General features: G+C 34.2%; 2 protein-coding genes across 2 annotated transcripts; both read left to right on the top strand.

Annotated features, from left to right (window-relative positions):
- The first annotated feature begins 28,416 nt into the window (after positions 1-28,416).
- Positions 28,417-43,945, top strand: LOC105337967 (uncharacterized). Its single transcript, XM_066086964.1, has 10 exons — positions 28,417-28,558; positions 31,780-31,992; positions 32,436-32,678; positions 33,106-33,240; positions 33,480-33,617; positions 35,523-35,660; positions 36,094-36,231; positions 37,198-37,335; positions 43,076-43,197; positions 43,298-43,945. The coding sequence occupies exons 1-10, from the start codon at positions 28,474-28,476 to the stop codon at positions 43,943-43,945; spliced, it is 1,998 nt and encodes a 665-aa protein (XP_065943036.1). The 5' UTR covers positions 28,417-28,473.
- A 4,435-nt stretch (positions 43,946-48,380) lies between these two features.
- LOC117681202 (uncharacterized) lies at positions 48,381-55,877 on the top strand. The gene is made up of 2 exons (XM_066075490.1): positions 48,381-48,513; positions 48,876-55,877. The coding sequence occupies exon 2, from the start codon at positions 49,033-49,035 to the stop codon at positions 55,132-55,134; it is 6,102 nt and encodes a 2,033-aa protein (XP_065931562.1). The 5' UTR covers positions 48,381-48,513; positions 48,876-49,032; the 3' UTR covers positions 55,135-55,877.
- Positions 55,878-62,312: the final 6,435 nt, after the last annotated feature.

The raw sequence follows: 62,312 nt of genomic DNA, 5'->3' as shown, positions 1-62,312 counted from the left end.
TAAGCTTTGCTATATATGAATATAAAAAGAAATTCAGATTTAAAAAAAAAAAATGAGCAAGATCTAAGGCACAAGCTTACAAATTCCCCTTTTCTTCAGAATGTAGTAATCACCAGTATTGATAAAAATTGGTAAAAATAAAAATGAAATGTTGGAAACTGTAATTTTTAAAAAAAATATAACGTTCTTATTGTTTTGATATATGAAATGATGCTTTGAATTACTCATGATCGGAATGCAAAACAGAAATATGATGTATCGTTTTTATAATGATTACACTAAGATATGTGTATACAAAACGATGTATAAAAGTATAAATATGTATATGTATTGCTGGTGAGATATCAACATTCCTCATAAAACTTGGGAGATACTAGCGTTTCTCACAAAAGTAAAAAGATACCAACATTCCAAGTCAAACATTTGAAACCGAGTGGGATTTTATGATAAATGTTTTACTTTAATAAGAAATTTAAAAATTTATTTAATGATCAAAAGTTGTACAAATTGAAATTTTGAATATGATTTATTTTCGTCCACATTTTAAACAAAGTACACAAACTCTCCAAGCACAATAATTACCATAAAAGATATTTATAATATCAAAAACATAATTCAAGTTGTATATTAACCTTGTATATAAATGAAAATGTGCATTTACAGACTTCCCAAATTTGTAAATTTTGTCATCAATATATTATCAGTTACATCGATTACTCGACTTCTCTCGTAAGCAAACGTCTTAATGAATAAAACATGTTTTGAAATGTGCGTTTAGTATACATATTTGCTACAGACTCCCTGCCTCGTGAACTTTCATAAGCATGCCTCGTAGTTGTTGCATGTTAATGAACTTGCAAAATCATGCATCAGCCTCTTTTATTAGAAAAACCTGACATCTCTGTCAAAGCCGTGCTGTCATACGTAATCATACACATCCTCCCCATAAAATCAACTTGTGAATGATGCTCGATCAGAAATTCCCTTCTTAGCTGATTTTCAATAGTACAAGTCAAGAAATTTTAACTGTGCCCATTTTCACTTACAAGTAACATATTAATACAGAGACAAGCATGCCCAGTCGTTTACACACATAGAAATCGAAATTCCGTATGAATGCACATACTAGGAAGGTGTGTTCCGAAGTAGTTCCCCGCAAACCACGTATAAAGTTTCGATTAAACTTACAAGGCACGCAAGCTTAAAATGTTTAATCAAAACAAGAGATTATTCTTTAATTGTATAATATTACTAAAATAAAACGTCATTTTATTGAAAACAAGCATAGAAATCTCTTTCCCCATGACGAAGGTAGTTTGTCTAGTTCCCCATAAGCCTCCTTTGATGAGTAAGAGAGAGAGAGAGAGAGAGAGAGAGAGAGAGAGAGAGAGACAGAGAGAGAGAGAGAGAGAGAGAGAGAGAGAGAGAGAGAGAGAGAGAGAGAGCGAGCCCGGTCCCTGTTTGTAGGTGTGTAATTTTCCACTTTTAAATTTAATGGTTTGACTATATCCAATATGTAAATAAATTTTTTAACAGTTTATTTTTTCATTTTATTCCTTTTTATTTAGTTCAAAAGTCCTATGGTTTATTTCCTCCCTACTCATATACTTACCTGCCTAATGTCATGAATGCACAATAAGCTTAAAAATGGATCGATATGACAGTAGAATATGGCTCTTGCTATGGTCTGTCCCAACATATTTTTGCCGCATATTTCCTTAAATTATTCGCGATCGATATTTATAAATACCTCTTGATTCAGACGATGTTCATTAAATAGATGAAAAAATCCCAAGATTTCATCTTTAAAACACCCCCTCTAGCTTGAGGGGGATCAGTACACGGCTAAATATAAAAAGTATGCGGGGGGTTTCCATTGCCAAGAAGATGAAGACGCCGGCCGGATAATAACGTTGAAAAATTGCGCGAGGTGTCCCGAGGACTTCCGAATGGAGAAAAGATGTCAACATTCCCAATTATAAATCTCCGTAAGAAATTTGTTTTCGTTCCTGTGAATTTTTACGAGGGAAATATATAGCTATTCGCATAAAATAAATATTGTCAATATTTATCGGAAATCTTCTCAACTTCTTCAATTTCATTAAAATACTGCGTAATTAACAAAGCACAGGATTCTAGCAACACTTTCTAAGTATTTTAGGTTTATGATTTTGATATTTGCCAAATTCAACTTTCACAATATTCGGGGTAGTGTTACACACTTGCCTTTTTTGTACACATTTACAGAGAAAGCGCCGGTAAAGCCATATAAATGTCTATCTGCTTACCTTATAACACTTGCTGATAAAACAAAATATCCATGCCTGTATTATCCTGATTATTTCCTAACTGATATTCATCTAATTTTGGATATCTGTATTAAATAAGTCTTATTTCTGCATTGTTTACACTGCATTCCGTTAATTTGTCCCCAGACATTGATCATCTCTATTAAACATGCCTGTGACGTTATCAACGATAATTATACGTAATACAGAAAAATCAAACATATATTCAGTTAGAAGAGTTTCTAGTGGCACTTTACACCTGAGGTTTTATAATTCAAACCAGAGATGAAGTTAAAATTGACATGTTTCTGATTAAAATATGACATCATATGCTGCTTAATGTGAAGACATATCGATTAGAGGAATTTTTACTCCAAAGACCGCTGAGAGTTGCTTTATTAAACCCGCAAAAGATTAAAAAAAAATCATATAAGCATTGAATCATTATTTTTTGAAAGATATAGTCTCATTAACTGAAGCGGTGTGTTCATACAAATTGCGTAACGCGCGCTAGCGCGTTATCAAAATTCATATGCACACCCGCTGCAGTTATGAGACTATATCTTTAAAAAAAAATAATGATTTAATGCTTATATTTACATTTTTTCAACTTCTTGCTTTGTCTGCAATAGAGTTTATAATTCAAAAATTTTATGCTACGGGTAAGATCAAATTAATGAAAGAGCCACTGTAACAGCCACAAACGTGAACTTTGATTCTCGCTTGTGACGTTGCATTTTACAGCGTTCGATGTTTGTGACGTCATAATAAAATTAGTCATTCTAACCTTTGAGTACCCTGTGTGTGTTACAATCTTATAACTGCAGTATCTTTTCACACACTTTACTACAAAACATATTTGGAATGTAAATATATGTCACTGAGGCAGGTATCGCAGTCAATACTGAAAAACCTAGTACACGAATTACAGATGTTTAATCCACCACTAAATTTATCGCGGGAAATAAAGCGCGAGAACACTGTGTCGTCATCCATTCCCCTTTTGTCTTTGTTTACCAATCTCGACTCAATACGCAGGTATGAAAGTATGTATAAAAAAATCTCTTGGGTCTCGCCAAAGCTTGTGCGGTACTTAAAACGTGTCTTCAAACTTTAAGACACCGTAAATTACGAGTTAAAAGACAGTCATTTTTGGCATAGCACCACGAGTGAAAACATTTGAGACCATCATGGGACGTAGACAAAAAATTTGTTTGATGAATCTGTAGGTTTAGCTCGTTCTCTTTCCCCAGGCGATTTCCCAGAGATGGCACAACCGATTTCTCCCAAATTTTCAGGACTAAAGCCTCGTTATCTGAAGTTTGTACCGCTGCAACAGATTTTGAAAATTCACTTCCGGTCGGAACTTATCGTCGTTTTACGATTTTTAAAATTCAGTTTTGCCTGTCACGTTTCTCAATAAAGAACAAAGATATAGAGCTGAAATTTTCAGAGATGATAGTACTACCGTTTTTCGTGTGCACCTCGGTAATGAGAATGTCCGCTGTCAGTTCCAGTCATCACAGGAAAAAAAATTCAAAAATGTTTCGACTTTTTTATTTTTTGATCTAATCAGTTAAAAAATTGGACGGAAGACCCACTCGTTGCTCGCAACGAGATCGAATCTAGTTAAGGTCTTCCGTTTCCAACGGAAGACCTTATAGTGATTGTAAGGTTTTTTATTAAGGTCTTCCGTTTCCAACGGAAGACCTTATAGAGATTGTAATGTTTTTTATTATTATTTTTTTCCCATTTTTTGTCCACAAGATATCTCAGAGGTGGCTGGATAGATTTACTTCAAGTTTTCAGGAGTGATAGAAAATGATCGTATTTCGAGGCGTTTTTTTCATTTTTTCAAAATTCACTTCCAGTCGTCCGTTTCCTGTCCCGCAACAAAAAGTTTGTCACATCGAGATCTCAGAAACGATAAAGAATTGAACATCCAAACTTTGAGGGATAATAAACCTATAGTTGTAGATGTGTTTAAACACTTTTGTTTTGTTCGTCGTAACTTCCGGTCGTCACGGGAAGCTCTTCAAAAAATTTGGTTTTTACGTATTTAATTCATTTTCAATAGAATAGAAATATTAGTATCGATCCTAACATATGTCATCTATGCAATGTTAAATAAACAAAAATGTTCTACTTCCGGTGAGATATCTCGATTATCTCAGGAAGCTTTTTAAAACATATTTTGTACCCGCAAGTTCTCAGGTACTGCACGTGATCAAGACACGAAACTTTCACTAATCATAGACATTTGATTGAAGATGTGTTTAAACAGTTTCATTTTGTCGTCCGTTACTTCCGGTCCACAGCGGAAGAGTTCAAACAAATCAAACTGTTTATCCTTTAAACTGTTTTTATTTGATAGTTTTAGCTACTTCGATGAATTAAAATGAAAAATAGGAAAGTAAACAAGATATAAAAAAATTAAATTTCATTAACCACTTCCGTTTGTCCGTTTCCTGTCCCGAGACAAAAAACCTTATATCGAAGAGATCTCAAAAACGGTAACGACTTCAACAACTAAACTTTGTAGGATTATAGACCTGTGTATGGACACGTGTTAACACTATTTTGTTTCATCCGGCGTAACTTCCGGTCGTCACAAGAAGTACACCAAATTCTGATTTTTAAAAAATATGTTGGTCATTTAGCATGGAAGTAACATTTTAGTTACAAAAATACAGGAGGTCATCCACACATGGTAAAACAACCAAAAAAAGGTCTACTTCCGTTGAGACATCTTAAATATCTCAGGTAGCTTTCTTTTTAAAAAACAAACTCCCCCCAAGATCTCAGAAACTGTGAGATATCAAGACACAAAACTTGTATGGATAATGGACATTTGAATGAACATGTGTTTAACGGGTTTCATTTAGTCGTACGTATCTTCCGGTTTTTACTCGAAGTGTTCAAGCAATAAAAGGTTTTTTGTTTTGTTTTAACATTAGAATTTTTTAAACATTTTACTCAATGTGATGAACAATAACGTATCATAGGTAAATGTACTAAAATACGTATTTTCAATTTTTTAATCACTTCCATTCGTTCGTTTCCGGTCCCGAGACAAAAACCGTTTCTCAACGAGATATTATAACTAACAAAAACTTGAACATCCAAACTTTGAGGAAAGACAAGGCAATGTATGAAGATATGTTAACTAAGTTTTGTATGATCCGGCGTAATTTCTGGTCGTCACAGAAAGTACTCAAAAAAATGACGTTTTGTCTTTTTGTTTTGTTTATTTCTTGGGAATTCTTTTAAAGTATAAATTATATCCGTTTTCTGTTTACAAGAGAAATGGATCTTTTATACATATTTATACGTGACGAACGGAAGACCTTTTTGTTGCTATAGCAACAAGAGTCTAGTTATTATTATTTTTTTTTTCCTTTTTTTGTCCACAAGATTTCTCGGAGATGGCTGGATAGATATTATTGAAATTTTCTGGAATGAAAGAAAATGATAATATCTCTAGGCGTTTTTTTCATTTTGTCAAAATTCATTTCCGGTCGTGCGTTTCCTGTCCCGCGTTGAAAAAGCTTGTCACCTCGAGATCTCAAAAACGGTAAAGTTTTGAACACCAAAACTTTGATGGATGATGGACCTATAGCTGTAGATGTGTTTAAACTATTTTTTTTTGTTCGTCGTAACTTCCGGTCGTCACCGGAAGCACTTCAAAAATTATTATTTCTACGCATTAAATTTCTTTTCCATAGAATAAACATAAAACTATAATTCTATACATAAGTTACCTATGCGATGTTATATCAACAAAAAAATTCTACTTCCGGTGAGATATCTCAATTATCTCAGGTAGCTTTTTTAAAACACATTTTGTACCCGCGAGATCTCAAAAACTATAAATGATCAAATCATGAAACTTTCATGAATGATAGACATTTGATTGAAGATGTGTTTAACCGGTTTCATTTGGTCTTCCGTCACTTCCGGTCCACACAGGAAGAGTTCAAACAAATCGAGCTGTTTATCAGTTTAACTGTTTTCCTTAGATATTTTAAGTATTTTTAATTATTAATTACGTACAAAAGGCAAGTATACAAGAAATATTGAATACAATTTACACTGAGCACTTCCGTTTGTCCGTTTCCTGTCCCGAGACAAAAAACCTTATTTCGTCGAGATCTTAAAAACGGTATCAATTTGAACAATCGAACATTGTGGGATGATAGATCTATGTATGTACATAGGTTCACATTAGTTTGTTTTATCCGGCGTAACTTCCGGTCGTCACAGGAAGTACACCCAATTTTGATTTTTTTGAAATATATTTGGTTAATAAGCATGGAAGTAACATTTAAGCTATAGAAATACAAAAGGTCATATACACATTATAAATAAACAACAAAAAGTTCTACTTCCGGTGAGACATCTCAAATATCTCAGGTAGCCTTCTTTTTAAAAAACAAAGTACCCACAAGATCTCAGAAACTGCGAGAGATCAAAAGACAAAATGTATATGTATAATTAACATTTGATTGAACATGTGTTTAACGGGTTTCATTTGGTCGTACGTCATTTCCGGTTCTCACTTTAAGCGTTCAAAGAATATAAGTTTTTTTTTAACTTTAGATTTGTTTTAATATTGTTTTATTATTTTTTAATGTTTTAATATTGTTTTAATATAAACTTACCGTAGGTAAATGTACTAAAACATCTTCTTTTAATTTCTTAAATCACTTCCGTTTGTTCGTTTCCGGTACCGAGACTAAAAACCTTTTTTCAAAGAGATATTATAACTTACAAAAACTTGAACATCAAAACTTCGAGAAAAGACAAAACAATGTATGAACATATGTTCACTATGTTCTAAATGATCCGGCGTAACTTCCGGTCGTCACAGAAAGTACTCAAAAATTGACATTTTGTCTTTTGTTTTTTTTTATTTCTTTGGACTTCCTTTACAGTATATGTTATATCCATTTTCTGTTTACAAGAGAAATGGACTTTTTGTACAGATTAATACATAAGGAACGGAAGACCTTTTTGTTGCTATAGCAACAAGAGTCTAGTTATTATTATTATTTTTTTCCCCTTTTTCTCTCGTGAATTTCTCAGAGATGTCTTGATGGATTTTTATAAAATTTTCAGGAATGACAGAAAATAAAAAGATCTAGAGGATTTTAATTAAAAATGTTCTAAATTCACTTCCGGTCGTCCGTTTCCTGTCCCGCGACAAAAAGCTTGTCACCTCGAGATCTAAGAAATGGTAAAGACTTAAACATTCAAACTTTGTGGGATGATAGACCTATAGCTGTAGATGTGTTTAAACACTTTTGTTTTGTTCGTCATAACTTCCGGTCGTCACCGGAAGCACTTAAAAAATATTTTTTTTTACGCATCAATTTTTTTGTCAATAGAATAAATATATAAGAATAAATCTATTCATAGGAAATCTCTGCGATGTAATATCAACAAAAAATTTCTACTTCCGGTGAGATATCTCAATTATCTCAGGTAGCTTTTTTAAAACACATTTTGTACCCGCGAGATATCAGAAACTATAAGCGATCAAGACACGAAACTTTCATAGATGATAGACATTTGATTGAAGATGTGTTTAACCGGTTTCATTTTGTCTTCCGTCACTTCCGGTCCATACCGGAAGAGATAAAAAAAAAGAGCTGTCTATCAGTTTAACTGTTTTCCTTTGATATATATTAGTTAGATAAATGAAAAATAATGTACAAAAGGCAAGTATACAAGAAATATTGAATACAATTTACATTGAACACTTCCGTTTGCCCGTTTCCTGTCCAGAGACCAAAAACCTGATTTCGACGAGATCTCAAAAACAGTAACGACTTGAACAACCAAACTTTGTGGGATGATAGACCTATGTATGTACATGTGTTAACACTATTTTGTTTATCCGGCGTAACTTCCGGTCGTCACAGGAAGTACACCCAATTTTGATATTTTTTATCATTCACAATAATTTTCGTATCCATTTTTTATTTATGTTAGAGAAGCAATGTCTTACAGTTGAATTGATACTTCTATATTTATTAAGGTCTTCCGTTTCCAACGGAAGACCTTATAGTGATTGTAATGTTTCTTATTATTATTATTATTATTTTTTTTGTCCGTTTTTTGTCCACAAGATTTCTCAGAGATGGCTAGATGGATTTTCTTGAAATTTTCAGGACTGACAGAAAATTATAATATCTCCAGGCGTTTTTTTCATTTTTTCAAAATTCACTTCCTGTCGTCCGTTTCCTGTCCCGCGTCAAAAAGCTATGGACAATGAGATCTCAGAAACGATAAAGACTTGAACATCCAAACTTTGAGGGATGATAGACCTATAGTTGTAGATGTGTTTAAACTATTTTGTTTTGTTCGTCGTAACTTCCGGTCGTCACCGGAAGCTCTTCAAAAACTATGCTTTTACGCATTTAATATATTTCTCGGAGAATTGAAATATAAGTATAAATGCTTACATATGTCATCTATCCGATGATTAATAAACATAAAAATTCTACTTCCGGTGAGATATCTCAAATATCTCATGAAGCCTTTTTTAAAGTAAATGTTTGAACCCCGAGATCACAGAAACTGTAAGTGATCAAAACACGAAACTTACAGGGATGATAGACATTTGATAGAAGATGTGTTTAATCGTTTTTATTTGGTCGACCGTCACTTCCGGTCCACACAGGAAGAGTTCAAACAAATCAAGTTTTTTAAAAGTTTAACTCGATTTTTCAGAGATGCATGGATGGATTTTCTTGAAATTTATAGGACTGATAGAGAACGAAAATATCTCTAGGCATTTTTTTCATTTTTTCAAAATTCCCTTCCTGTCGTCCGTTTCCTGTCCCGCGACAAAAAGCTATGGACAATGAGATCTCAGAAACGATAAAGACTTGAACATCCAAACTTTGAGGGATGATAGACCTATAGTTGTAGATGTGTTTAAACTATTTTGTTTTGTTCGTCGTAACTTCCGGTCGTCACCGGAAGCTCTTCAAAAATTATGCTTTTACTCATTTAATATATTTCTCAGAGAATTGAAATATAAGTATAAATGCTTACATATGTCATCTATCCGATGATTAATAAACATAAAAATTCTACTTCCGGTGAGATATCTCAAATATCTCATGAAGCCTATTTTAAAGTAAATGTTTGAACCCTGAGATCTCAGAAACTGTAAGTGATCAAAACACGAAACTTACAGGGGTGATAGACATTTGATAGAAGATGTGTTTAACCGTTTTTATTTGGTCGACCGTCACTTCCGGTCCACACAGGAAGAGTTCAAACAAATCAAGTTTTTTAAATGTTTAACTCGATTTTTCAGAGATGCATGGATGGATTTTCTTGAAATTTATAGGACTGATAGAGAACGAAAATATCTCTAGGCATTTTTTTCATTTTTTCAAAATTCCCTTCCTGTCGTCCGTTTCCTGTCCCGCGACAAAAAGCTATGGACAATGAGATCTCAGAAACGATAAGGACTTGAACATCCAAACTTTGAGGGATGATAAACCTATAGCTGTAGATGTGTTTAAACTATTTTGTTTTGTTCGTCGTAACTTCCGGTCGTCACCGGAAGCACTTCAAAAATTATGTTTTTACGCATTTTATTTGTTTAACACTGAAATGATATAAAGGTATAAACGCTTTCATATGTCATCTATCCGATGATTAATAAACAAAAAAATTACTTCCGGTGAGATATCTCAAATATCTCAGGTAGTCTTTTTTAAAGTAAATGTTTGAACCCCGAGATCACAGAAACTGTAAGTGATCAAAACACGAAACTTACAGGGATGATAGACATTTGATAGAAGATGTGTTTAACCGTTTTTATTTTGTCAACCGTCACTTCCGGTCCACACCGGAAGAGTTCAAACAATTCATGTTGTTTAAGAGATTTACTGCTTCTGTTTGACAAAGTAAGACAAATTGATAGTCAATTAAGTCCTGTTGTCTAATGGTTATGAAATACTGAGAGAAGCAGTGTCTTACAGTTAAATTGATACATGTATATCAAAACGGAAGACCTTTTTGTTGCTTTTGCAACAAGAGTCTAGTTAAGGTCTTCCGTTTCCAACGGAAGACCTTCTTGTTATTGCTTTGTTTCTGTTTCCCTTATTATTATTCTTCTTTTTTTTTCTTACGCATTTTTGTGCACGCGAGTTCTCGGAAACGGCTTGACTGATTTTAATGAAACTTTCAGAACTAACACATATTGATTTGAACCTTATTGGAAATTTTTTATATTGATGACGTCACTTCCGTTTTAGAGATATTGACGTTTTTACGATTTTTAGAGGGTCGGCTTGTCCGGTGATTTTCTCCTAAACGAAAACAGATATTTGATTCAAATTTTCAGGGTTTGTAGACCTATGATTGTGGATATGACAGAAGCATTTTCATTGTTTTGTGACAAAAAACACCGAAGCTCGCCTGAGCTTAAAAATTGAGATAAAAAGCGTCATGATTTTGTTTTTGTTTTTTTTGAATACCTTTTTTTTGCAAAAGTATTTTGTTAAGACTTATAGAACAAAAAAACTTTAAAAAGTCACGAACTTTCATTTGACATCATGGAAAAGGGGCTGGCCCTTTAAATTAAGGGCCGAAAGGGCTCTAAAGTATTCTAATAATATCTTTTTAATGTGAAATATTTTGTAATACTTTATAAAAGCAATTATGTTCATCGTAACGTTATGTACCTATACATGACAATTGTTTACTCCTTTGTTACGTATTTAGGGATTTTAAGGGGCTAGCAGTCCGAAATTTTGATCTTATATATCTGAAAATGGAGAGAAATTTTCAATAACAATGTTGAACAAAAGATGCTTCAAATAATGTCGTTAACAATTTGCAACCATAATTTTTTTGTTATCCGGTCTCTAAAAGGAGTTAAAGGGTCGGCCCCTAAAACGATCTCTTCCAGATATCTCGAGAACGGTACATATTAATTTCTACATACTTGTTGAACAAAATGTGTTTGAAATGACAAGAGCTTTCTTTTTATATCAAGAAAAAGGTTCTGGCTATTCAAATTAAGGGTCGATAGAGTTCTAAAGTCTTTTAATCATAACTTTTCATTGTGAAATAATTTGTAATACATTACGGAAGCAATTATGTTAATCGAAATGTTATGTACCTATACATGATAATTGTTTACTCTTATGTTTCTTAATTAGGGATTTTAAGAGGCCAGATGTACGTCTGACATTTTAATCTTCAATATCTCAAAATAGAGAAAATTTTTGAAAAGCAGTACTCAACATATATAACTATAACTTTTTTTCTTAACCACTTCCTAAAATGAGTTAGAAAGGTCGGCCCCTAAAATGATCTTCTCCAGATATCTCTTGAACGGTCCATACTTTTTAAACTCTTGTTTAACAACATGTGTTTAAAATAAGAAGAGCTTTCTTTTCACATCAAGAAAAAGGGGCTGGTCCTTCAATTAGGGGTCGATGATTTAAGGCTCTAAAGTCTTTTAATCATAACTTTTAATTGTGAAATATTTTGCAATACATTAGAGAAGCAATTATGTTAATCGGAATGTTATGTACCTATACATGAAAATTGTTTACTCCTATGTTATGTAATAAGGGATTTTAAGGAGCAAAAAGTCCGAACATATCATCAACGTCCCAAAATTTAAAAAAAATCAATTTTAAGAAGCAATATTGAACAAAATACGCTTAAAAATGTGGTTAACAATCTGCAACAAAACTTGTTTGTTATCCGTTCCCAGGATCTCTTCCAGATAAATCAAGAACACTAACAGATTTTTAAACTTTTTACACAAAATTTTGTGTAAAAAGTTTAGAAATCTGTTAGTGTTCTTGATCGAAATGTATCGAAATCAAAAGACCTCTTATTTGATAAGAAATGAAATGGGGCTGGTCCCAGAATTAGGGATCAGAATGGGGTGTATAATCCTTCACCCATCGCTCTTTTAGATCACATCTGCATTTTCTGATAAATTTCGTTGATGAAGATAAAAGGCAAGGTCATTTCCTATTCTAAAAATCGGACGGAAGACCTCCTCGTTGCTCGCAACGAGATCGTGTCTAGTTATTATTATTATTATTTTTTTTTGTCCGTTTTTTGTCCACAAGATTTCTCAGAGATGGCTGGATAGATTTTCTTGAAATTATCAGGACTGATAGAAAATGATAATATCTCTAGGCGTTTTTTTCATTTTGTCAAAATTCACTTCCTGTCGTCCGTTTCCTGTCCCGGGACAAAAAGCTATGGACAATGAGATCTCAGAAACGATAAAGACTTGAACCTCCAAACTTTGAGGGATGATAGACCTATAGTTGTAGATGTGTTTAAACATTTTTTTTTTGTTCGTCGTAACTTCCGGTCGTCACCGGAAGCTCTTCAAAAATTATGCTTTTACGCATTAAATGTATTTCTCGGAGAATTGAAGTATAAGTATACATGCTTACATATGTCATCTATCCGATGATTAATAAACATAAAAATTCCACTTCCGGTGAGATATCTCAAATATCTCATGAAGCCTTTTTTCAAATAAATGTTTGAACCCCGAGATCTCAGAAACTGTAAGTGATCAAGACACGAAACTTACAGGGATGATAGACATTTGATTGAAGATGTGTTTAACCGTTTTTATTTTGTCGACCGTCACTTCCGGTCCACACAGGAAGAGTTCAAACAAATCAAGTTTTTTTAAAGTTTAACCCGATTTCTCAGAGATGCATGGATGGATTTTCTTGAAAATTTTAGGAGTGATAGGGAACAATAAAATCTAGAGGAGTTTTTTTTTCATTTTTTCAAAATTCACTTCCTGTCGTCCGTTTCCTGTCCCGGGACAAAAAGCTATGGACAATGAGATCTCAGAAACGATAAAGACTTGAACCTCCAAACTTTGAGGGATGATAGACCTATAGTTGTAGATGTGTTTAAACATTTTTTTTTTGTTCGTCGTAACTTCCGGTCGTCACCGGAAGCTCTTCAAAAATTATGCTTTTACGCATTAAATGTATTTCTCGGAGAATTGAAGTATAAGTATACATGCTTACATATGTCATCTATCCGATGATTAATAAACATAAAAATTCCACTTCCGGTGAGATATCTCAAATATCTCATGAAGCCTTTTTTCAAATAAATGTTTGAACCCCGAGATCTCAGAAACTGTAAGTGATCAAGACACGAAACTTACAGGGATGATAGACATTTGATAGAAGATGTGTTTAACCGTTTTTATTTTGTCGACCGTCACTTCCGGTCCACACAGGAAGAGTTCAAACAAATCAAGTTTTTTTTAAGTTTAACCCGATTTCTCAGAGATGCATGGATGGATTTTCTTGAAAATTTTAGGAGTGATAGGGAACAATAAAATCTAGAGGAGTTTTTTTTTTCATTTTTTCAAAATTCACTTCCTGTCGTCCGTTTCCTGTCCCACGACAAAAAGCTATGGACAATGAGATCTCAGAAACGATAAAGACTTGAACATCCAACCTTTGAGGGATGATAGACCTATTGTTGTAGATGTGTTTAAACTATTTTGTTGTGTTCGTCGTAACTTCCGGTCGTCATCGGAAGCACTTCAAAAATTATGTTTTTTCACATTTTATTTCTTTAACACAAAATTGAAATATAAGTATAAGCGCTTTCATATGTCATCTATCCGATGATTAATAAACAAAAAAAAAATACTTCCGGTGAGATATCTCAAATATCTCAGATTCTCTTTTTAAAACAACTATTATTACAGCGAGATCTCATAAACTGTAAGTGACCAAGACACAAAGCTTACATGGCTGGTAGACATTTGATAGAAGATGTGTTTAACCGCTCTCATTTTGTCAACCGTCACTTCCGGTCCACATCCGAAGAGTTCAAACAATTGAAGGTGGTTAAGAGTTTAACTGTTTTTGTTTGACAATGTAAGACAAATTGATAGCCAATAAAGTCCTGTTGTGTAATGGTTAAGAAAAACTAACTTTCATTTTCATCAAACACTTCCGTTTGTCCGTTTCCTGTCCCGAAACAAAAAACCTTGATTCCTAGAGATCTTAAAAACGGTGATGACTTGAATAATCAAACTTTGTGGGGTGATAGAAGTATGTGTGTACATGTGTTTACACTATAATGTATTGTACGGCGTAACTTCCGGTCGTCACCGGAAGCACTTAAAAATTTGGGTTTTTTTCAAATATTATTCATTTTACATAAAGAGAAAATATCAGTATATAATCTTACATATGTCATCTATATAATGTTAAATTAGCAAATAAATTTTACTTCCGGTGAGAAATCTCAAATATATCTGTGTAACTTTCATCTTTACAAATTTGATGTCCGCGAGATTTATGTCACTGTAAGTGATTCAGACACGAAGCTCTCTTGATTAATAGAAATTTGATTGGGGATGTGTTTAGTGGGTTTAATTCTGTCAACTTTAAGAACCGGTTCTTACCGGAAGGGTTCAAACAAATCATGTTTTTAACAAGTTTAACTGATTTTATTGGGTGTTTTATCTAGCCTGATAAACAGTGATGTACGCTAAGCAAATGTACGAGAAATACCAGCTTTTTTTTATTAATCACTTCCGTTTGTCTGTTTCCGGTCCCGAGACAAAAACTATTGTTTCAAAGAGATCTTAGATTTGGCAGAGACGTGAACAACCAAACTCTGAGGAAGGATTAACTTATGATTGTACAAATGGTTAACATTTTTGTTTAGATCGGCGTTGCTTCCGGTCGTCACAGAAAGTACTTCAAAAATTGATTTTTTTTTCATTTTCGTTGTTTTACATGTAAGTAACGTCTGGATATATCATTCACAATAATTATCATATCCACTTCTTTTTCTATGTGAGAGAAGCAATGTCTTACAGTTAGATTGATACATGTATATCAAAACGGAAGACCTTTTTGTTGCTTTTGCAACAAGTGTCTAGTTTCTCTATTCTTTTCGTAATTGATTTAAAAAAAATGGCAGATATTCTAGAATATTTGGACTCGCTAATATCAAAGTTCTACCACCTAGAAAACTCTACCACCCCGTGCTTCCATACAGCTCTCAAGGCAAACTGAAATTTCCATTGTGCCGAACGTGTGCAGATGCTGAAAATCAGCACGCCTGTACTTGTTCTGTTGAAGAGAGGGTCATCACAGGAACGTGGTGTACTCCCGAAATTCAAATGGCAGTAAGAACAGGGTACACAATTTTGAAAATATATGAGGTTTATTATTTTGAGCAGTCGTGTCATTATGACCCTATCTCGGGTGAGGGGGGTCTTTTTGCAGAGTACGTCAATACATTCCTTAAGATTAAACAAGAAGCCTCTGGATTTCCGTCAGACTGTAACAGTGAGGAGTTGAAACGCGAATACATTCGTCAATATAAATAAAATGAGGGCATAGATTTGGAATACAGAAAAATGCAGGTTTACGTTGTTTAGCCAAACTCTGTCTCAACAGTTTTTAGCTCACTTGAGCTGAAAGCTCAAGTGAGCTTTTCTGATCACCCGTTGTCCGTCGTCCGTCTGTAAACTTTTTACATTTTGATCTTCTTCTCTAAAACCACTTGGCCAAATTTAACCGAATTTGGCACAAATCATCCTCTTGAAGTAGGTGAATATAAATCGCAAAAATAAAAGGCCAGATTGTATTCAACGCGGAGAAAACCTCGAAACTGTAAAAAAAAAAAAAAAGGGTGGGTGCATTTAAAAAAATCTTCTTCTCAAGAACTACTGAGTTAATCTTAACGTAATTTAGCATAAATCATCCTTAGGGAAAGGAAAATATAAATTGCAAAAATTATAGGCGAATTCTGTTCCAAATTTGAGATAATTGCGAAAATACTAATAAAGAATGGCTCGTTATTCCATATATCGTAGACTGGCAATTCATTGCGATAGACTGGTCTTATGACAGGCATCGCCAGTCTACCGCATCTCAAAAACGAGGTTCTTTGTTTGAAGCTGGCAGTTTGTTGTGCAACAGTTCACGTGCGAATGTAATCTATGAAACATGGAAATAACATTTGTGCCGATTATTGTGAATTGTAAATTGAATTGTAAAGTAAATTGAGGTTAAATATTTCAACGCGTTGTCATTTTCACTTGTGATGGTGGTTTTAGCTTGTTTTGAATTTTTCGTTTCATTTTGCTTTTTAACTTGGGAAACAATCGCCTTGTATTTGGAACATAAACTTCGGTAAATAGGCAGTTGATTGTTTACCTGCGAAAATGATAAAATCTGATGCATTAACAACGTACTAAAGTGCATTTCCATCGTTTTCATTGTTCATTAATTTCTAATTGTGTCAACATGGATCAAACAAGGGAGCGACTTTGAATGAAATAATCGATTTTTGATCGGTAACTTCGCCGGAATTTCCTCCGAAAGAGAATTTGGAGTAGCCATGTATTCCGAGATCATAATCGTGTAAATTAAATCCTAAGACAATAAAAAGATGTTTATGAATTTGAAAAGACGTTTTCACAGCCTCAGTTAAACCCTGTTGTGATTAATCAGCCGCGACTGTCTTATCTTTAGAGGTTATAAATACGGGTGATGCAAACACATATACCGTGCATTGAAAATTACAATCGATAATCATTTCATTTCTTGTTGATACTACAATTAGAAGGTAACTTGTAGTTATTTAATAACTCTGCCAAATTAATGCAAATCCGTTTGTTTACAGTTATCTTCAAAACTAAAAACGGTTGTAATTGGGTCATAGGGTAGGACTAATTTCTCCAAATGCACAGTGCATAAACTGATTTTGTGTCACCTGGGTAACTTAATTACAAAACATTTTATCTATATAATGTAAGAATGCATTAAATAAAATGAAATTTAACGAATTGGATAAGTTTTTTAAAGTTGCCTATCATTCTACGACTGACGCTGAAATGTTTGTTGATCATTGGAATTGTCTTGCTAAACATTATATACTTGTGTACAGAAAATCAAAAGGAAGATGTGCTATAACTACTTTCTGTGGTCTTTCTCATTTGATAAATTATTTGAAATCTGCAACAATTTTGGTATTTTTCAAACGAGTAAATAAAACTTCTTTTTAACAGTTCTGACACATTATAATTATAAGGATATCCGTACATTATCATTATTTTAAAGAAAATCTTGCAGCAGAAAATCATCTTGGTTTGTAGCCGTTTGTTGTTTTTGAGGGAATATGAAATAATTAATGGGCCTTAGTACAGAACTGATACCTGTATGCCTGGCAATACATTAAATTATATAGCTTTTTTAACACATGTGACAACATTTTCCAGTCAAATGTTTTCATCGATCAAGTGAGTAAGGATATTAAACGTCACACAAGTTTACATCAGGTAAACAATTATTTAAGGGAAGACCAATTAAGTGTTTTACTGTAGCCTTAGCAACGTGTGCCACAGAGTTCAAACACTGCGTACTGCCTTCCAGACTAGCTGGCGATTCTCTGTCCGTCAATCTTTGTTAACTTTCACATGAGAAATCGGCTGTGAAAATGAAATGTATCTCATCTGCATGGTATATTCATAGAGCTTGGCATCTTGAATAAACACACTAAAAATATTCACTTAGATGTGGAAAATGATAATTACACTAATTTAAGTTTGATATTTTTTTCATAAATACCAATATACCAAACAAGAAATATTGCAGGTAAATGGTAACTACCTTTTCCAGTATTTTCATCATATAAAATAAATATGCATTGCATGGCCTCTAAGACAACATATTAATGAAATAAAATGTTGGCATCCTTTAATTGTGTAGATTTAAAATGTTCAAATTATGATTACACACAATAAGGTAGGCCCGCAATGGGTGCTGATTTTTTAACTGATATACGTCTTAGGAAATGTATGATTTTTTTTTATCTTAAATGAACTAATAATGTTCACATATGTGCAGAAACTGTAGGAAATAATATACCGGTGTTATATATGATTAATATATCACAATATATTTTCACCCCTACCCCTTGTAAAATATTGAGTTTTAGGTCAGAAAACTATCATGGTACTGATGTTTGCTAAATATTAAATTTTACTGTTCATAATTATTTAAGGACACACGAGACGTTCCTCAATTTTATATAATTTTCCTTGATAAGTTATTCCTTATTTATTAACATTAAAACCTGTTAAATCCCAAAAATTCAAGGTTTATTACCAGGCTATTTTTAGAGCTATAATATCTAAAATTTTCCTTAAAATAGCATGCAAAATGCATTTGAATACTTATAAATAAAGTCATAGTATATATTTTCAATTGAACACTTTATATCTAAATAAAAAAAATATCATAAAACAGAAAAATATAATTATGGAATTACTTGGTGGAATTCTTCACATTGTGGAGATAGGAAAAAATAGAAAATAATGGAAGATAGGTCGCGTCTGACCGTAAAGTGTGTTAAGTCAATGTAGTTCGCCATTGTTGCTCAGGTGAGCATAAAATCTAAACCAACATACAAAATAACAAAGATACAGATTATACATATATAAATACAAAAATACTACACTTCACATGAATAAACAAATAATGGTGACTGGTCCTTAAGATGAAGTAAGTCTCTTCTGGGTCCTTGCTTAGTCCAGTTTTTCATTCCAGGCAGCATTGAAAGCCGCTATGCACATTTCCAATACCACTTGTGCATATACTGAAAAGAAACTTAAGCTTTTAAATAAAATTCATTTTTTTTTTCAAGTAATAATTTTATTATCTCTCATTTCTTAACTTTGTTAAACTGGCAGAGTATAGTTTATTCACACATTTTAGCAGTTATAAGCAACTTTCAAAATATTTAATTTCAGTCAAATCTCAGACTTGTTGGGACTGATGAAAAGTGTCGATGTCAAAAATATTCGAGAAATCAGGGGTAAAGTACTCAATCATTGGTTTGGATTTCCAAATCACTGCGACATCCCTAGTATTCATGACCGTGGTATTATTGGTATTCAGTGTTCGAAAAACCTAAGTTAAATTGTTTACACAGTAAAAAATATTGAAGTGTGCATTATTCAAAACACTATTCCCCATAAAGTGGAAGTGATGAGTACCCTTTTCTGTTATACATTATATAGTGTGCCAAATTAACTGCTTGGTACATTAGGTAAAAAATACATGCTTTGGAGGTTTGGTATATATTGTTTTTAAATTTTCTCTTCCTTTTCATTTTCTTATTAACTTACAGCTATTAATATAAGTTAATTTTTGACTTTTCCCTACCAAGTCCTTGATGGTGAAAAACCCATCCATTAGGTGTGTTATGAAGGTTTCTGCCTTTTGTAGCTTCTTTTTTTAACCTGATATAAAACAAGCAAAAATGGGTATAGTATTGGCCTAGAAAATTTATTTTAAAAAATCACAAAACAGATACAGTACACTGGGAATGTTTGCCCATTTGCAATTGCAAATAATTAAATTTGCTCCATTTGAAATTCACCCAGAAACAGTTTTGCTTAAGATAGAATACCGTTTGCTTTTATTTCGCCCAGTTTAAAATTTGACCACTACCGATATGGGCCAGGGGTGAAAATAAAACGGATGCAAAAATTTCCCAGTATATAGTAATATAGAGAATACAGTCATTTTAAAGGTTGAAAATGGTGAGAAGACTTTTCAAGTAAATTGTTCACCCCTGTCCTTCCCACGTACTGATGACAGTGCTCCATGGAGACAAAGGTCATCTACCACTACTGAGCCCCAGGAGCCATCTGTTTGTACCCTTCCTTAAGGTACCTCACTACACATTGAAATAGTTTTTCAAATCAGCAGAAACTTACTTGATTATGATAGAAAGCATGATTGATAAGAAGGACATATGTCAAATAGGCGAAAAAATGTGCAATTTTAGATAAAAAATGATATTTTCAAAAATTTCATTCAGTAAACGTAAACAAAGCTCCGGGTGGATTCGAACTCATGACCTGCATTTCAGAAGCCTGATACTTTAACCACTGCGCTATAACGATATAAATCTGGAGCGATTGATATAAACAGTTTAACAAAACATTTAAATCGCCATCTTGTGACGTAGTATAAAAAGTATAAGTTTCGGTGTACTGAAGTACCTTAACGCTAGGGTTAACTGGGTCGGTAATGTACTACAAACAATGTATAAAACATATTATTGGTGTCAGTTTCTCTCTATGCTGATTTCCTTCTAGTGATATTGCAATACTAACTATTCTTAGTTTATGAAATGAATAGTGAAAATATGAACAAAAAAGTCTTGACCATAAAAAGATGAACTAATCCACTTACATATTTTGCCAGCTGCATTCGGGGCCTTGTTTTGGGGTAATAATCCCATTCTTGTTCTTCTTTATCCGCACCCACCTCTGCAGTGTTACAGTTTGAATGGAGACCTGAATAAAAAATCCATGCCATAAGTTTAATACATACATGACCAGTACGTGTATATTATAAATTGCCTGAAGTGATGTTTAATAAATAAATCAAAGTACCGGTAGTAAAGAACAAGGGGCTCTAAGAGCCAAAATCGGCCCCATCTAAAAAATGAATCATATTTTTCTGGTTATATGCTGTGGATGTCTATTTCTCAAAACCAGTACCAAATTGTTCGGAAAAGTCAATTTTGGAAGAAAATATCAGTATAAATTAATGGTCATTCAAAGTCACGTCAGTCATAAAACGTTGCAAAATGGCTATAATCAATATTCACTGACTTAACATCACAACTATTCATTAAATTAACCACATCATTGAATGTAATTAGGGTTAATGTTTTAATTAGGTGACTAAATGATTTTGTTTTTTTAAATCAAAAATGATTTTATGGTTGTCATGGCAACCATTTTCATTCAGGAATACGTTAGTGAATGCAGAAGTAGTAATGGAATTAGGGGGCAAACTTGGCTAGTTTTTCATAAAAACTACAATAAAAAACAACTCTGCTTTAAAACAACGTTTATGAATCCAGCTTGTAACTACATGCCGGTATTTAATAATATATGTATATACATAAAAACTTCTGCGTACCTTTGTTATTTCATGTAATAAGTTGGTCTTTTTTAAGATAATGAATGAAAATCCCTAATTACGTCAAACATGGGCCTGACGATGACTTTTTCACACCGATAGTGTAATGATCAACAACTTTGATTCTATAATGCATAACAAAATATTTATCGTTTTCATGTTATTCGTAATAGACTTTACGAGTCTCTTGGTCCCTAATTTAAGGGGGCCAGCCTCTTTATCTTGATTTTATTGGATAGAACTCTTAATTCTCTACTACTTTTGTTCTATATGTCTTAACAAAATATCAACTGATAAAATGATACTGGTCAAAACATATGAACATTTTGATTCGAAATCTGTTCCCCATTTTCGTGCCTCCAAATAATAGCGCAGTTAGTACAGCGTAAGAATTTTGTTAAGACTTATATAACAAAAGTGGTAGAAAATCAAAAGTGGTCTGTTTTACTGATTGCGTAAGCGGAGTACTTTGATACAATGTAGGTGCGAAATCGTGGGCAGTAGTTATAGGTAACAATGCCAGGGAAGTAGTTTCATGCGGGATTGGTGTACTATTAAATGCATTAGATTCATTAATAAGCATGCTTCTGTTGACAGGCTGTTCGGTCACGTCAGTCGTCGATAAGTTATTGTATGACCTGGACGACTCCCTTCCGAGTGTAAAATCTAAATTTAGGGGGGGGGGGGTCACATTTTAATTTGAAAAATAAAAATAGAACATATTTCGACATGCGCAATTCCGGGGGGATGCATATTTGTGATAATTTTACTATATAAATTTAATAAATTTTCATTTTCAAAGGGAAGGGGGGTGGTGGTCGGGACCCACCCTACTCCCTCTAGATCCGTGCATGTTCGACATTAATCAATTGCACTCTTCTCCACTCACACGAACTTATATTAACAGAGGAGTGTATTCACAACACCAAAAATAAAAAGTTGCCCGTAAGTTTTCATTACTTTACTTTTTCAATCTCTAAAATAAAAATATTTCATTTTAACACCTGTCCATGTGCGCACTCGATAGACATGATCGCACGCGTGGGAAAAAATAACTGTAATGCAATGTTAGTTTAAAAACAAAATCGCCCAATTAACGGTATTAATAAAAAAGAAGATACTATGACAAAAGATCACATGTATGTAGGCTGTTTTATAATATGAAAATGTACATCATGTCAATTGATGCGACCACACACAATATCCTATTTAGATTTATTAACATGACATTCTCAATACAAGAAAGTTATGTAACAGATCACTACAAGTATATTTTTTCTTGGTATTATTCAATTGATATATCGTACTAACAGAAGATGAAAGACATTGAGAGACGATGGCATTCTTAAATGAAGCCTTTGGAGTAACAATGAACAGTGGTGATTCTTAAGAAGAGAAGAACAGAGGGTGGTAGTTAGCATCTATTGTTTAATATGTATTTGCATCAGTCTTAGAGGAGATTTATTCTCTCACTGTTACTTCCGATATCTAAAATGTTGTTTTATAAATCAAATTTTCGTGTTGAGTTTGATAATTACATGCTTGAATTCACTTCTACTTATAATAGGTGTGAGTAGACGGAGTTGAAAGAAAATTGCTAATTATTCTGTTTATAGAATTTTATATCGCCTTAAGACTGTTAAAAAATCCAAGTCGCTGAACAAAACTTCTATTCATAACTAAAAGAGACAAAAAAAGTTACATCATTTAGTGGGAATGACTTTACTTAGAGCACAGGCACACTTTTCTTAGTATAATAAATATACACCATCTTAATCATTTTATCAAACATTCTTAGCAAAAAGGCTTTGATGTAAAATTGTGAAATATCCCTTTTAAGTGAATCGGTGCTTTTTAAAATCAATTGAATGGATTGTACTAAAAATAATGAAAGGCGCCGAGAGAACATAAGATTTTTAGGAAGCCCTTGATGACAGTAAATACCTGTTTAAAGTAGGCATCATTTTGACCTAGTGAACGTCTTATCCCACAGTTGTTTCCGTCTGTTTGACGGAGATAAACATGTAATAACAAGTATGCTGTGTTCTGCTTTATGAAGTTTGATATTTTCAAGCTAGAAACGACTCCTTATACATGTATGTTTATATGATTGTGTGCATGGTTTCATAACCTGCACGCATCTAAGCTTTACATACATATGTAAACATGTAACATTTAATAACAGTGTGTTGCGTGGATGTCGTTAGTAAAATTCCAATCAGTAATTTACAGTAGTCTTTATGAGTTTATTTTAAATGAAGAAGACCAATGTCTTATCGTCATTGAAACTTGAAGTTTTATGTGATAGTTGCACTATAGTGACATAATCGAATAATGCATGTATATATGTATGATTTAGATACTTTTGTTAAGATAGGTAGAACATATTCGTTTAAATTTTATATTTGAATATTCTAGTTAGTGCATAGCACAGGTTGCCAAACATTATCTTCTATAAACCATGGTTTATGATTAAGTTATCCTAATCATAAGTTTAAACGTTATATAATGTCCCAAGATATTAATGCAGTACATTAACTTAATTCTTCAATTATTAGATGTTTAAATAAATACAACAAAGATTTAAAGCTGCTCATTCAATAGTATAAAAATATCCAAAACTTTCTTCCTTGAGATATCCCTTCTACCTTGTTTTGTTCCAATCCATGTTTATTAATAAAATGTCTACGGGAATTTTGCATTGCAAGCGGGATGAAAGTATCTGGATATAAAAGTTGAAAAATTGTGCGAAGTATTCCGAGTTAGTATCGAATGAGAAAAAAAAAAACGTCGATATTTCCCATTAAAAATATCCGTAAGAAATCTATCCGGTTCCTGTGATTTTTTAGAATAGAAAAATGACAATTTTTCTACAAGATATTTTCAAATATTTTCCTTTCTTCTATTGCACGTTTCTTAAAAGGTACACCTATTTCTTAATTTGTAAAAAAGTCTAAATATACTGCATACATATACTGACACAAAGGAAAATATATGCGTAATACTTTTTGTTCCTCCTAATGTTCTTGCTATTGTATATTAATGCATGAAACATGTATGCGTTTAAATATTATATGAAACGATCTTTAATTTAATTTAATTTCTTTCATGAATAGAAATACTTTTATTAAAGAATGTTAAACTACGTGTAACTCAGATATTTGCCTTTGCGTGAGAATAACTGCGAACACTCGGAACCTCTGTTCCCAGCTTATCGTTCTTGATATTTGTGGATTAATAATATGACACTCAGATTTACTGATACAAGCAATGCAGTAGACACGACGGTAATTCTATAGCTGTTTATCAGGTTATTCTTGGCTATTTCTGAATGTAAATATGAATGTGTATTTATTCTCAGGTGAATTATCTAACTTCGTAGTTTGTATGACTAGGTTTGACCAGGTCATTAACCATTAAAATTTTCAGCTTTTCTACAGAATGATATCAAGATGAGTATCCGATGTAAACGAGAACGATCGGTTATCTTTAAAGGAATGTACGACCATCTTGTACATGTGAAGATCAGAACGTACACATTTCTTGAATGGCCTGTTTGTGTCCAACTTGACTTAATGTGATGCTAATGATTAAAAACAATAAATATGATGCAACTAAATGTTCATCTGTGTCATCGCTACAAATATTTAAGAAGGGTTAATTGTTGCATTTAGTTTTGTAACTTCAGGAACATTTGTCGCCATGGAAAAAAAAAAAATATATATATATATATATATATATATATATATATATATATATATATAGAATCAGTTCTATATATTCTGTAATTCTGTATCTATGGAGGCACACTGACTTTATATTTTCAAAGTTAAAATTAAAATTTCAATTAAGAAAATTACGTGCTGTATGTGACAGACAGCACCATACCATTCTAAATAAGTATAAACCAAAGTATTTTTTTTCTAAAGTGGAGAAGGTGTCCACTCAATTTATTGTCTCTCATCAAATATATACATATAATTTATATGAAAATAAAACTCCACGAACACAGACAAAATAGGTTGTGTCAATTGATATTAAGACCAATTTTAAGAATACGGTCCCCTTTTTTGTGACAAAGTTACATCCTAAATAAACAAGCTTAGACCTTCTCAAGAAATGTTTGTAGAATAGACATTCATGACTTTCTTTCATATTTCTGAAGATTTTAAAAATTAAAAATTAAGTCTGTACATTGCGGTCCTGAGTTGTTATTTTTTCCAGCATTGCATTTTTGTTTATGCAAACTCCTCTCTTAATCTATGTAGTTATGAATTAATTCCCATATATAACTCAATATGCTCGATATATCGTTCATTATGACCTTTAACAGCCAAGGCAGAATTGAACATTATGATAATACCAATTCAGCCACAGACCGAATAACTTACGTTTGCAGTACCTTGACTAGATTTGCAACAATGCAAACACATACATGTGGACATCATTTAATAACATTATATTAATCTATATCGTTTTATAATTTAAAAAAAAATCACATGAAGTTCTACACAGGGCGAAAAACCATCTTTAAGCAAGTCCTTAAAGGTGGCTTAAAGGTGACTTAAAGGAGCTTAAAGGCTATACAACCTTTAAGCCGCCTTTAAGTCACCTTTAAGCAAGTGCTTATAGGTCCTTAATGTCCAAACTTCTTTAAGCCACCTTTAAGCCACCTTTAAGCATCTTTAAGTGGCATTTACGCTCTCTTTACACTGCCTTTACACTGTCTTTAAGTGGCCTTTAAGTCAATATTGATCTAGCTGAACAATAAAAACATATATTAAATGCAAAAGCTCTTTTATAGAGATGGGAGGGGGTCATCCGAGTGATAATATAATTTCCAAGGAAGGGGGGGGGGGTGTTCCAGGCGGTTTTAATCGTCGCTCCATTAAACGCAGATCGCTATCATCAGCACCGCTCCGATGGACACAGATTGCCGTTATAAAATTCTTTATAATTTTTTGGGGGTTTCAAAATTATTGTAGGGATGAGCGCAGTCCCTGTATCTTAATATGTGCATAAAACTAATTAAAGTATGTTTGTTTTCTATTATAAATTAATCGGTGAAAAAAATCTCTCTCTCTCTCTCTCTCTCTCTCTCTCTCTCTCTCTCTCTCTCTCTCTCTCTCTCTCTCTCTCTCTCTCAGTTCATCCGGTTATTAAACAAAATAAAGATAATGAACCAAAAATGCATGATTTAATTTGTTAATCGGTTTAAGGTTTGTATTTTTTTTTTTCAATTTTCATTATTTCTAACTCTAGATCTGCTAGATACATGTTAAAGATGAAAAGACTCTCAACTGCCTTTGTTATATCCGGTAGGATATTACTGCTTTGTTTGTCTAGACATAGTTTTGTTCATTTGTGTATATCTAATTAGAGTCTATTGTTTGTCCAACTTAAGAAAACCCCTGGAACTAACACAGAATATACAAGATATACACAACAGTTGTGTCGTGTGCCCAGGTGCATGTTTGTGTTTATCTAATTAAAGTCTATTGTTTGTCCAACTTAAGAAAACCCCTGGAACTAACACAGAATATACAAGATATACACAACAGGTGTGTCTTGTGCCCAGGTGCACGTCAGGGTTTCTAAAGGCGTTGAATCTTAGTATGTACGAGTAACTATACGATAAGTCTAGTGAATAAAAGTTAATTTACATTTGTAATTCATTTTCAAAGTATTATTTCCTAGCTCTGGGTTTCAAAGATGTTACGTCTACAAATTAACGATACATGTATGTAAGAGTAAAATCTTGAGGCTCATTAATTAATGTACCGGTGATCATAAATAGGGGTTGATTATTTAAATATATGTATAAGGGTAAATATGTCAAATATACCCGGCCTGGCACATCATACAATTGTATGTACAAGTCATTTGCAATTGCCACATGCAGTAAATATGTCACCGGTAATTGGTAATTTTGTTTGTTATAGAATTGATAGTTTATAAATCATGTACATACAATTACATGTAAATACTAGTATTTAAACATATTGGAACGGCGCCGCGATCATGAAAACCGGGAAATTGCGGGAAATTGAACAAATACCCTAATAGTATCAATGCATTTAATAAAAGAAATGATTTCATTTTCTTTCTTACATTTTTATAGCTATAAATAAGATGAACGTATATCTACTCGGTTTAAATTTATTAACTACATGTAAGAAAGCCTACTATAGTGAACCTAACGGTTTTCATTTAGGTATAATATATTTTTGTTCACTGAAGACCAAGTTCCGTATTTCATTCTAAATACATGCATGCATGTAATTTATAAATTAGATATAAGTGATTGTTACAAACTGAATGGTTTGTCAAAATCTTTTCAAGTAAACACATTCAATACAGTGATTCAATATCCACTGATATATAGGATATAAAAACGCTCTTATATATGGAAGTTGCCGTGGCGCAGGGGATGTGTGGTGATGCTAGCAAACTAAGGGTCCCGGGTTCAATTCTCGCCGTGGCCGGTTGTTTTGTGGTTTTTTTTTTCATTTTTCTTTCTAGAACAAAAACCGTTTTAATACCTTTTCTTTCATAAAGTTAATACATTTTGTTGGAAATTAAGCACAATATTAAATTAATTTTTTTTAATGGCTTAAAGGTAGCTTAAAGGTAGCTTAAAGGTGGCTTAAAGGTGGCTTAAAGAAGTTTGGACATTAAGGACCTATAAGTTGTCCTTAAAGGTGGCTTAAAGGTGGCTTAAAGATAGTCTTTAAGCTGCCTTTAAGCCATCTTTACGGTTTCTTTAAGCCACCTTTAAGCAATACATATAGCTTAAAGGTAGCTTAAAGGTGGCTTAAAGATCGTCTTTAAGCTACCTTTAAACACCTTTAAGCTATCTTTAAGGAGGACTTAAAGATGGTCATTCATCCTGTGCTACGTTTTGTTATAATGGAAATTATGGAAAATTGTACTAATATCTTTATACTTCTTGGTTTACTTCCTCGTCAAGTGATCATTGATTCTACGCCTTCGCTACGCAACACGAACTTTATTCCTCCTTTATTTTAACTTCAAAGCAACTACATATATAGCCTTTGAACATCTGTCTTTGAAGACGGATGAATCCTTTATATTATGTTCTTCCTGTTGGGCAAACAATTCAATATTCATAGAGTTATATAGTTTGACTAGACCAACAATACCCTACATGTACAATGGTGTCCCTCCCTGGACACGCCGTGTATTATCTCCATACATCCACTGTGTGGTTATGCCTGTTTGCAGTCTCCCAGGGTTACGGTAAGTTAGCTTAATGTACATTTTTTAGATAATCGTTATGTGAATGTTAAACACGAGGGTGCTTAGTGTTACTTTACAAGGGAGGACCCAAGTCATAGTTTGGTAATTTCATAGAATAAACACAACAAATTAAGGTATATGTTTGAATTTTCAAGGAAATATCATAAAATCAAAGTGATATCACATTATAAAACAAATCTCCAGTCGACTGTTTGAGCACCCCTCCCCCTTATCATCTTTAATAGTTTTTATTTCTTATTTCAATAATTGCCATAGAAAATTGAAAATTAGTTAGATCCGCTGTCCTTTAAGAAAGTCAACGGTCATGTTTAGGTAAAGTTGGTGAAGAGGGTTGGACACCTACGGACAAAGCGCATAAACATTCCTTATATATATAGCAATATACCATCATCACAAGCTTTTGAGGTTTATATCCTGCAGCTTATATGGTATGTAAGAGTATGTTTTACATAGTCAAACGAACGATTTCGTATACGAAGCAAACTACTAACATACAAGTTGTTGGATAAATATCCTAAACCTCGATTAAAATCATCTTTACGCAAGTTCAATGGTCGATACAATGACCGTGTCAGCAAGTACAGTGTTTCATTAAAGCTGACCTGAATTCAAAAAAAGCATTTGGTTGCCATATTAGTTTCGATTGCTTCTCTACTTCCACTGGGGTATATACACCGGTCGAGAAAACTACGGTTGGTTGCTTTTCGACCAAGGCATTCAGGTTGCACGGACTTATAATTGCATGAACAACACATTGTAGTTAAATATTTGTAAAAAAGAATTAAGGAAATTACAACCGATAAAACACAAAATATATTTATTCTTATAAAGAATTTCCAAGGTATCGGTATCATTTTGCACAGGTTATGCTGCCTTACTTCGCATGCACATCGAACACGTGTGTCGTTCATACAGAGTGAATAACGTCTGCTTCTTTTATGAAGACGGCACTACATCCAACACAGAAGATAAATAACTGTAAATCCAAGTAACAAAGTAACATCGTTTTCATCGATTTCTACAAAAACACTCCGTTTCTAAAAGCCATGCGATCATTGTTTGATCGGGTACAGTGTATACTTTGCGCATGTGCGATGTTATAACTTTACACAGGAAAACGTTCTACAATTATCGAGTATTTTGAAATGTCTGTCTTTGGAATTCCGTCTGACTGACTTGTTTCGTCCTTCCTTTGATATTCCTAGCCAGTGCAGGGGTTGTCATAATATTTTTGTTCAAAACGCCTTTCTATAAAAGTCTTTTCTTCAACTGTAACGTGTCCGGATGAATAAAATACCTGAATGCGGCGAAGCATGAATAGTGCTATCGGTCTTATATAGGGAGTGTGATGCGATGAGCAGAACACCAGAAATCGACACCTAATGTGGCGGTTGTTCGAGAAATAAAAGGAAATTATGCGTATTTATGAATTCATGTCAGCTTCAAGTCATTGAGGCATGTGCTGACTTACGTTTTTCATATATAAAAGGGAAATAATGCGTATTCATAAATTCATATCCGCATCTAAGTTAAGGCAACTTCGAGTTTAATGATCAATTAATTTTTTTTGTATGAAAACAGTGCTGAATTTTAATATTAAGTAGATATGTATAATAAGGATATTTTTTTTCTACTTCGGAATGGAGTCGATCTTTGAAGCTGCTGTGTCAGGTATCACGTGACAGTTAAAATAGATAATTTTTTACCTTAACAAAAAATGAAAAAGTGTAACACTATCCCGAAGTTCATTTGTATGCATGTTACAATAATTTGATATGCAATTAGTTTAATATGTTTATTAGTATTACTGCTGGAACCATATTTTTAATCGCATAAAATAAATATTGTCATTATTTATCGGAAACATCCTCGACTTCTTCAATGTTATTGAAAATACCTCGCGAATTTTTTGTCCCCCGCCGCAACGCGGAGCGGGGACATGGAAATGCAGGGCGTCCGTCCGTGGGACCGTGTGTCCGTGGGTTCGTGTGTCCGTCCGTCACACTTTTTTGAAAGCGCTCTCATGCCTACAAATTTTGACGGATTTTCACTAAATTTATACCACATGTTTATATTACTATTACCTTGGTCAAGTTCGAAAATCAGCATTAATCGATACTTTTTGTTGGAGTTATGGGACTTTGACCACAATAATTACTCCGTTTTATCCAAAAATTGACCTTGTAAGCGCTCTCATGCCTACAAATTATGACGGATTTTCATTAAATTTATACCAAATGTTTATACCACTAATACCTTGGTCAACTTCGAAAATCAGCATTGGTCGATACTTTTTGTTGGAGTTATGGGACTTTGACCACAATAATGACTCCGTTTTATCCAAAAATTGACCTTGTAAGCGATCTCATGTCTACACATTTTGATAGATTTTCATTAAATTTATACCAAATGTTTATACCACTAATACTTTGGTCAAGTTCGAAAATCAGCATTGATCGATACTTTTTGTTGGAGTTATGGGACTCTGACCACAATAATGACTCCGTTTTATCCAAAAATTGACCTTGTAAGCGCTCTCATGCCTACAAATTTTGACGGATTTTCATTAAATTTATACCAAATGTTTATACCACTAATACCTTGGTCAAGTTCCTAAATCAGCCTTGGTCGATAGACTCGATACTAGTATACTGCTTTACCGGCGGGGGGCCAAGGAATTCATATTCCTGTTTATTTACAACAACGAAGCATGGGATTCTAGCAGCATATTTCAAGTACTGTAGGTCACCTGCTTCTGATATTTTCACAATTTAGCTTTCATAATATTTGGGGTAGTGTTGCGTTTTTCCTTTTTTATTTCTGCACACACTGACTCAAATGAAAAAAAAAAACTATTATAGTCTTTAAATATTATAAACAACAGTAAAAGATAAGAGAACAAAAATTGTAATATCATATTCTAAACATACCAACAACTTATAAATGTGCACAAATAAAAATGGAAATATTTTCTTCGTTTTATCGATAATATAGATACACGATTAAAACAACTTAACTTCCCCAATGTTTATTCATTTTACTATATATTCTATAATAACTGTCATGTGATTAACAAAAGTCACGTGATCAACGTCTTGTATCCCGTTAAATATACACATTACATGCTTTAGAAAACATACCACAAGAACCACGAGTTTACATCATTATGAGTGTAACATTGTTAGAATATATGTTAACAGTTAATGTCGCCCTCAATAAACCAACATACCTACTGAAGCCCTTTAATGACGCCAGTAACGCTGTAAATGGATATAAACCAACCCTGAGTTCTAGTGAAGCTGAATGTGTCTTTTCATATCCTGGACAAATTGGCATATGGTGGGTGAACCTTACCAACATCTACAGCATCCATCACATCACCATCTACTTCCTGGCAGGAAATGACCCATGGGGTATAGTAACATTTACTACATTTCGTCAGTGATTCGAAATTGTTTGCATTAAGACTCTAGGTTTCAGATCAAACCTCAAATAAATTTGGCTCTACAAGATTACGTATAGGTAGTTTAATTATAATCACTTCATTATCATTATCCGTGTAAATCTACATGAAATAAGTTTCATTTGGGAAAAGTGTCAAAACACATATTTTGACCCTTTTAACTATAAAAAAACAACACTTTTCAATACCTATCTACACTGATATACCCATCATTATATAGTAACTACGTACTGGTATTACTTCTCATTTGTTGCCATACATTATGTTTATATACCCTCTACATTTTTGCGTGAATATACTGCGTGTCAACCAAATTTCGAGAATCATTTATCGAGTTATTTATTTAGCTACATATGTTCTTTAATCGAAAACATATATCATATTCTTCTGCAGGACCTTCTAACCGCTTTACAAGGAAAGTTCTTGGATCCTCTGTGTACGTCTCCAACACAACAGACAGACTACAGGGTACACTGTGTTACAGTGCACTAGACAATATACCTGCTGTCTTCACCATCACCTGTCCTGTACATGGACAATACGTCATCTACTACAACGAGAGACTACCAGGAGTTACCTATCCTGACGAGTACTCTAAGAGTGTTACCATTATTCTCTGTGAAGTGGAGGTGTATGGTGAGTATTAAATAATTTTCAATTAAGTATGTAAAGAAAAAAGACAGTTACGGTGATCATGCCAAAATCTTTAATATTCAATTATTTCAGTATGAGAGCGGATTCGAGTCTTTATTTCCAAGAAACAAAAACCATCATGTAAACATAATAACTGTACATAAAATTATACAAAGAAGATATTATTTTATTATTTTTTATTCCGAAAGAGTGGCTTTACACATTGCTACAAAAATGTTGAAAAAAAACATATCAAAAGTAATAGCAAGTACATGATGCATATGCATTAATATTTGAATTATTTAATTACCGTGATGTAATATATGGATACTTACGCATAGGTAACAATAGGTCATTTTACATTTGATAATTTTAAAAACTAAAAAAAATTAAAAGTATAACTAAACCATTACCATTGTATAAATTGAAGGATGTCCTGCTACCGGATATTTTGGGTCCAACTGTTCCGTTCCCTGTCCAGACATCAACTGTCAGTACTGTCACATAGAGACGGGCACCTGTCAGGGCTGTAAACCTGGATACAAAGGTCACCGATGTGAATTAAGTAAGGTTGAAGAGCTGTCATTCTACTAAAAATGGGCCGAAATACCGTCTAGATAGAGTAACTTACAACCTTCGGAAAATACTGATACAGCATATTTATAAAGATCTTTGTATTTTTTTTTATTTTGGTCTATCTTTCTGTCTACAACCGTGGTTAGAAAATAAAGCAAAAAGGTAAAAATTTAATACTTCATGCTTGATTTGTTACCATAGTAATTTGGTTTGTGCATGTTATTACAGCTTTTACAAGAGCATTGTACGCTGCTCCCCGCAGTCAAACCTGTGGTCACTGCCGTGACGTAAAGCAGTGCTCCAATATCAATGGAACATGCTTAACTGGATGTGATGCTGGTTTTAAAGGAGACTTGTGTAAAACTGGTAGGTGTGAGGATAGATAAACACATTAAGTCCACAAATGTGTTTTAAGGAGTAGTAGACTGTAAGGGAGGGCATTACAGGAACTAGACCTAACGCGAACTTTTGCAAACTTCATAATACATAATACGGAAATGGAGTGTTTTTCATATCATAATAATATTGCAATCACATAGGTTTGATATTGAAAATTGGTTTTAATAGGAATCATATAATCACTATCATTTGATTCTAATATAATTTTAATTATATGACAATTGCTTTAAATGAGAATCATATCATAATGTACACACACTGTATATTCCTTATTTTACGCGGGTCCTTTTTTCCGCGATTCAATCAATTACCATTTAATCGACAGAACATAAAATCGCGAATTCCGATTTTTGTTATAGTTTCATGTAATTTACATATGTCCGAATAATAATAGCGATATCTTAAAATTCAAGAGATATTCTTGTTGCCATTTTACGCGGATATTTATTCCTTGCAATTGATAACAAATCTACAGTTGTACAATCAGTGTATTTTTTCATTTATGTCGGCAATGGAAATCTGCGACGTTCAATTTTTTTAAACACACTTAGCCTTTTTACTGCGTATGAGTAAAAATATTAACCGTCAACACGCGTTTTGAATTTATTTTTATTGTAGAATTAAAAGGAACGTTCAATCTTGCATAGGCAATTTGATATGTACTTATGATAAACAATCGTGAAATCATATATATTCGGTAATAAAGAAAATCGTCACACTTACGGCACTATATTTTTAGGTCCGAAAGTTAACTAAATAACATGTTGATATGAATGTTGCGTGCATTGCTTCGAAAAAGCATTTATCAAATTGTGCACGTTATTGAATCGTAATAGCTGAAGTTTGAGATGCGGGAACGGCGGAAAAATTACGGGTAGCGGTATGTCGACAATCAAAAAGGGGGTAGGGGTAATTTTCTCATTTTAATGAAATTAATGGTAGTGTGTGTTTCAATGGTACTGTGTGGTCAGTCTTTGTCGGGGTTGAGAATGAAGCTACTAAGGTGTTTAACTGATCTACACTAATTATTTTAAAATTGAACGATATCTAATAAAAATCGTGTTTTCGTACAAAGTATTATAAAGAGAAATGTTATAAATTACATAAGGAGATAAACTATAGTTAAGATAACAAGGATTTATTTAAACGTACGCCGAAGATTTTTTTTTTTGGCACGGTGATTGGTGGTTTGCGGTCGCTTGGCAGAGTTCTGTAATTAAACGATTTCTAATTGAAACAAATAGTATAATTTACATTCAAAACAAGAATTTCATTTAAAACGTTTTATAAATTAATATTTTTGCTAAGCTTCGATTGGTTATAAAGTTTCTGACAGCTATGTTACATTTATACATGTATGCATGCCTTTCGTTTTAAACGTGTTTTTTGAACGATTTAACGAATTAAATTAGCAATTTGTATAAGAATCAAACTTGTGAACATTGTCAAGTGGGTGATGCGATGATTTCATTATAGAGTCTTCCTTAAAGTTTATCCTGTAAAAAACCGTAGGGTAGTTATATATTTTATTTGAATATGGTTCTTGATATCTTTTTGTACTTGAACATGGTTTCAAAACTGTTGATAATTGAAAGTGATACTGCGTGTAATGAATAGAACGAAGCACAGGTGTTCGTGTTCAAGTATGTCAATATACGAATTATGGAAACAAAAATTGTATTTTTCTGCCATTTATGATTAAATTTGAAAAAAAGAAAATAAAATTTGAATCATTACAACGTACATGTTGTGTCAGACTTTTTCTTATTTTAGATTAAAAAAGGAGTTTTAAAACATTCAACTTCACTCTTCATTGTTGTAACGAAAATAATTGAAATTTATTTAACTTATTTTTTATCAATATATGTTTAGCTTGTGACAGAGGGTCGTATGGTTACGACTGCAATGAAACATGTGGACATTGTCGTGACGTAAACCAGTGTTCCAATATCAATGGGACATGTTTGACTGGATGTGGTGTTGGTTATCAAGAGGACTTGTGTAAAACTCGTGAGTAGAATTTCTTTTCATTTTCCGGGTTTTTATTATTAAATCTCATCTAAGGAAAATAATCAATGCATTGTTGTGTTTATTGATCGATTTGTCAACGTTTTATCTTTAACCTAATTATGAAATTGCTTGTAAGAAATCTATCATTACTTACAAACCATTTTACGCTATTCGAATTTTGGGATGAAGTTTATGTTATAACAAAACGCCGTAGAGACATATTTTCTTACACACATGATAAATATTTGCACAAAATGCGTAAGAAAATGAAGTTTCTTTTGAAAAGGCAAGACAATATTTGCGCACCTTTATCAAGTTTTTTTTTTTTTTAGAAATGATAATCAGTACCTTTCTTATATATTGTATTACAAAAACAACTAAAATAGGTGTCTGATCATTTTGCTTAAAACGTGATACATGTATGTATCGATAGCTTGTGAAGGGGGAACATATGGTGCTGGTTGTAAAGAAACATGTGGATACTGCCGTGACGTAAAGCAGTGCTCCATCAACAATGGGACTTGCTTAACTGGATGTGATGCTGGTTTTAAAGGAGACTTGTGTAAAACTGGTAAGTGAAAAGAAAATTAAGTCATATTCATTCGTTTTTAAACAACACATGGAAATTGTTGTGTTAAGCAGGAACTACACAAAACTCGCACCACTGTAAACCACACCCTACAACCCCCCCCCCCCCCTTCCTTTCGACCAGGATTTAGCATTTATTTACATCATTGATTCAATATTTGTTGAAGTTAAATCGTCACAACATACAGATGAAACCCAGAGGAGGTGTGTTTCTGATGAACACAAGTCCGAATGCTTTGAATTAATTATATGTTTAACAATGTGATCGTGTGTAGGGCGTAATCAAACGCAATGAACACAATCAAAACTACAATGTCCACATGCGATAAAATACTTATTTTCAAAGTAGTATCTGTCGTTTTACTTATTCATTTCATCAACAGTGTATATAAAATCGATGGACAAATATCCGGATACATATACGTACGCTCAATTTGACATCATAAACAAGGAGGAAGAACGTGTATAAATCGTTATTGGAGAATAAAATCATTGATCATATCATTTTGTTAATCATCAAAATAGACACATTTTTATATTTGCAAAGTAGTTTTCTTCATAATTGATTAAAACAACCTTGCGATATGATTGCATTTGTTATGAATCAGACGTGATGTTGACCGTCCAGTCGATTTACTTACCCATCAACTACGTTTCCTACGCCCTTTAAAACATTCAGGTACAAAATGGCACGTGTTGTACTAGTTGTGGTTTGAGCTGTAATGAGAGTTTTTGGTTTTGTCTGTTTCCATTTCATGCAACTAACGTCTTTGACCAGAAGTAAAGCGACTAAGTGCGGGTTTTTTTCCTCAGATGAACGTTTCTCATAAAGAAACTACGCAATTTTTTACCCCATGATACGTTAATGAGTTTTAAAAACTATTTAATATTTAAAGAACAATGATTCATTGATACACTTATTTTTTAAATAATGGAATTATATCTGTAGCATGTGACAGAGGGTCGTATGGTTACGACTGTCTTGAAACATGTGGACATTGTCGTGACGTAAACCAGTGTTCCAATATTAATGGAACGTGTTTGACTGGATGTGATGCTGGTTATCAAGCATGCCTGTGTAAAACAAGTACGTGTTTTGTTTTATGATACACAAATATATGTATGTTGAGATAATAACTTAATTATAATACTTATGACAGTTTAATTTAATTTTTTATATCAACATTAAGAGGGTTTTTAAATGGATATTATTGATGTCTTATTAAGCTAATGAAGAGTTTGTATGTTTTTTGTCAATTGTGTTTGGGAAGGGAAAAATATTTTATTTTATCGCTTTCCCCTATAAACATGTAGTTATTTAAAAATACGTAAAGCAATATATGTGCATGTATATACTTAACCTAATCCAAAATTATAGACAACTTTGGTACTTTGTTGCTCCAACATTTTCACAAGTCCTACTGATAAATATTGCAGACTATTCAGATCACCTTACATGTAATGTTAAAATAAAATATACAATTTAAATGTGATTAACCATGGTTGAGTTAATAAGAATGTCATTGAATAACATTTAACACATTAACTTAATGACCGTGAACATTTAAATACATAGCATGTGGCAGAGGGTCGTATGGTTACGACTGCAATGAAACCTGTGGACACTGTCGTGACGTAAGACAGTGTTCTAATATCAACGGGACATGTTTGACAGGGTGTGATGCTGATTATCAAGGAGACTTGTGTAAAACTAGTGAGTAGATATGCATTGAATATATTGCGTAGAAAAAATAGATATATAATACATGTATAACACATCTAAGTAGATTGATTTAGTGATTTATTCTACTGATATTACATATTCTGTCCATGTCAGTTTGCCCCGTTGGATACTTTGGAGAAGACTGTTCTGAGATTTGTATCAACATTTACACGTGCGATGGTTGTAACGATGTCAGTGGTTCGCGTGATTATGGCTGCCGTCCTGGCTGGATAGGATACTTCTGTCAAAAAAGTATTTATTTACACACATAATTTAATTCAGCTTTGAGTTTTGAGAAAAATTGAAACAAATGTACATCATTATATATATATATATATATATATATATATATATATATATATATATATATATATATATATATAAATTTAAACAAATGTGAAAACCTAAATTGCATGCAAGACGAAAGTAAAGAGGATTCTTATTTCATTTTGAAGTTTATGGACAAATTTTAATCGTGTTAAAACAATTTTTTAAAATAATAACGGGTTAATTAAAACTATACTTAGGCGTAACTGAATTGGGTGTACATGTACTAGAATTCAATGCTTTGTTAATAGGATAGTGTATAAATAGTTTTTTCTTCTTTTATTTCAAGCTAGACAAACAGAGAAAAAAAACACAAACAGACGAAAAAATTAATACAAAACATACATTTTATATAAAAAAACATACTTGTTTGCGTGACCATGAATACTCATGGGGCTAGACTTTAATGATAATAAATTTTCACCAGTGTGGCGGAGCTAAATTTTGGCGAATGATGCATTACATTACATTGCCTTAAAATATTAGGTATATACCAGTTTCTACAAAAAATAAAGAAAAAATTTTGGTAAAAAAAGAAATAACCATGAATGACTTTCTATTTGATTTGTATGCGAATTACAACGGGTTGTCGCGTTATTGTTTGGAGAAACCTGGTATGTATGAAATTTCGGGGAAAATACACCCGGTGCGTCATGTGTAAGTATTACAACTTTACCTGTGAAATATATGAAGCAAGACCATTTTATTCTAAATAATGCTTATTTAATTTTCAAGTAAATGTATGATTTTCAAATTTCACACCACTGCAGATTTAATGTTTGTCACCAGCCAGCTGTATTTATTTATTTCATATTTATTCTACATTAATGACTAATTGCTTTGATTTTCTACATTACTTCTTTATGGCGCCTCTTACTCATACTTATAATTTATTTTCTAGTTTGTCTTCCTTTTTAAGATATTAAACAATATTTGTATATTTGTATATTTTTTTTTCAAAACATATTTTCAGTTATCTTCTAATCTTGCGTGTGAATGTTGGGTACCAAAGAGTAATGATACACACATTACCTGTTCAAATGTAGAGCCAGTAGTAGTAAGGGGGATAGTCTGAGGGCACTTTATGGTCACCCTTGAGAGGGTCGTCTGAGGGCACCACTGTTGAGGGCCGTCTGAGGGCACCACATGTCTACATCAAGCTCTTTAGATCTAGTGCACCGTTTCTTGTGATGTCTGCACAGGACTCCCCGTCTTACAAACTAGAATTATTAGATGTCGTGTACAAAGTGGCCAAAGTACGAGTCGATCCATAGCGTTTTCAAATGTGAAGTCTCTCTCTGACAGCAAGCGCTTTTGAATGTAAGGGTGTCTTATACCACATACCAATATATCCCTCAACTTTTCATTTAGCCAAGCGTTAGAATCACAATAAATCGAGAGTTACTTTAACTGAGCTACATACTCCGATATTGTTTCTCCTTCCCTCCAATATCTTTGATCGAAACAAAAGCGTTCTGCTGTTTTAATGGGCGTAGGGGACAAATGGCTGTTGATTAATGTCACCAATTCATAAGTCTTCCCAGCTGGTTTATCATAAAGAGGAAACATTTATGATCAGATAAAAAGTTAACAGTTTTAAAATATAACTGAAAATACTAACATCAGGAACATTCTCAAACAAGTGTCCATAACTATAAGAGAGGTGTTTCAATTTTCCTATAATCTGTACAATAATAACAGTTTGCATAATTATCAAAATAGCTAAAATCAAATAACGGGGAAATATCAAACACTACAATCTATTGAAAAATACCACCGACATTTTCAACCATACCGATATAATTGTGATCATAGGAATACGAAAAACTACATTCGAAACAACAAAAAATCAACTGACAACTGCGAAAACAAATGAAAGCAGACCAACAGACAAGGCCAAAATTAATTCCATTTTACCGGGGCAAATTCAATCCCTCCAGGTCTTCTACGGTTCATGTGAGTCAACCGAGGTACCGGAATCCACTGATCTCTCCAGTAACAGCCTTGAAATGGAGTTGTAAAAACTTGACAAAGAAGATCTAACATAAAACCCAACAACCGCAGTAACACCTAAACAGGTGACATCACCCAACATTGACAAGGACGAAGCCTATGTGATAACAGAATCGCTAAATGAGGCCTTCCAACCATTATATTTTTGGATGAAGTCAAGCTTTTTCTCGCTTACAAAGAGGTTAGGGGTGAAAATGACGATGATGCAAAAGCCAAGCGTATATATGTTTAAGAAAGACACTTCTCGGTTTTGGATTGGTTGTGATGGACCATGCAAACTTTTGCCGCACCAGACATGTATTCCTAAACATCAAAGACCTAGACACATGCACAACACCGATAAGTGAATGTGTTATGACTGCAGAGTGGAAATCTAGACAGTGTCTGTGTAGTGTAGAAATTTTCAAGGACAATCGTTAGTGATAGAAAAACAATCAGACTACTTGCACCTGTATACTATTGACATTGACTTTTAAGATACAGATGCAATATAATATTGTTGTCAATAATTGAATAAATATGATATTCTATAACTTCTCTTCAGTGTTTTTTTTTTTTTACATATTTCCTATGAATATCATTTAGTCTAGTACATTTCAAATCATATACCAGTAAAACAGGCAGTAACTTTGATAAAATGTCAACCGAAAAAGAAGTGTTTAACAAATTTTCCAAACGTAATCTAATATTTCTTGTTTTGAATTGATTATGAATATTCCTCACTTGATTTCTTTTCAAGATAACAAACACGATAACACAAAGAACTTTTCAAGGTATTCTAACTATCAGCACAGCACAGCATCTGATTATAAATCCATGAAGAGGAATGATCATCCTCTTGAGAAAAAGCGCCAGGCACTTTACTTTGGCCACAAACATATCATTTATGTCGGATTTCTCAAATTAGAGATCGCTATGTTTTCAAGTGTCCGCAATTTCAGACTTAGTTTTGTCCGGTATCAGACTGTTTTCTTCCTTTGTAGAACAAATAAATTGGAAATTGTGTCCGCAATTTCAGACTTAATTTTGTTTGATATCAGACTTTTTTCTTCCTTTTTTACATACACCGAATCCTGAACACTGTCATCCACATTTAAACCCAGAATAACTTTGTCAAAATATCGCTTCCTTGAATTGTCTGCCAGGTTTGTAATGTCTAATAGAGAGTAGTCTACCTCCTCAGGCGTCAAAGAAACGTGATTCATGGAGTCATGCGGAAACAAGCTCATTTAAGTCCCTGTCTGTACCCATAAAATTGAGAGTTTGGTGCGATGACATAGTTCCCATATTCTCTTTTGCTTTGGTAGGAATTTGAAAAGGGAAACGTTTTTATTACGATAGAGAATGATATTGTTGTTTGGATAAATTTTTACACACAAAAAGGGTCAAGCTTATATAGAAACATACTAATATCATACAATTTACCGATACCAAAATGATAGTCTTTTAGTATTCTATGCTATAAATTTAAGACAAAATTACAGGGGTTTTAGGTTATGTGCTACAGAGCAAAATTCCTGAATTGTTCCATGGCGTTTTCCAGTTGGTTTTGTATTTAAGTGTTGACATATGGTGTTTTTGCATTGGTCTTTTAAAAAAAAAAACCTAATCCACATGTCAGAATTCCTCTGGAATGCGAAAGATGGAGTGGAATGTCACTTTTTCCACATCCGGAGAGGCCATCTGCTAACACCTTTAACTCAACAACCCTTCTTCCCTTTCTCCATGATGAGTCATACCTTAAAAAATGGTTGTTTAAATGAAGCTGAATGATTCTTTATAAACAAATCAAATTTTGGTAACACCGTGCAAACTCAGGCAAACTGTGGCAGTTCACACCCCAGGATTTGGTGTCAGCACTCCAGTTTACGCCGCAGGACTTGCACAGGGCGAGAAACAATCTTTAAGCAAGTCCTAAAAGGTGGCTTTAAGGTAGCGTAAAGGTGGCTTAAAGGATATACAATCTTTAAGCCACCTTTAAGTCGCCTTTAAGCCGAGCTTATAGGTCCTTAATGTCCAAAATTCTTTAAGTCACCTTTAAGCGATCTTTAAGCATCGTTAAGCGGCATTTACGCTCCTGTCACGGTGTGAAATTCAATCTTTCGGACTATTTTTAATTATTGTGTAAATTATGTTTGTCGGACTTTGTGTTAATTGTTACAAAAACTTTTCATCTATTTCGACAACTGTTTTATAAACAGTATAAATTCCGCGCAGCTTTAATCCCACCTGAGGCACAATCAGTAATGGACAGCTTTTAATTGACTTCTGTTTATGTTTATTGACACTTGAGCTTCTTTCATCTTATTAATCCTTTTATGTACATGCTGCTAAAATGTCCCGAGTTTCTCAATAGCTGTTTGATAATTGATTTACTTACATCTGTTTTTATTATGTTAATCCTTCATTGTGTTATTCCATTGTTCATTATATATTATTCTGAATTGTAAATTATAGTCAGTTGGAATCAGACCTTCGGTGCTGATGCATACCAAACTCACGTAAAAGTATATTTCATGTAAAGTATATATACAAGTCTGAAAACTAAATCGCGTATTGGCTTGTTGGAGGTTTTATGAGGCTGGGTCCAACAAAATGAGAATAAGCTCACGGTTGGCCCAGTATTAGTCCGGTACGGGAGAAAGCGCCCCGTAATATTTGGTGGAGAAACCTAAGGGTAACGACAACTGGGACTGCTACATATATTTAGTAGTAGTCAGATCCTGGACCTCTACAACAGTTTAGCGAGTTTCCCCACATTCAGAGACTCAGTTTACAAATGAAGAAGACGATTTAAACTACATTCAACATGGAATATTCTTTCCGACCGCAGTGGAGACAGAAGAAGTTCAGCTTTCCCTCCTGTCAGCGTCCAGTGTGCGGAAGGTGTGGAAACGTGCATCCCAACGTTTTATGTTTCGCGTTCAACCAGAAGTGTTACCGATGTCACAGAATTTGACATTATTCCAGAATGTGTTTTACACAGATGAAGAAACCAACAAAATGTGTTGAAAAGGAAGCAGTTTTGGGTCGTAAAAAGACGCGAAACATGAAACGACTGTGCAAATATCTTGAAAACAAACGTACTTTGAGAGAATTGCCGTTTAATTCACTTCGTAACAATCAATTTCATTCTTTGTTTGATACCTCAAGTATTCTACGAAGTAAGCTACACAACATTAAGATTCAGCTACGCAAGTCCGATCTACTTACGAAGAGTATGGCTGAAAATCTACAACGTGCTAAGTCTGAGAACGCAAGACTTCAAAGTGAAAATACGGATTTGAGAACAAAGCTCCAAGAAAACTCGAAACGTTCTGACATTGATATTTATGTGAAGAAAATACAAAAATTTGAAGCAGAGGCACACGGTGATAAAGTACTCATGGATTTAATGCAGAGGAAACTAAAAGATATCGGGAGTGAACATTCTCAATATGTAATGAAAATTCAGACAGAGGCTGACGATACAATCAAACAGCTGAGGGAACAAAACAACGCCCTGCTGCAGACCATTTGGGTATTGGAATCTGATAACGAACATTTAGAGGCCGTGTTGCATGATAAACAACTTGACCGCCGATTTCAACCACACAGGCAGCAAAGAAGACAACAACGCGGCTACCGTCGATGAAAAAAAATTCAAAACACGAGGACGTGTTTTACGCGGACGCGAAGCATGTGTCACGGTGTGAAATTCAATCTTTCGGACTATTTTTAATTATTGTGTAAATTATGTTTGTCGGACTTTGTGTTAATTGTTACAAAAACTTTTCATCTATTTCGACAACTGTTTTATAAACGTTATAAATTCCGCGGAGCTTTAATCCCACCTGAGGCACAATCAGTGATGGACAGCTAATCTTTTAATTGACTTCTGTTTATGTTTATTGACACTTGAGCTTCTTTCATCTTATTAATCCTTTTATGTACATGCTGCTAAAATGTCCCGAGTTTCTCAATAGCTGTTTGATAATTGATTTACTTACATCTGTTTTTATTATGTTAATCCTTCATTGTGTTATTCCATTGTTTATTATATATTTTAGGAATTGTAAATTATAGTCAGTTGGAATCAGACCTTCGGTGCTGGTGCATACCAAACTCACGTAAAAGTATATTTCATGTAAAGTCTATATAAAGGTCTAAAAACTAAATCGCGTATTGGCTTATTGGAGGTTTCATGAGGCTGAGTCCAACAATAAGAGAATAAGCTCACGGTTGGCCCAGTGTTAGTCCTGTACGGGAGAGAGCGCCCCGTAATACTCCCTTTAAGTTGCTTTAAACCATCTTTAAGTCAAGTTTGATCAAGCTGAACAATAAAAACATATATTAAATGCAAAGGTCTTTTATAGGGATGGGAGGGGTGATCCGAGTGATAATATAATTTCCAATAATTTTAATTGTCGCTCCATTAAACACAGATCGCCATCATCAACACCGCTCCGATGGACACAGATTGCCGTTATAAAATTCTTCATAATTTTTTTTGGTTTCAAAATTATTGTACGGGTGAGTTCTGTATCTTAATCTGTGCATGAAATTAAATAAAGTATGTTTGTTTCCTATTATAAATTAAATAAATAGATCTGCTAGATACATGTTAAAGATGAAAAGACTTTCAACTGTCTTAATTTGTTATATCGGTCAGGATATTACTGCTCTGTTTGTCTAGACATAGTTTTGTTCGTTTGTGTATATCTTATTAGACTCTATTGTTGGTCCAACTTAGGAAAACCCCGGGAACTAACACATAATATACAAGATATACACAACAGTTGTGTCGTGCGCCCAGGTGCACATTTGTGTATATCTAATTAAAGTCTTTTGTTTGTCCAACTTAAGAAAACCCCTGGAACTAACACATAATATATGATATACACAACAGGTGTGTCGTGTGCCCAGTGCACGTTAGGGTTTCTAAAGGTGTTGAAATCTTAGTATGTACGTGTATATGATAAGTCTAGTGAATAAAAGTTTATTTACATTTGTAATTCATTTTCAAAGTATTATTTCCTAACTCTGGGTTTTAAAAATGTTACGTCTACAAATTAAAGATACATGAGTAGTTTAAATGCGTCTGTATAGGGCGTAAACACAATAGAGCTTTTGTTCTCGAGAACAATGGAAGTCGACCTTGACCTACTTAATGGGAGTGATTCTATTCTTATGTTAATTAAGGGATCGGAAATCAGTGGGATCAATGATCAATTACTAATCAATAGATCGAAGATCAAGGTAATAATATTCAATGGATCGAAGATCAAAGGCATCAATGATCAATGGATCAAAGATCAAAGCAAACTATACTCAGGAATCAATAATCAGGGAATCATTAATAAATGGATCGAAGATCAAAGGAATCTGTGGACATCAAGGAATCAATAATACGCGGATCGAAGATCAAATAAATTAATAAAAACGTCACAGGTCAAGGATCTATATTGTTATCATCACCGTTGAATCAAAATTACAATGGACGATAGATCCGCTCAGATACAATGTTACCTGTTCAAAACGGACAGTCAAACTATTTGCAATAAAAGTTATACAACATCACATAAAATGTTTTACGCTGTCTGCACCGGAATCCATATAGTCCCGTGAATCCATTAATGGCTTTTTAAATAAATCGTTCAACTGTGTACTAAGGTAAGACGAGGGATGAGGCGTTAGGTTTACAACTCATTTCTCTGTTTGGTTTTAAATGAACATTACTTTTCATTATTTACACACACATAGTGAAACCTCCTTTGAAGAAAAAGCTGTAAAAAGGCCTCTCACATCCTCTCTCCCTTTCAATCTAATTATTTTATCTCTTAATTTCTATCAATTTCTCTGACTTTTTTCAAACAGACATCACATTTAGTTATTTACACACATGTAGTGACATTCAGGTCAAATATCTAAATTGAAAAACATGCTTTATTTAAACAAAATGTTAATAATTCCTCTCCCTTCCTCTCTCCCTTTTGATCTAATTCCTTTAAATCTAACTTAGTGTCTATCAAATCAAAACATGTCTGTTTTTAAAAGCATAATCAAACGTTATAGTTCATAATAAAAAAAAGTATTTTTAACGTTTTAAAGCTTTCTTGTCTGGTTCCTATGCTCAGTTCATGCAAAAAACAACAAATTACAACAACAACAAAGACAACAATAAAACAACAAGAACAAATGAAAGAAAAACAACTACAAAACAACATGAAGTCGTACTTAAAAAAATAATTATTTATTTCTGCGCCATTTCAAACATCGTTACATCATCATCATCATCATCATTTTCACATTCATTAATATGCCGAGTTACGTGTATGTTTTCGTCTACGATTAAAATTTCTATTATACATGTACCAGTATATAAAAAAACATGCTAATAATAAAATGGGTACAAAAAATAATATGTAAAGCAGTTTGTCGTGTTTCGTACCACGAGACTCGTTGTTTGTCGATCCGATGGTGTTGATTCCAGTTTGTAAGGCAGCAGTCGTTGAGTCCGTCAAATTTGAGGTAAAATGTAAAAAATCATGCAATGAGGAAGTGACTACAGATGGTAGTGTGACATTTGTAATTTTAGGAAAATCATTTTGTTTAAAAATAAAGATGAAAGCATTCCGACATTAACCAACTGCAGTCTTTTCCATATTAACAGAGGAGTGCACAAAAAGCACACACACAAAAAAGTTAATCATAAGTTTTCATTACTTAACTTATTCAATCTTTTGAGGAAAAAACCCAGATTACGCCAGTTCGCGCGCGCGCTCAATCGTAACGTTCGAACGCGCAGAAAAAAAACTTTAATACAGTGTTGGTTTTTCCCACTAAATTTAACAGAAATCTAAAACAAATTCGTTCACTAAACGATACTAATCTTAAAAGAAGACACATTAACTGAACAAGAGATTACTCACGCTTCTCACTGGTACTCCCCCATACAAACCTCGCCGTGGTCATATCTAAAAATAAAATTGATATTTCCACTTCATCTGCTTTTATATTTACGAAATGCATTTAAAACTATGAAATAACAGAAAAAATATACAAGAATCGGTGAGATTACGAAAAATTTCTGTACCTTGGCATACAACTCTCATATGACCCAAACACCTTTGACCTTTCACACTCTTAACTCAACCAATAAAGGTAAAACACCATGAATATGAATGAAATGTGGAAACGAACTAAAATTCCAGTGATCTTTAATTCACTATGTTTATAGACGATGATGAAAATGACATATGAATATGAGTACAATATATATCAATATATTAAAATAAATATTGAATAAATGAATAATTAACCCTGTAACATTCCTGTTATATCTGATCTTAATTCTGAATGATCAGTTTATCTGGCAGCCGCAAGTGACCCAGATTTGTAACTTGTTGGAAATAAATTCTAGAATAATGAAATCCCTTGTGAGGTGTGTATAAACCTATAATTGCTTTTACTGCAAAGACTGTTAAGAAAACTGCTTAAAATAACTGCTTACCCTTTTACCTAGGCAGTTTTGACCTGCCACTAAAATCATTACTGCTTGGAACTGGCTAAAAACTGCCCTATAATTTGAAAACTGCTTAAGAACTGCTTATACACAGCTCAAATAGGCAGTTTATTTTGCCGTGGGCGCCTAATTGTCTCTCTATTATTTAAATTAAGTTAAAATATCCCTCCACTGTGGTGGACACACATGAATTCAATGACAATGGCACACTCCCATTATAGTTGTCGACCTTCAAGCAGCCTAACAAAATGTTGGTACCAAGCCTTGTCACAAGGTTCGCTTGCTGTCGCCCCATATTTTGATGTCTACCTCACCAGACTTGTCGCCTATGGTCAGATTCTCCGTTTAGAGTTGGGGGTTTCAAGGACTTCTGATATCTGTTGAATTTAAACAGATTTAAACAAATCTCATCTTCAATATAATAATTAAATATACACACATATCATAATTAAACTGCCAAGTAACACCTTGCAAAATCCCAAATGGGAGTGATATTGATCATGGATAACAAAGACTTGACAAAGGAATAGCAATTTTATCATTAAATGTTTCAGAACCTGACTGTAGTGGAATTCATTTGTTACATTAATTGCGCTCCATACATGCGAGCTAGTATTATCTCCCTTTTTTGTTACGCACCACGTGCCAGCAAACTGAATAAGAAGCTTTCCATTTTGAAGCTTGTGGGCCACTACAATGTATGTTTTTGTTGTTTTATATGTGCTACTAAGTTGTTTAAGCTTATGAATATCTTACATGATAGTTTTTTCTTTGTAAACTTTTCTTATCAAGAAATTAACGGTCAGCAATGATGTCAATATATTATTTGGATATAGTCTTTCATTGTGCAGTTTTGAGTATTGTTCTCATATATTTCACTATATTACACTGTCAGAATGTTAAGAATTACATATATTTCAAAGTAAATGTAGGATTTATCAGTTTCCCTAGTCCAAGTATTTTCCAAATTTTTTATGTATGGAACGCCATTCTTGTTATCAACAGTACATGTGTGAATTTATAAGATAATTGTTTAAATGTGATTTTTGTTCTTTTGTAGCTTTTTACCTGCTTTATTCAATAAACCATGAAACGAATAAACTGGTTGAAACTTTCTGTATCAGAGACAGAACAGTAAAAAGATTGTAACGACTTGGACAAGGAGATTCACATTTTGGCGTCTACGACGAAACGGCGTTCATCGATAATTGGATCTGATGTCTTATACAAGTCTAACAATGGAACAAGGCTCGGAACTTGAAGACCCTCAGTCACGAATAAGGACTCTGACCGAAAAGGGAGCAGAGGGATTCTCAAAGCGTAGCGATGATTATACTACTCACATAAACGCTCAATGGGCAGCTGTTGAGAACCTAATTTCAACATACAGCTCTACCATCACAAACTTAGAATATTTAGACAAATTTGAAGGTGACCTTTCAAAAGCTTATGCAGATTTTTGTTCAACATCTGCTGATTTTGCAGCATTTCTTACAAGGACAAGAACAGAAGATAGCATTGAAGAGCTTCAAAAACATTCAGCATTTATGCAAAAATGCAAAGAACTTGTGAATTCAGTGATCGATAAAATATCTGAAGTGCGCGGAGTAGCTCTTGAAAATGCTTCACGTCGGTCAAAGATATCGCAATCAAAACTCACACATATATCCAGTTCCTCTTCACAACTGGCACGCTCAAAGGCAAAGGCGGAAGCAGCTAAAGCTCGGTTAGACTATGTTCAACAAGAGACATCCCTACTGAAACAACAGGCAGCTATTGCTGAACAGGAAGAGCTATCTCGTGCAGCGGCCATGAGGAAACAGAAAGAGCTTGAAGCGGAACTGAAACTCTTGAACACTAAACAGGAAGTGGCAGCAACCAAGGCTGAAGCAGAAGCACTAGAGAATGAAGAGGCTGAAGGAAAACCCACAATGCAGAATATAGAAAGGTTTAATGCACTTATCGATCCTATAGAGCGTACAACACAATATATCAAGGAACAAACGGCTATTAACCAAAAAGATAAGGAGAAGCCACAAGTTGATTTCAATTCAAATGTGCAAACATTCCCTTCAATACAGCCTCATACTCAAGTGGATGCATTTATCAGTCCTGTGGCGCAAACAATCCCTCACATCAATGTACAGTCGAACAATAACCAAACTGAAAAAATGAAATCAGAAGTCAACTTCAATTCGAATGTGCAGACTTTTCCCATAAGCCAGCCTCATACTCAAAACACTGAAAGTGTCATGCCAAACAGACCCGATCAAGTTCAAGACTTTACTAAGTTTCTTCTGAAGAAAGACTTGCTAATATCTCGTCTCACTCGATTCGATGATCAACCACAGACATTCATATTTTGGAAAGCACAGTTTGAAGAAATAATGAAGGAACTCGAGGCGACAAACACTGAGGAACTCGACCTTCTTACAAAGTGGTTAGGACCAACTTCATCAAAGTACGCTGCAAGCATTAGATCGTCAAACGTTTCAAATCCAGCTGAAGCCCTAAGAAAAATTTGGGAGCGTCTTAATGAACGATATGGCAGCCCTGAACTATTGGAGTCCATGTTGATGTCTAAACTATCAGTTTTCCCAAAACTCACTAACAGAGACAATGTGAAACTATATGACTTGCTAGACTTAATCTCAGAAATTGAATCCCTTATGGCAAATCCAAAGTACACAACTTTATTGAGCCATTTCAATGCTTCATCAGGTTTAGCGCCAATACTTGGTAAGCTTCCACATAACATACAAGAGAAGTGGACTTCCTATGCTTACAAGTACAAAAAGCAACACAACACTGTCTTCCCTCGCTTCTCTTGCTTTGTGGAGTTCATGCAAGACATCAGCAAAATGAAAAATGATCCGGGGTTCATGTACAACAGTGAAACTACATATTCAAGCACAACAAAGGAGAAAGCTGGTCCGAGATCCAATCTGGGGAAACAATGGATAGCAACAAAGAAAACTGAAGTTAGACAGAATTCAGAAAACATGAAGTCCACCTCCATGTGTCCTCTCCACAAGGCCAATCATAGTCTTAATGATTGTCGTGGCTTCAAAGACAAATCATATGAGGAGCGGAAACGATTTCTGCGAGAGAACAAACTTTGCTTTAAATGTTGCAATTCTGATCAACACAAGTCCCGGGAATGCACAGAACTTATTCACTGCAATCAGTGCGGTAGCAGTTCGCATCCGTCAGCACTTCATATTGGAACACCTGTGAGCCGTTATGGTGGGGAGAAGACTGGCGAAAATTCCGCAACATCCGCATGTACCCAGATATGTAAAGATGGATTCTCAGGGAAGTCATGTGCTAAAGTGATTTTGGTAAACCTACACCAAGCCAGAAATCCAAGCAAGTCGCTGAAAGCATACGCAATCATAGACGACCAAAGCAATAGATCCTTGGTGAAGTCTGAAGTTTTTGATCGTCTCAATATGGATAGTGTAATGACAGACTACCAGTTAACTTCCTGTGCAGGAGTCACTGACATGCTTGGCAGACAAGCTCGAGACCTTATTGTTTCATCACTGGACGGATCGACATCTATCAATATACCCAATATCATAGAATGTAACCAGATCCCCGATATCCGAAATGAGATACCTACACCGGATGTAGCGAGATCATACACTCATCTTCAAGACATCGCTGACAACATACCTGAAGTTGATGACAACATTCCGATTCTCCTCTTGATTGGTCGTGATACACCAGAAGCACATCACGTAGAAGAGCAGCGCACAGGTGCGAGGAACTCACCATTCGGACAGAAACTTACCTTAGGATGGGTGATTGTCGGCGAATCCTGTCTGAACAAGGTACACCGTCCTAACTCTGTCGTGGTAAACAAAACTTACCTTTTACCAAATGGGAGGTCATCAATATTCCAACCATGTCCAAACGACATACGCATAGAAGTTCAGAATAAAGATATCAGTTTCTTGCCTCAGGATCTGGATACATCTATATTCATGAAACAGAAGGATGACGACACAATCGGTCTCTCAGTTGATGACAAAGATTTCATCAGGACCATGGATGAAGACGTTCATCTCACTGCGGAAGGAAATTGGGAAGCTCCTTTGCCATTTAGAGAAAATCGACAACGACTTCCAAACAACAGATCGTATGCACTGAAGCGAGCGCACAATCTGGATAATAGTCTTCGAAAGGATCAAACGAAACGAGAACATTTTATGACATTCATGAAAAAGATATTCGACTGCAACCATGCGGAAATTGCACCACAACTCATGAAAGAAGAAGAATGTTGGTACTTACCAATATTTGGGGTGTACCATCCTAAAAAGCCATCCCAAATTAGAGCTGTGTTCGACTCATCTGCCAAATATCAGAGTATTTCCTTGAATGACGTTCTTCTTTCTGGTCCGGACCTGAACAACAACCTGTTAGGTGTACTTTTACGCTTTCGAAAAGAACCAATAGCTGTAACAGCTGATATAGAATCTATGTTTCACTGTTTCCTAGTTGATAAGAAGCACAGGAACTTCCTTCGCTTCTTCTGGTACAAAGACAATGACATTAACAATGAGTTGATAGAGTACCGTATGCGAGTACACGTTTTTGGGAACTCACCTTCACCGGCTGTAGCTGTATACTGTCTTCGCAAGGCCGCTTGTGCCAAGGAAGACGACTATGGATGTGATGTCGTAGATTTCGTCAGACGAAACTTCTACGTGGACGACGGATTAATTTCTCTATCGACTCCTGGCGAAGCGGTCAGTTTGCTCAAAAGAACTCAAGCTGCTCTTAGAGAGGGTGGTAATCTACGTTTGCATAAAGTTGCATCTAACGACAAGCATGTGATGGATGCCTTTCCGTTTGAAGATAGAGCAAAGGACTTCAAAGATATCGATCTTAGCGTTGACAAACTTCCTATGCAGAGAAGCTTAGGGTTGAACTGGGAGCTTGAGTCTGACTCATTCACATATCGTTTGTCAAAGGAAGAAAGACCTTTCAGTAAGCGGGGACTATTGTCGACTATTAATGGCATCTTTGATCCCATTGGATTTGTTGCACCAGTAGTAGTCTCTGGAAAAATCTTGATGAGAGAGACTTTGAGAGGTTCGTACAACTGGGATGATCCCCTTCCTGTTCATCTCTTGGACAAGTGGTCGAACTGGAAGAACTCTCTGAGATTCCTTGAAGATGTACATATACCAAGGACATACACACCCTCTTCTCTATCAAAAACCCTCTGCAAAGAGCTCCATATTTTCTCAGATGCTTCGGAGGCTGCCATTGCCTCAGTAGCATACTTGCGCACAGTCGACGACTCGAACAACATCCATGTGGGATTCATTTTAGGAAAATGTAAACTTGCGCCAACAAGTGGTCATTCTGTACCGCGCTTGGAGCTCTGCGCAGCAGTGATGTCCGTCCAGTTATATGACATCATCAGTGAAGAACTGGACATGAAGTTTAACACCGTTAGGTTTTACACAGACAGTATGGTGGTGTTGGGTTATATCAATAACAAAGGCAAAAGATTTTTCAAGTATGTTGAAAACCGAGTGGAAAGAATCAGGAAATCAACAACACCCAAGCAGTGGAGTTATGTCCCAACAAAATCCAACCCAGCAGATGCGGGCACAAGAAACCTTACTGCAGAAGTCATTAATGACAACATATGGATTCGAGGACCACCTCAACTCAAGGAACCTTTGGAGGAGGATCCGAACACTGATTACAGTCTTTTTGAACCAGAAAATGACCCTGAGATTCGTAAGGAAGAAGAGGTTAAAACCCTGAAAACAGCAGTTGACGGAAAAAAGGACCAATCTGCGACTTTTCGTATAACTCACAGATCAGAGAGGTTCTCCAGGTGGAAGGTGTTTGTGAAATCTATAGACTGTTTAAGGTCTATATCTAGGAAGTTCCATCACTCCTTGGATACTCCAGCCTCACCAACATCAGAAGAACTGATCATACGTATGGTTCAACATGAAGTTTTCACACAGGAGATAATGTGTTTGCAATCACGGAAGTCATTGCCAAGAAATAGCAGTCTCATCGCATTAAATCCAATAATCGATGAAAAAGGTTTACTACGGGTAGGAGGTCGTTTGAAAAGAGGATACCTGAGTATCAATGAGAGGCACCCACTTATCATCCCAAAGAATCATCATGTGGCTATACTGCTTGTACGACATTTCCATGAAGCAGTAAAACACCAAGGTAGACATTTCACGGCCGGAGCCCTGCAATCTGCAGGGTATTGGATCATTGGAGGAAAGCGCCTGATATCATCTCTGCTACACAAATGCATAAAGTGTCGGCGTCTACGTGGCAAATACCAATGTCAACTGATGTCCGACTTACCTGCAGACCGACTACAGCCAAGTCCTCCTTTCACCTTCATCGGGCTAGACACTTTTGGACCATGGAGCATTGTGACTCGTAAAACAAGAGGAGGAGCCTCCAACAGCAAGCGTTGGGCCGTTCTCTTTACTTGCCTTTACACTAGAGCTATCCACATAGAGGTGATCGAGGAATTATCATCATCCTCTTTCATCAACTGTTTGCGAAGATTCATCTCTCTCAGGGGCAATGTGAAGGAAATCCGCTCTGACCGGGGATCCAATTTTGTGGGAGCAACTGAAGACCTTGATGTCAACGTCATTAACGTGGAAGACAATCCTGTTCGAGAATTTCTGTCCGACCAGAAGGTGACGTGGATTTTCAACCCCCCACATTCCTCCCACATGGGTGGAGTGTGGGAGCGGATGATTGGCATTGCGAGGAGAATACTCGACTCTATGCTTATGGACTTACATTCAAGACATCTCACTCATGAGGTATTGACTACTCTAATGGCTGAAGTATGTGCCATCGTGAATTCTAGGCCAATTGCACCTGTGTGTTCTGACCCTGAATCTCCAGTGATCCTCAGCCCAAACATGTTACTTACTCAAAAGTCGGGAGAAATTTCAACAAACTTTGTACGGCAAGATATCAAGGATTTGTACAAAGCACAATGGCGGTGCGTTCAGCACTTGGCAAATATTTTCTGGGACCGTTGGAAGAAGGAATATTTACAAACGCTCCAATCGAGGACCAAATGGCAGTCTGTGGTTCCAGATCTATGTGTTGGAGACATTGTACTTCTTAAAGACCAGACAACTGCACGGATCGAGTGGCCGATTGGAATCATTACCAATGCTATAAAGAGTGTCGATGGCCGGGTCCGCAAAGTCCAAGTCAAGGTATCAAGAGATGGGAAACCAATTGTATACACGAGACCCATATCAGACATTATTCTCTTAATACATGACGAGTGACATTCTCATGTTGTACTGCAATCCACTTAGTTGCCAAATGTGTTCATTGTAATCATTTGTTTGAATATGATATTATAATATATTTCAAGAAGAAATATGTCACTATACGGTTTAATGTATTATTATTGTTTAAATGTATAAGATAATAGTGATATTTTCAATATCAGGTGGGGAGTGTAGTGGAATTCATTTGTTACATTAATTGCGCTCCATACATGCGAGCTAGTATTATCTCCCTTTTTTGTTACGCACCACGTGCCAGCAAACTGAATAAGAAGCTTTCCATTTTGAAGCTTGTGGGCCACTACAATGTATGTTTTTGTTGTTTTATATGTGCTACTAAGTTGTTTAAGCTTATGAATATCTTACATGATAGTTTTTTCTTTGTAAACTTTTCTTATCAAGAAATTAACGGTCAGCAATGATGTCAATATATTATTTGGATATAGTCTTTCATTGTGCAGTTTTGAGTATTGTTCTCATATATTTCACTATATTACACTGTCAGAATGTTAAGAATTACATATATTTCAAAGTAAATGTAGGATTTATCAGTTTCCCTAGTCCAAGTATTTTCCAAATTTTTTATGTATGGAACGCCATTCTTGTTATCAACAGTACATGTGTGAATTTATAAGATAATTGTTTAAATGTGATTTTTGTTCTTTTGTAGCTTTTTACCTGCTTTATTCAATAAACCATGAAACGAATAAACTGGTTGAAACTTTCTGTATCAGAGACAGAACACTGACCATTCAATGTTTGATTCTTCAACTCATTGTCACCGTCAAATATCCCTACAAAAATATTTTCTCAACTCTGAAATATGTAATTTACAGTCATGTATAAACATGAAGAAAAACTAAATGTAAAACTATACATGAAAATGATATTGTTCAACATATCCTGTTTCATGACCGAATTAATTGCATATTACTATATGTTTTCTTAAAGATACTCATAATATTTTTGCCAATTCCAAATTTCCTTCCATTAAAACAGGACACTGCTCAACATTTGAATAAATTCCAAACTCTATCTCCCCTGTGAATGGATTAGACATATTCGACTGTCTGATTAAGCCACATAATTTAAACTTAATCCAACTACCATTGTGAAAAAAAACCCACCGCACAATATGTCCATTAGAGGTATAAACTGCTATGAACTGTCTTCAGGCCTTAACAGTCACCTGAGAAGCATATTTTCTTCTGGAATAAAAAAAAATTAATTTGTAATGACGACCACCTCCCTGCCTGAAAACTTTTAAGAAAGAACTTTTAAACCTATAATTTTAGCCAAAAAATTAAAAGCTCATTTAAGATGCATGACCTAATATTGAAAATGTGCAAGACTCCGATAGAAAATAATTTCCCCATATTTATTATATTTTAGGATAAGTTCTAAGTGTATATGTTTTCATAGAAAAGCTATAAACACGGTGGCTATTATTCATAATTTATCTAAAACAACCTCCCATCCCCCATCTCTTGGGGCAGAGAGAAACTCTCCCTGTGGGCATTTAAACGAACGAAAAAAAACAGCTTTAAAAGCCATCATGAGTTACTCCCTTCTCCTGTTCCAGTTTTTGAATATGTAACGTCCGTTCACAAATCACCATCTGGCATTTATACTAAAATCATTTTACCTTTACATCAGTGATTTTTGTTGCACTTATTGGCTTTTTGTTTTGTAACCGGAAACAGAGGATTATGGGACTGTAAAAGAACTTTATATTCTCTTTAGTCCAAATATTACGAACTGATTCAGTTTTCAATAATTATTATATAAAAAATAATAATAACGCCCCAATTTCTACTGTTTAAAGATTTTCCCAGGTTCTGTATTGATTTTCAGATTATGTTCAACACCTTGTTATATAAATTATAAAATTTGAAAAGTTTCAATAATCTAATATAACAAAAGTAAACGTGACTTTAAATAATTGATAACGAATAACAGGTATATTTTCCACAAATATAACAGGAGGAGTGTAAATATTCTCAAAATAAAGTACTAGAAATATGAAAATAAATTAGTAGAAATATGAAAATAAATAAATATGAAAATAAATTACTAGAAATATTAAAATAAATTATATTGGAAAAATTTTAATAATAGAAATAAGTTATGAGGGAGGAATGAAAATATGTATTTATTGCACTAGTGGGTGGCCACACTGTTAAGAGACGGACAAAGGTCAATAATGAGCACGAGGATTACCAAGTATAAAAATAGTAACACGTATTGACCTTTACAAAAGACAACATTGGATCAGATTATCTATATATGAGGGATATCTAATTCGACCCTGAATCAATCAAGTGTCTCTACTAAGGCTACATTATCAAATAATTACATTGTTAAGGAATGCCCTATAGTAAAGGAAACGAACACGAAGTTCTTGACCCTAGCAGAGTAAACTCAAATCTGCCCGGTGGCCCTATATATATAAACATAGCGGACCAATAAAACTCTATAAATAATTCTGTAACAAATGAAATTGCAGGTAATATAATACGTTCGGGAAGAATGACAACATGGCGATGAAATCGAAATAAATAGGGAACATTACAGGATCATGTCAAAACATCGAAATATAAAGCTAATAGGACTTAAACGGTAATACAGACTAAACGGTATGTAATATATATGCAGTTAGGGATGAATTAAAGCAAAACTATTTTCGGGAAAATCAAAATTGTTACATTCCTCTCTCCTTAAAAACATAAATTATAATTTTTGTACATCAAAATATAACAGAAAGATAATTTTGAGACATAATTTCACAGAATAAATTCCGCAGTTCATTTTTGAGAGAATCCACCTTTTGGGTATTTTTGGTCCCTTGGGTTATAGTTGTCTGATAATTCAAACAAAAGGCTGTGATGGAAAACTTTGTCTCCTGAGTAGCTGAGCTCATTCACGCTCTTCGTTGTGGATCCTCTTCCTGCGTTTCTTAAAGGTTCCTGGATCTATGAATTCGTTGTTTTAGCGTCCTTCACCTTACAGATGGGACAGCTATAGATGAACATATTCCTCTTGTGGAATCTGTCGATGTGCGCAATATAATTAATGTATTTCCTGAAGAGGTGTTTTCCGTTGATACAGCCCGGAACGGGACAAACCATCCCTTCTTCCGGGATCTCATCACCCTCCTCCTCATCAGAAAATTCCATTTCTTTCCCTGTGACTTTAAGATCTAAAACGTCCTTCATGGCTTATAGCTACCAAAATAATTTTAAAGACAAAAATTAAATAAATTGTTTATACATATATTATGAATTTCCCTTAACTCCATATGCTACAAGTTATTAATTTATTACTAATTTATTAAGCTGCTTATATATATATATATATATATATATATATATATATATATATATATATATATATATATATAAGCAGCTTAATAAATTAACGGAATATATATTTGTGTGTGTGATTTCAAATCTATGACTACCATTAATCTTAACTGATAGTCTCTATATGGCCAGTACTTAATCTCTTTCCCATTAAACATCAACAAAGCATCTAATTTATTTAATGAAGATCTGACTGAGAAAAGATAATTCTTATTACGTTCATCTAATGAACTTCAAATACCGTGTAGTTTTTATTAATCAATAATTATATCTAAATCTGAAGTAAGATAAAAGTAAAAGATTTATCGAGAGAAATTTTCAAAAAGTAAACGCAAAGTAAGCCAAAAAAGTAAACCTGGGGTTTACTCTGGTGTTCGGTTGGGTCTGATTGGTACTGTACATTTACAATTGATTGAAATGTAACATGCGTTCAAATGAGCAATAGTGAGCAAGTGTTTTCGGTAAAAGGGAGATTCCCCATGCACGTGTGTAACCCTAATTTAAAAATAGATTTGCCATATTTCAACTGTGAAAAGAAAGTGTGTTTGTGGGGGGGTCATCGCAACAAGTTGTTACATATCGTTTTTTAAGGTACAATGTAAGTAATAATTGATGATGGATTATCATTATTAAAAACGAATCATCAGTATTGATCAGAACCGATATAGATTCACTTAGCTGGAATATTTACTGGAGGAACTAAATCGCCAAAGCGGGATGTGCCCCGTTTTTTTATTAATTCGGCGATTTTAACCATCTTGTAAAGGGTACATAAATCGCATGTCGTACAACCGATTGAAAGAAAATAATGATGACAAAATTAAAATTGCAGATACTTTTGTTTCCCTCTATGAGAATGACTGGACTGATATTATTTCATCTCAGGCCTTGTCATCGCTTCATGAGAAGAAATATAACAAAATGCTTATACCACTTGTTGAGGATGTCAAAAAACTGAACATTTATTTGGACACAGAAGCAAAAAGGGTGTGCTTGGAAGTCAAAGACAATCCCCATCTCTATGCAGAGTTAGCCCAAATTTGCCTTGCTCAAGTAATACTGTTTAACAGAAGAAGAAGTGGGGAAGCAGAGCGTATGACATTGTCAGCATTCTCAGAAGCTATCAAAACTGGCAGTGGGAAACCGGATAATGTTGTGTTAAGTACACTCAATGCATTGGAAAAGACTCTATGCCATTCACACCTCAGAGTGGAAATAAAGGGTAAACGAGGGAGGAAAGTGCCAGTTAAACCGAAATGGCATGGTCACAATGAAGTACATTACAGAGGCTATATATTATTATTTTGACATACAGACGAATATGAGAGAGAGTGTTAAAACTTTAATTGCACTTCATAATAAAAACGATAATAAATGATGTTAACAAATGAACAAAAAACACAAAAAAATAATTCCACACGTTTAGGGTAACAGATAGCGACAAGGTCGAAAATAATGGAGTCATAGTTGAAATCTCTAACAAAGGAAAGGTTGACTTAGAATGTGATACGTATTGTGTAATTTAAAGGGGCATGGTCACGATTTTGGTCAAATTTTATTTTTCTGGTTTTGTTATTCGCAATACTTTTGGAATGCATTTCTAATGATAAAATGAAATTTGGGTGCCAGTCGTTGAGTTTGAAGCAAGATACAGGGCTCACAATTCCTCGTCATGTAAACAAGGCTCGTGCCCTGTTTTTGTTTACATAGGTTCAATATACCAGTAAAATCTTTCTCAAGCTGGTTTGTCTATATTATTATTCATTCAAAGCATAATTGAACAGTTCCTAACGATTAATACATTCATTTTAGGTCTAAAACTGGAATTTTCATTTCAACATTCATAATGTAAACAAAAGCTTTGTTTACATTGCAAAGAATTGTAAGCTCTGTAACTCGCTTATAACTCATCAAATGACACTCAAATTTTAGTTGCCTATTAAAAATGCCTTACTGAAGCATCGTAAACATTAAAATCAAATAAATAATTTTTGACAAAAATCGTGACTATGCCCCTTTAAAAAAAAAGTCAAATCATTTGTAATTAAAATAAAAAAATAAATACGACGGAGTAATGATATTCACCAAAAAACATCAGTAGCTCTGCAAACCACCTGCCCATTTAGTATATTTCGTAGCGTGCTTGATTCTGATAAAATCTTGCACAAAAAGTACAAAAGACATTATCAGTATTGCGTGTCAGGCAGGTGATATTCAGATCAAATAACCCAGAGCCGTGTATACGTAACCAAATAAAGTATGTGATCATTGTGTAATTGGTTGATCGTTAGCACCCCCCTCCAAAATAAAAAAAAACCAACCTACTTATTTGGAAAATGTTATTATTAATTGTAGTGTTTGGGGTTTTTGTAATGTCGAAACAAACTGTTAACATAAAAAAACGATAATTGGCCTATTTTAACCATTGTTTATTTGTAAAATAAATACCTGAACAATCGAAAGTTTTCCCGTTTCTTTGCATTATTATTTCCTTAACTTGATCGGTGCAGAGTCTCTTGAAGTTTTCTATGTCATCACATTCACCATGAATCATAAATTGTTGCACCGTAAAATTTTACTCTAAATCAAGTTGATTGGTTTGACACTCTATCTGGACGACCTGTGCATTTACTTGACATGCACGTACGTTAGGAGAGGTCGCTATGTCAATTACGTTATTACATACTGTGGAATCATTAAAATTCGTGGGGGCCAATTTTCGTGGATGACCTATATTTTACAGGTTCGTGGGGACGTAATTTCGTGTATTCTATTACACCTATAAAAGGAGTTGTGACTTTAAAACCCAAATTTATTAATTCGTGGAGGATGTAAATTCGTGGGTGAGAGGTACCCACGAATTCCACGAAAATTGAGCCACCACGAAATCTAATGATTCCACAGTACACACGGGGGAGTGTGTTGACACAGATCCAAGAAATTAAACAATGATTGTGAAAATCATCATTAATGGCAATTACACGTGGTAGAGATCTATTGAAACCAAAGGTAGAGCTAGAATAGTCTGCCACCAAATGTTATACCGGTGTCATTCGACTTTGATATTTGACTTTCCACATTGTCTATATTATAAACTCAATATATGACATTAACTCGCGTGCCCCTATCACTCAATTAGATAACAATACCCCATTGGTTTCTGTACCTTGAAGACACTCAAAAAACACAACCCGATGCTTAAAAAACACAACCCGACAGTTTGACTAGCAGTTGAGAGAGAGAGAGAGAGAGAGGAAGAGAGAGAAACTCAGAGGTTCCATACACCATTAGACAATCTACTATTGTTTAGTTAAATAAATACCACTTCAATATTTTATAAGTTAGACATAATTCTATTACAAACTTCTTTTATGATTTAGAGAAAAAACGCGTGGGGGGGGGGGGGGGGGGGGGTGGGGGGGGTACCCTTTGGTGTCGTCAACCAAAATGAAAAAATAAAAATCAATAAAACGACTATATTAATTTTTGGTGTAGGGTGGATCCTCCGAATCCCTCTCTTTGTTGTTTACCGTATACCCCCTCCCCAAGAATTCATGTTCGTTTCGTTCATTATACTTTTTAACCAATCAATTTTACAGCATAATTCAGTCTTTTAAAAAAAACGGATATAAAAAATGAAAGATTTGGAAAACTTCGCCTTATTTCCTGAGCGGAATTGTTATCCCAATGGCAAGGTCAGTAATTTTTTTATTCGTTTCACTTATGACTATAATATTATTCCTGTTTACTGTAGATTAAAGATAATTTTAATTAAAATGTTTTAGTTCCTGCATTTGCAATAAAAATATTGAG

The sequence above is a fragment of the Magallana gigas genome, chromosome 1 (assembly GCF_963853765.1).
Source record: "Magallana gigas chromosome 1, xbMagGiga1.1, whole genome shotgun sequence".
NCBI lineage: Eukaryota > Metazoa > Mollusca > Bivalvia > Ostreida > Ostreidae > Magallana > Magallana gigas.
Note: the sequence above shows the minus strand (reverse complement) of the source record. Positions and strands in the feature narration are given on the sequence as shown.

What these genes read in the sequence shown, in the direction of transcription:
- LOC105337967 (XM_066086964.1), top strand. Translation starts at nt 28,474, where the DNA reads ATGGTGTCCCTCCCTGGACACGCCGTGTATTATCTCCATACATCCACT. An exon ending in TGCAGTCTCCCAGGGTTACG is followed by an intron (nt 28,559 to 31,779) that starts GTAAGTTAGCTT and finishes ATATGTTAACAG; the next exon opens with TTAATGTCGCCCTCAATAAA. An exon ending in AGGTCACCGATGTGAATTAA is followed by an intron (nt 33,241 to 33,479) that starts GTAAGGTTGAAG and finishes ATGTTATTACAG; the next exon opens with CTTTTACAAGAGCATTGTAC.
- LOC117681202 (XM_066075490.1), top strand. Translation starts at nt 49,033, where the DNA reads ATGTCTTATACAAGTCTAACAATGGAACAAGGCTCGGAACTTGAAGAC.